The 72,089-nt window shown below is 35.5% G+C and overlaps 2 protein-coding genes and 1 long non-coding RNA gene across 5 annotated transcripts; all 3 read right to left on the bottom strand.

Annotated features, from left to right (window-relative positions):
- Positions 1 to 13,018: 13,018 nt before the first annotated feature.
- On the bottom strand, positions 13,019 to 34,448 carry LOC114293608 (uncharacterized). 2 transcript variants are annotated; one of them, XR_014366384.1, is made up of 5 exons: positions 34,372 to 34,448; positions 34,225 to 34,251; positions 22,595 to 22,662; positions 22,449 to 22,475; positions 13,019 to 13,442 (listed from the first exon to the last, which is right to left on the bottom strand). XR_014366384.1 is itself a non-coding variant. In XM_082924670.1 (4 exons), the coding sequence occupies exon 4, from the start codon at positions 17,931 to 17,933 to the stop codon at positions 16,749 to 16,751; it is 1,185 nt and encodes a 394-aa protein (XP_082780796.1). In that variant the 5' UTR covers positions 17,934 to 22,475; positions 22,595 to 22,662; positions 34,225 to 34,251; positions 34,372 to 34,419; the 3' UTR covers positions 16,317 to 16,748. The 2 variants fall into 2 exon arrangements, 1 of the variants encoding a protein (XP_082780796.1); XM_082924670.1 differs by lacking the exon at positions 13,019 to 13,442 and having other exon boundaries at positions 16,317 to 22,475; positions 34,372 to 34,419.
- Positions 34,449 to 51,703: 17,255 nt separating this feature from the next.
- LOC145823708 (uncharacterized) lies at positions 51,704 to 53,566 on the bottom strand. The gene has a single exon (XM_082923224.1). It carries the CDS (start codon positions 53,564 to 53,566, stop codon positions 51,704 to 51,706), a length of 1,863 nt encoding a protein of 620 aa, XP_082779350.1.
- Positions 53,567 to 58,634: 5,068 nt separating this feature from the next.
- Positions 58,635 to 60,417, bottom strand: LOC145824598 (uncharacterized). Of its 2 annotated transcripts, XR_014366388.1 has the most exons (3): positions 60,370 to 60,417; positions 59,435 to 59,652; positions 58,635 to 58,766 (listed from the first exon to the last, which is right to left on the bottom strand). It is a non-coding gene; the product is annotated as an uncharacterized LOC145824598 (long non-coding RNA). The 2 variants fall into 2 exon arrangements; XR_014366387.1 differs by lacking the exon at positions 60,370 to 60,417 and having other exon boundaries at positions 59,435 to 60,116.
- Between the last annotated feature and the right edge of the window lie 11,672 nt (positions 60,418 to 72,089).

Genomic DNA, 72,089 nt, shown 5'->3' with positions numbered 1-72,089 from the left:
TTCATATCTATCTGATATATTAGAAGCAAGAAATACATACAAATAGAGTTTCTATAGCATTAGAATTTTTTAACTTGGCCAATTCTTTTCAATCCATTGAAATTGTACTTCAATCGTCTCATAATTCCTTTCAATACTCATCAAAAGAATTATTGATATTATGTGATAAGAATTTTTTAGTACAAGGACAAGAATCAAAGGAATGACGAAAGCAACAGCTTTAGAGGAACAGGTTGTAGCTTGCTGATAGCAACTACTTAGTAGTGCTTGCAAAAATCTTGGTGGTTTTTGTGTATAAGTGTTTGCATTAGGTGGTAATTCTTTACATTTTTTAATATCTATTTTTTTTAGAATGTCCAATCCACATTGAAAAAGGAGACTACATATTTTGAAAAGCATCCAATCAATATTTTAAGAAAGGCCACTTTGCAAAAAAAGGTCTCTACCTAATTGGAATAGGTTCTATAGGTTTATGTTCATTTTTCTTTCTTTAAATTTATGCTGAAGTTCAACATTTATCAGTTGTTGACTTGTGCTTGTTTTAAATTAATTTATACATTTAAAAAAAATTCATTAAAAAAATAGTCAAGTTTGTGTTGCAAACAGTATAAAACTTGTTTGGAATTAGTTGATGGACATGATTCATTCATGTGCTTTGTCCACTTATATTTTAGTCATCACATCTATTATTTTTTGGTCCACAGAATTGTTTCCCAATGAAATTGATGTTTTTATCAATGCTATGGTTGTTTCCTTCGATAAATTTGAATCATGTTGGGCATTTAAATTACACTTTGGATACTTTACATTGTTAAAGTACTCGTTTGGCCATTGTATAAGCATTTTGAGGTCTATAATTGGAATCCAATTCTTTCTAATTTTGCAAGAAATGACTTCATTGAACTCTTGAGAATGTCTCAATATTGACCTGGTAATATTTTTCTCGTGTTTTGGGTGCTTTTCAAAATACTTAGTTGACTGCTTAGAAGAAGTCGTAAGTCAATGAATTTGTTTAATACTTTTGATTTTTTTATCAGACTACATAGTCTTTCTTTAACCATTAGCTATTGTGTATGCAGTTATGAGCCAAAACATGAATACATTTTTTCTGACCTTGCCCTTGTGCTTTTCATTATCATTACCATTTGTTCATCTGCATACAAGATGAAGTCGTGAAGATTCTCATCCATTGTGACTAAATATACTGAGAAACACATGCACCTAATTATTGTTTGTTTGTTTGTTTGTTTGTTTGTTTGCAGCAGAGCTTGAAGCAAGAATCGATGGAATGGGTCATATGGCCACCCAATGTTGCTTGATCTGAGAAGGTTAGTCATTTGTGCTTTGATCTTATTATCCTTATAGACAAACATAATTGTTTAATGAATTATGTTTCAATTGTGCATCAAATAATTTTTGTAGTTATGTCTAGATGGACGACTTGTTTAATTGAAAAGATGGTTTTAAGAGTAGTTTTCTTTCTCTGTTGAAAGTCATTGATCCTACAGTTCAATTTGGAGATAACGTATTTAATCATAGAACCAGACCTTAATCTCTTACATAGGGTGAGAGTGGAATCCACTTAAAATATAGATTGAATCTATGAAATTCTTTCTTCTTGTGATTCAAATAATCTATTCACGAGGCTGAATCTACAAAGCATGTAGGTGATTTGATCGGAACCGAATTAGTCCTCAAAATTGTTCCAAACTAGAGGAAGTTAATGGCACCAACTTTGTACTCTAATCCAGTACAAATTCTTATCTCTGTCTCATAAATTTCATTCAATTATTTTATTTCTCGCATTTGATTGTTATTATTTTAATTGATATTTGGTGATTTAACATATATAGATCTGTATATTTTGATCAAAGCCTTTGTTCTATTTGACTATCATTCTATTTTTGAGATACAAAAGTTTCTTTCGGTTCTAACTGAATTAGACTTTGTAAGTTTTCTAATTTGGCAATTATCAATTAGACACTCTCCGTCTCTTCGTTTCTCTTACTGTTGCTTGTAGGCACTTTCTGTGGAGATTTAAGCCTTTATGCTATGTTTCGTGAACTAGAATGGAATACTTATTCAATCATAAAGTTGATTTAAGCATTAGAAACTCTCCTTCCATTTGTGTAAAATCTAGAGATTGCAACCTGGTCTCTTTGATTAGATGACTAAATTTGATGTTGTTAAGACCAACAGGTTTGTACTATTAGCATAGTTGACATTTCAATAACTCTTCTTCAATTCCAGTTCTATTTTAGAGTTGAAGAAGTTGAAAAGATAATTAAGATATCAAATGATGGTAGCAGAGGGGTAGTTATATGTGTGCTATTATTGCAATTTTTAATTAAATATTTGTTGTTTTGCTGATCAAAACAAAAATGATTCAAGGTTAATAATTATTCATAAATTACTAAATGCTTTCACTACTATAAAAATGCTTAAAGATCACACTTAAGAAAATTCTCTCTTGATTTCAAATTTCTGTCTCTCTCAAAGGAAATGATGATGCAGAATAAGAAAGATAGGGTTTTCTCAAGAGAGGTCGAGGTTGAGGTTTGCAAAAGACCAGATCCAAAGGTTTTTGTCTCTTCTCATCAGTACATCCCACTTTTCTCTCTTATTTTTCTCTCTATTTTATTCCACGCTTCTTTTCTTGCGTTTTAATCTGACAATCGTGTTTATAATCAATTTCTACAAAGGATTTCTCGGTATTTAGTTTTTTTTATTATTTTTTAACGCTTAAGGGTTTAGTTTGTTGCTAATTTGTACCCTATTTTTGGAGCTATATATTACATTTTCAATTGTCTTTTTTTTTTATTTTTTTTTCCTTCCAAGGTTGCAATTGAGTGCGTGCTACTAATAATTTTCAATAATCATTTTCATTAGCAGGTCTAGAAGGTTCGAATTTGGACCACAATGGAAAAAGAAGAACAAGGGTTAGTCTATGAAATTTTTTTTTCGGGGTAATTTTTAAGCTTTATATATCTCTATTTCTAGGTTTATATATATCTATTCTAAGCTTTATATATATAGATATATAGATATATATCTATATCTTTAGGTTTATAGCCAACTACCATTTCAATATTTTTTTTTTTTTTTTTTTTTTTTAAGTACTGAAATGAGGATTTCACGTTACCAAGAAAGCATATATTTGTTGTGAGCTTTTACACTGGATTTCTAACTCCAGCTAAATACATTGTTTGTATTTTGGGTTTATGGTTTAGCTTGCTGATTGACTGTGTGTTGTATTACTCAATTTTCTTCATTAAAAAATAGAGAATGTTATACTAATATTTGATTTGGCATGTTTAAGGTTTAAGGTGTTCATTTGTTTCCCTGCACTGGAAATCCACGTCAAAGTTCATTTGGCATGGGTGGTGGGTTCAAATTACCCAAGATTTACGTGTTCATTCCTGGCTAAAAGACTCCTGTTTGAGCTCTGCACTTTCATCTATTTATTATTATTTTTACTATAGGTTTTGTTTTACCTTTATTAGCATGCTTCATTAGTTCACAAGTAGTAATGATATTAACAGGTTGTGGCCCTATTGAAAATGACAATCAGAACTGTGTTAAATGACTGATATTTCATGTTTTGCTCTTGTTTGTTTTGTTCTTACTTTTGGTTGATATAGGCACCGATCTTGGAGCTGTCTTAGTAAATCTGGAAACTGGTGTGCAATCATGGGTGTTTTGTTGTAAAAGTAACATTTTGTCACTACAACTTGATCATTCGGTAATTATCCACATTTAAGATTCCATACAAATGTTTCTAAATTGTCTATTTTCACGTCGGCTTCCTTATTTTTTTGGATTACTAAGTGGATCACTCTTTCTTTTTTTTGGTTCTATCTAGTTAAGAATTCTGAGGTTACACAAACTTCATATTAAAGTATTTGCAACACATTAACCTAAAGAAAACTTGACATAAAATACTTGACTAAAATCTTAATTCCATTAGGTTCCATGTAGCACCAATATGTAATTCAGAATTTGCACATCAACAGTTAACATGTTTTGCATAATCAAGTCAACAACTTTTTCCTTGGTAGATATTGACCTCATCTCAAGATTTAGAAATGGCATTACTGTACTTTTATATATTATCATTACATTTTTTATTTGATAATTTTTTTATCTATTATCATTACATGACCTTTGTCTGTGGTTAACTGACTATCACTATATGATTTCCATGTAACAAACTCATCTCTTGTTGCAGGGACAGATTGTTTTATGTGGTTTAAGAAATGGAGCAATTTATTTTCTGCATGTTCATGTCTTGGAATAATTATCAATTTTTAAATGGAGATGACAACTCTCATCTGGCTATTAATTTGTTTTCTGCATATTCATGTCTGATGATGAGTTAACTGCTGAAATCTTTTAACACATGAGTTTTCCTATATTCAAGGGCACGAATAAAATGTTTGCATAACCCTGTTCCTTCTCTTGAGCATTGTTGCCCTGTAGTCATAGTTCATACTTAGCTATCTTAAGATATTTGATCCATTTTTTCACTATTCAATCAAAGTGGTTATTCTTTTTCTATTGAAGCGGGAGATGAAGAGTCAATATGATGAGAAAAAGTCCGATTGTATCTTTTGTAAGACTAGTATAATCTCTATAAATAGTTAGTTTATTCATTTGCTTCTGCGGTTTCTAAATTAATTTGTGTTTTCATTTTTCAGGTCAAAAATTTCCTAGAGAGATGCAAAATATGGTCAAAGAATTAAAGAACTTAGTTTTTTTAAGTTTTTTCATTTTTTAATATATGTAAGCGCAGTTAAATTTTTTTTATTTAATTCCTTTGTATATACTTTTAAATATTTAATTTTCATTTATGAAATATATGATGTTATTTCATTCAATATGTGGTTATGATTCAAAGTATAGTATATAGTGTATATTACATTATTCAAATGTGCATACAAAAATAATAATGATTATTTTTCAAATATGTCGAATCCTTTTTTTATCACAGATTTTATTAGTTATTAATCACACTTAAAATGTGTGATCTAAATATTTTTAATCACACTTAAAATGTGTGATCTAAATGTTATTAATCACACTTAAAAGGTGTGATCTAAATGTTATTAAGCACACTTAAAAAGTGTGATTAAAAATGATCCATTTTAATCACATTCCCAAATATCACACTTTAATAAAACTTAAAGGTGTGATTAAATAACATACATCACACAAAAAAAGTGTGATCTTTATCTATTTTTGTAGTAGTGACCTCTTATAATGATGTATTTTCTCAAAATAACCCTAACATAGCTTTAATGTAAAAATATGAAGAAAGTACGTACCTCAAAAAATGAAGAGAGAAGATCTAGAAGGAAAATCTTGCCCAATCATGAATCCGAGACTATTCATTTACAACACTTTAACAAAATTTCACTCTAAGGACTCTTATTTGAAACTCAAATGCTAAGCCAACAATGGAGGCCAATAAAGAGAGAAAGAGAGACGGAGCTCTCTGCTCAAAAAAAAAAAAAAAAAAACAAAAACAAAAAAACAAAACAAAACAAAGGAAAAGAAAGTGGAAAAGAAAGGAAGAGAAAGGAAAAGTTTGATGGGGAAAAGAGAAGGGAGGGGGTGGGGGATAATCCCACATGGCTCCTCACACAATTCAATACCAAAAATTAATATATAATACATTATAAAATATTTGAAACTTTTATAATATAAATTATAAAATGATATAATTTTTCTCGCCACAAAATATAACATTTTTATATATCACAAAATATAATATTTTGTTCACTACCAAAAATATACCCAATTTCATTCTTTATAAAATATATAATTTTTCACCATATGGTACATACCATAAAGGTCAACTGTCAAATATTTATTATAACCCCTATATGATAAATAAAAACAACTCCCAAGGTGGTTACTACCAATCACATAATTAAAAAGGATCAAACAGTTAAACATGAGTCACTAAATAAACTCAAATTAAATTAAATCTAAATCATGGGTCTCACCCATATGTTAAACATTACCAAATTATACATCAAAGTAGACCAAACAAACTAATCTCAAGTCATGGTCTAAACACCGAAAACTTAATAACAAATTCTGTTGTACACTAGACCGAACACCGATCAGTCCGCGAATTTTCATAAAATAAATACTCATCAATAAATTCTGAAATATTTACCGAACATGCTAGACTCGTATGCGAATAACATATAAACATTTCATAATTTTCTGAGATCATGAACTATTTTAAAAAAATACAAAATCGAATTGTTTTCGCATAGAATTTACATAGCAGTCATATCCGAAAAATTGCTCAATTAAATTATACACTGTCTGTTTTTTTAAAAAAATTCTAGGTCATTACAATTTTTGTTGATCACTCATAAACTCTTTTACCTAAAATTAACATATGATTGGATGCTCTTAATACCAATCTAGTTGGGATTAAAAAGTTGAAAAAATTACTCATAAATCCTATTTGGAGAAATGTTAGTCCATTTAGTCCTACATTTTTTTTTTATAAACCAATTAGTTCTTTTTATTTCTAGTATGTATTATTAATTTGATTTAGTAATATTAGAGTTTACTTGTTTGCCCTTATTTCAGATTTGATTTTGATGGTTTTTTGGGATTTGTGTCACGATCCCATTCCGTCCCTAGTAGAATGGTATCGTGACGGCCAGTAATCCGAAATTATCAAAGGCCAACTTACAAAGATTCACACACAATCAGAGTATAAATATGTGGGGCCTACATATGCGGAAGCAAATTTAAATCTAAATAGTCCATAAGAGCTGTGCATAGATCAAATGAAATGTCATACATCTTAACATGGTTTGCAACTTGGATACAATTAAAACAAAGTACATATTACATCTTGATCAAAAGGCTTCTCAAGCCGACATATACAAAATGAACTACAATGACCAAGCCAAGAAGCATAATCTTCAAGATGCTACAAAAGTATGAATCCAAAACATCATGCAAAACACATCTAGGCGTCACCGCCTTCCCGCTCATCACCTACATATATATAAGGAGATGATGAGCTTGGATACTTAGTGAATGATATTAGGAATAAAGGTTTGCATGACTGATAATCAAGATCTTTATCAAAACAATACATATCATAACTTGTACAAAATCAAGGGATGAACCAAGTTCATCTACCAAATCTTTCAAAGCTTTAAGGAATGCTTACTAGCATCAATATAATACAAGGGATGACATTCCGGACAAACAAACCCACGCGGAAAACCGTCAGTGGCAAAACAAGGGTGCAGTCGCATTATAGTCCCCTGACACTAAGGACTTTCAAAACAAGGGTGATGTTGCATTATAGTCCCCTAGCACTAAGGACTTTCCAAAACAAGAGTGCAGTTGCATTATAGTCCCCTGGCACTAAGGACTTTCCAAAACAAGAGTGCAGTTGCATTATAGTCCCCTGGCACTAAGGACTTTCCCAGAATGTCATCAAAACAATATAATACTAGATACAAAACTAGGGACAATCATTCATGCTTGATCAAATACTTTTCCAAAACGAATAAAGGCTTTATCAAAACTTTGTAACATAACTTTATTAAAAATATCACTCACATAGCTCTTCGGGTGTGAGGATTACAAGCAAGGATCCAAGGCCTACAAGCACATAATAAATTCCATTGAATGCATTTCAAGAAGACAAGAAGAGATGCTCAAAGATGGATATGAAATACACCCTTAGAACAAGCTTTACATGACAGGAAAGGATCTCGGCATTTCTTTTAAAACTAGGTCAAGTCAAAGCAAAACATGCTGGGAGTTAAAACATTGTCTTTCATCTCGAGGAAAATATGCTGGGTAACAACCAGGTCTTGGCCGAGGTATGGTCGCAACGACCACATTCGAGGAAATGAAGTCGGGAAAACCTGGGTTTCCCTTTGAAGAACATGAAGGACAAGAACATGAAGAACATGAATGCTAAAATCATAACTTCTTTATTCAAAATCTGAGATTTCATGAGATGAGTTCGAAAACATGGACCTGGGCACCCATACTTGAAGATCTTCTGAAAACAAACACAAAAACATGGATCTTGTTACAAACTTTCAGATCAAAACATGGTTTTCTTTCAAGAACACAAGAACATCATTTTCTCTTCCTAAAACCAAATTTCAAAGCAATGCATGGCTCATGAATCATGCCAGATCAGACAATGTAGTTGGATGAACACAAAGAACAACAAGAGCAAAACAAGAATCTAACCTCAAAACACGAATCTAACGGTTCAAACTCTAAGGATCAAGCTTGGAAATCTATTCTCACTCTAAGAACTTCTTCCTCTTCTTCCTAGAGCTTCTCTCTCTACCATGCAAAATATGACACACAATGATATGTTTTCTCCCACTGCCGGCTGACTTAACCCTCTGCTGGGGCACGTGGCACTACCAGATTGGGTTTCCTCAAAAAGGTGACTGAATGACAAGACAAGAGCATGACAAAGGATGTTCAACAAGTAAGGTGACATGGGCACTCCGGCAAGTAAGGACCTCGGATTAGAACGCGGCTTCGTCAAGTAAGGTCTTAATGATATTGGCTAGAAAGGTTAACACTTGACCTAGCTGTGCCACACATCGGCCTAGATGTGCCACACCTCGGTCTAGGTCATACCAGTCCAGGAACAAGATCACCAGATACAGGGATCAAAGATCTAAAATACCTAAAGGATAACATCTCGACTTAGATGATACATATCTCGGCCTCGATGATGCACACCTCGGCCTAGATGATGACATCTCGGCCAATATGCCAGGGTAAAGGTGGAGGTCAGCCAAAGTGATTCCAAGATGGTCCTAGGTGTAAAAGGTCCAAAGGCGTGATCTAGGCTTAAGATGACCTCGGCTACACACACCAAGCAAGGGACAAAACGTACAAACAATATTCAAGCCAAAACACATAGGTACAAAATAAGACGAAAACCTTACTTTAGGCAAAACAAGTCAAAACTACAAGTGCAAGCTTAACAAAACAAAACATGCAGATGCACATGAACATGACTAAGACGAGAATAAGGGTCACTACAATTTGGGTGTATGTGGGTAAGGTATGGTTTAACATTTCCATTTTCTTAGAGATTTCGTAAAGTGATTGTGGGGATTGTTGATGTTACCTGCTTAGTGTTAGCCTGAAATGATTACATAAATTTTAATTGATCAAAAATAGTGGGCTTCATATCCACAAGGTATATTAACCTACTAAAAGTGTAATACTTCAATATAACATTCAAAAGTAACACTCCAATGTAACACATAAAAAAATTCATTACTGTAATTTTCTCAAACATAAAACTCCAATATAATATTCCAAAAGAACTCCTTAGCGTAACACTCTAATGTAACACATAAAAAAACTCCTTAGTGTATTTTTCCTGAACATAACACTGTAATATAGCACTCCAGAAATATTCCTTAGCAAGTTTTAGGCAAATGTATAATTTCAAACTGTGAGTGTTACATTTGGAAAAAAATACACTAAAAAGTTTTTTTTAGTGTTTTTGACGCAGCGAAAGACACGGGGACTAGATATTGTTCTAGTAGACGAAAGGGGCTCTCGAATCCATGAGAAAAATAGAACCTTGAATCCACAAGGAAGAGAAAATATCTTAATATTATTGATTGAATGAATAAAAGTTGTATCAAAGTTGTTTTTGCCATGAGGCTTACATAGCTATTTATAATAAACTAAACCTAATACTTGTAGGAAAAGTAATTATAAAATAAACTATGAAACTTAAATCAACACAAATTAGGAAATCTTAGAGAATAGGAAACTAGACTTCTAAACTATTTAAAATCCTAGTCAAAATCTAATTCCAAAATAATAAAATTAAGAAACCTAATAATTCTAGATTATTTATACTAAATTACAAGAATCCTAATAAAATAATATATCAAAAATATTAAAACTAAAAATATAAAAATTCTTATAATCTTGTCCTACATCAGACTCCTCTTCTTTGAAAGAACTCACCCTCGAGTTCATATTAGAAATCTGCCATCTTCCATACCAAATAAAGAGATATTTTGAATGTTTCAGTTGCTTGCCCCTCTTCCAAAAGTTGTACATAGAAAAGTTTTCTTTCTGAAAGTTCTTCTCTATATGCTTCAACTGGTTGGCAAGATTAATTAGATAAGCATTGAAAATCAAATTAAATTGCTATACACCAAGAAAAGCAACCAAATTTATTTTATGTACAACTTGCATGCTCTCTTGATGTTGCACCATCCCAAATTCAATTGATCCTTCAATTATCAACCTTAGAATATCAAGTGTAGTATCAACCAATTTCTTTGTTGCACACGGCGATTGTATTATCTCTTCTTCTATTGTCTCTTTATTACTGAGCTCAATCAGATCTCCTTCTTCTTTAATATTTTTATGACTTGTTTGTAAAACTTTCTCCCTAGTATTCAAATTACCATGTGCTGATGCATTATCAACACTCAAACAAGACTTTGTATCTTCTTCATTAGTTTTACAACCAATGTCACCACAAATAATATTTGGATCTGAATTCTTTTCTTGCGCAACTACAATTTCATTGCAAATTTTTACCGACTCCATGGAAGTATCTTGATTTGTATATGACAATATATCTTCATGATCATGAAAGAAATATTTTGATGCTAAAAACTTTTTCATTGTTAACCATAAATGAATTTTGTCTTTACCTTTGCAAACTCGATAATCTTGTAATCCATTCCACCACTTCAATGCAATTTTATCAAGTTTGTAGGATGCGAATATAACCTTCTTTTCATGAGGAAACTTCATGAATTCAAAGAAATTTTCAAGATCAAGCAACCAATCAAGAAAATCTTCTTTTTGAAACTTACTAGAACCGTTAAAATATGAAATTTCTGCAAAATATCGTAAGCTAACAGGTTGGCCTCGGGTGAATCCTTCGACACAATTGCTGTCAACTGTTGGTTGCCTCTGGTTAACGATTAGTCACAAATCGGCAAGTAGATTACAAATATCATTGCAAAGTTCGTGTACCTCTAGCCGATGTTCCTCAATCGCATCCCATATGGCTTCCATCCTACGATCAACGTCAATAGGGATTGTGTGTTCTCCGTTGTCTTGTGTCATCAAGCTAGGCAAATCCATGCTCTAATACCACTTGACGCAGCGGAATACACGAGGACTAGATATCGTTCTAGTAGACAAAAGGCGCTCTCAAATCCACGAGAAAAATAAAACCTTGAATCCACAAGGAAGAGAAAATATCTTAATATTATTAATTGAATGAATAAAAGTTGTATTAAAGTTGTCTTTACCATGAGGCTTACATAGTTATTTATAATAAACTAAACCTAATACTTGAAGGAAAAGTAATTCTAAAATAAACTATGAAACTTAAATCAACACAAATTAGGAAACCTTAGAGAATAGGAAAATAGAATTCTAAACTATTTAAAATCCTAGTCAAAATCTAATTCTAAAATAATAAAATTAAGAAACCTAATAATTCTAGATTATTTATACTAAATTACAAGAATCCTAATAAAATAATATATCAAAAATATTAAAACTAAAAATATAAAAATTCTTATAATCTTGTCCTACATTAGTTTTTGTGTTTTATATTAGAGTATGTTACATTGAAGTGTTACGTTTGAGAAAAGTACACTAAGGATTTTTTTTGTTTTGTTTTGTTTTTTTTTTTTTTTTGTGTTACATTAGAGTGTTACGTTTGGGAAAAGTACACCAAAGATTTTTTTTTTTTTTAGTGTTACATTATTACATTTGGGAAAAGTACACCAATAGATTTTTTAGTGTGTTGCATTGAAGTGTTAGGTTATTGGAATGTTACATTAAAGTGTTAGGTTTTTGTTCGTAAAGTGTGATTTGTTTTAGAATGAGGGAAAATCTAAAACTTCTATAGTGCAATTTACCTAAATGTGTAATTTTATATTTTAAGAAACCCATTTTTATCTCTAAAAAATTAAACCCAAACATGTAAGTAACTACTCTTTTATGTAATTTTCACTTTAATGAAACCTTTAAATTCATAAAAAAAAAAAATGAAATAATTCACAAAATCATATTTTGTAACTTATTAGTGCTTTAGGATATTTTCTTTCTAGCCTTTCTCAGTAGATGTAATCTCTATGTATTACTTTTTACTCCATCAATAAAATTTACTTGTTTTTGTTGATAAAAAATAAAAAATGAACCCCGCCCATCTGTGAAATATCTATATTCACTTTTTAATTCCAACTCAGCACGTGGGTCTCACCATTGGAAAAAGGAGCTACCCCTTCATGCGATGGAATTTCTATTGTTTTTGTGGGAAATTGTGTATAATCAAAAAATTCACCAACACCAAAATAACAGGTAATTCGTGTATTTTAAGTGGTTTATTTGTAATTTATTTTTTATTTTTTATTTTTTAATTTTTTAAAAATAATTTGTTAAAATAAATTCAAAAAAATCATTATTTTTTATGGTTAAAAAACATATATATTTTAACCTAATTTCTAAATGTTTTTGAAAAAAAAAAAAAAAAAACCATTTTTATGAAGCTAATTTTTGTGTTATTGTGGAAGTAAGAAAGGAAATTATGTATATTATTACTCCAAAACTTTGTATTTTCTAAATAATTTATATGATGGGTTGTGCATTATCATAATTTTCTTTCATCAAACTTATTAAGTTCTTGCACATAAAAAATTTATTAATCGACATCTATTTTTAGAATCAAAACTGAATTGCACATTGAAAAAATTAAATTGGTTAGAACTGAATCGATTTACACATTGAAAAAATCAAATTGGTTAGAACTGAATCGATTTACGATTTTTTTCAATTTTTTTTCTTCTCAATCCTACGCATGGGTAGCACTTGGCATGAAAAAATCGAAAAGGAATTTTTGTAATTTGAAGGATTAATTAGATATATCAAATTGTGAACAAGAAACAAGAGATTCAAATCATCCATACAAATAACTGTGTGTAATGTATGAGAATATATATTATCCAATGATTTTATTCTCCCAATTGAAAGAAAAATAAAGATAAAAGATAAATTACTATTTTACATTATTACATTGCATACGTATAATTTATTTAATAAGAAAAATTACAAAGAGCAAATATTGCCAATTTAATCCGTTTCAGTTGATTCTTGGAGGAGTAATGATTCAGACTTGTCGAACCTTTCTGAGGTCTCGCGGAATAACACTGCCAGTTGTTTGATTAAATTTCTCTCTATTGCGATAATATCTTCAAAATAATTGCCACCACGCCAAAAGCCACCATTAAAATGATGTTTATCAAAACGATTGTCATCGCCCAGTTGAACTATTTGGGGGAGAGAGAACCAAACCAAAGTGAGAAGGTCACCGCCTTGTCTGAGGAGTTGAAGATGGTTATCTTTCTGAACCTTCATTGCTGCATAACATATCATAGTCAACCACATTGTGACAAGATATCAACTATACCAGATAATAAGGATAGCTGCAGCATTACTCCTAATGCAGATGCACACACAGTATCTCATCCATCAGTCAGTTAGAGTTTGTTATAGTCTATACCCGAATTAGTTTCTAACTCTGTTATTTGCAACTGATTGTAACTAGTTCTAAAGGTGTATATATACACCATGTAAATGGATTTACTGTATTGATAATTTGAATCAAATAATTCAATCTTTCATCATGGTATCAGAGCTTTGAGCTCCTCCGAGCACAAGCATCCATGGCTGCTTCGAGTTCTGACTTTACACTTCCTCCAGATCTTTCTTTGCTTCTTTCCAATCTATCCTCCTTTGTTACAGTTAAACTTGATACATCAAATTTTGTGATTTGGAAATCACAATGGCAGAAAATTCTGCGAGCTACAGAACTTCTTGGATATGTTGATGATCCAAGTTCATGTCCACCATTAACTGTTCTTGATGATTCAGGTAAGAGTTCCGGATCGAGTGAAATGGAATCGTGTTGATGCACATCTGTTGAGTTGCATGACTGCTACTCTGTCTCCATCAATATACTCCACGGTTTTAAACTGTAATCATTGTTCTGAAGTATGGTCTGTCTTGCATCAGCGTTACACGTCCTTTTCACGATCTCATGTTCATCAATTGAAGAACCAACTGAATAGTATTTCTAAGAAAACTGATTCAATGACTGTCTATCTTGCAAAAATCAAAGAAGTAATTGATCAGTTAGCTCTTGTTTCGGTGTTAATTGACGATGAAGATTTAGTGTTGATAACTCTTAACGGATTACCTGATGAGTATGATGCATTCGCTACTTCCATTCGAGCCAGATCTGGTTTTATTACTATGGAAGAGGTGTCTTCTCTTCTTTGTTCTGAAGAGATTCATATGGAGGCTAAACTCAAGAAGTCTTCTTCTGATCCAACAGTTGCCTTCTCCTCTATTAAAGGCAACTCTTCATCTCGTGGTTCTGGTTACAGAGGAAGCAGATCTCAGTCTCCAGGTAATAGAGGTGGACGGCTTCAGTCGAGAGGCTATCATTATAATGGTAGAGGTGGTGCTAATCGCGGACGAGGCAGATCGGTTTTTCCTCAATCTCAATGCCAAATCTGTGGAGGTTTTGGTCACATAGCCATTGATTGTTGGTATAGAATGGATTCTCAATTTCATTCTTCTTCTGGTTCCTCCTCCTCACCATCTGCTCAACACTCCAAAGCATTTGTCGCTTCTTCCAATGCTTCGGTTACAGATTCATCTACTGCACCAGTGCCTTGGTATCTTGATTCTACGGCCACTGATCACATTACCAATGATATGAGTAATTTGAGTTGCTACCAACCTTACCAAGGTTCTGATCAAATTACTATTGGAAATGGTAATTCTATACCAATTCACCACACTGGTAAAGGGCTTTTACCTACTCCTCACCATTCTTTCAAATTAAACACTCTTCTTCACACTTCTTCTATTTCTTCAAATCTGCTTTCTGTTCACAAATTAGCCAGAGATAACAATTGTTTTATTACATTTGATGATGCTAACTTTGTGATTCAGGACAAGCATTCGAAGAGAGTGCTTCACAAAGGAACTAACATCAATGGTCTCTACCATTTCCTTCCATCTTCATCTGCTGCTGCATGTTGTCCACAAGCTCATCTTAGTTCTAAGCATTCCTCAGCCTCTGCTACTGAGGACATTTGGCATAATAGACTTGGTCATCCAAGTTCACTGAAATTGTCTCATCTTAGGAAGCATTTGAAGTTTGTTTCTAATAATGTTGCACATAAGACAGTCTTTTCAAATTGTGTTGACTGTTGTGTTGCTAAAAGCCATAGGCTTCCTTTTCATTTGTCTAATTCCACTAGCAATCAACCTCTTTCCTTAATTCATAGTGATGTATGGGGGCCTTTTCAGTCTGCTTCTTCTTACAAATTTTATGTGCTTTTTGTGGATGATTTTTCCAAATTCACTTGGCTTTATCCTTTATCTTTTAAGAGTGAGGTTTATTCCAAATTCATTGAGTTTAAAGCCTATGTGGAAAAACAATTTCAAACTCCTTTACAAATTCTGCGAACAGATGGTGGAACTGAATTTTTTAATAACAAAATGACTCATTTTCTTGCTTCCGAGGGTATTGTTCATCAGCATTCTTGTCCTTACACACCATCTCAGAATGGTGTTGCCGAGAGAAAGCATAGGCATATAGTTGATACCACTATTGCATTATTACATCATGCTTCTATGCCTATTAAGTACTGGTTTGATGCCATTGCTGTGGCTACTTTTTTAATCAACAGGTTGCCTTCTTCTCAGCTAGCTCATAAATCTCCTTTTGAGTTGTTGTTTCACTTCATTCCTGATTACTCTCATCTTCGAGTTTTTGGATGTCAATGTTTCCCTTGGCTCAAGCCTTATGTGACTCATAAACTTCAACCTCGCTCTGTGTCTTGTGTCTTCTTAGGATATCATCCATTTGCCAAAGGTTACAGGTGTTTAGACCCTCTTACAGGTCGTGTGTATCTTTTTAGGCATGTTCATTTTAATGAATCTTGTTTCCCTTTTCATACTCTTTCTCAGTCTGCACCTGCACCTTCTTCTTTGTCTTTTTTACATCAGTTTTTTTGGTCTTCTCCTCCTTTGCCTTCTAGGCAGCTCCGTTCTACTTCTCATCACCCCAGGTCTGCTTCTCTGCCTTCTGCTGTTTTACAGCCCAGGTCTGCTGCCCAGCCTCCTGTTCTGCAGCCTCACACTGCTGCTTCTCCTCTGCTGCCACCCAGAACTGCTGCTCTGCAGCCCCATTCTGTTCCTCTGTCTTCTGCTGGTCTGCAGCACGGGTCTGCACCAGGACAGCCTCATGCTGACCCAGATTCCCATGTTTCCTCTGCAGCCGCCTATCCCTATCCAGTCCATTGCCATTCAACTTCCTTTACATCCTCCACCTACAACTCTTAATTCTCATCCTATGATCACTCGGTCTAAAGCTTCTTTTTCAGCCTTCACACCATCCTCAAAGCCTACTTCTTCTTTTACCTTTGTTGATACTGAACCACCCTCCTATAAAGAGGCTCTTTTATCCCCTATTTGGCTTCAAGCTATGCAAGAAGAAATGAATGCCTTGCATGCTCAACATACTTGGTCTCTTGTGTCTTCGAATTAGTTTCTAACTCTAACTGACTGATGGATGAGATACTGTGTGTGCATCTGCATTAGGAGTAATGCTGCAGCTATCCTTATTATCTGGTATAGTTGATATCTTATCACATTGTACTAAGTATTTCCCATCTCTCTTCCATTTTCTTTTCCTTCAACTCTAATGCAAATTCGCGTGCCTCCCTTGTGGTCGAATCAAAAGTTAATGGTAAGTCTTCTAATGCTCGGCAAGCTTCGCTTACATTATGCACATTCTTACTCTTGAGAAACTCTTGGAGATCATTGATCAACTGGATCCTGTGACTGTCTGAGCTGTGACCGGGGTAGCCAAATTCTCTCCGTACACTAACGCCCAACATCGAAGGGCAAATGAGGAGTAGATACATCATGTAATGTGACAGAGTTCTGCATGTTTCCTTAATACTAGCTTGCCCGTCATCTCCGTCTGCAGAGGTGGAGTTAGTACAACTGCTTTGACAAGTATTCGAGTCCCAATGGTAGCACATTTCTGTTGTGATGTGCCAAGCAACAATTTTAGAGTAAAAATGTACGTCAGCCGAATATGTCATGTCCTCTTCTTCATCATTCAGTTTTTTAAGTTTGGTAGTAGAACTAGTATTATGGTGAGGCAAAATAGTATTTTTATCAGCCAAGTACTTTATGTGTCTCAGAATCATGCTAGGTAGTTTAGAATTAGATTTGACATTCACACAAGTCTTGTGCATGTACCAATTGACATTGTCCAGAATACCAGCCAACCACTCAAGTTTACTCCTACTCCAAGTCGTCAATGTCAGTAAAGGCTTGAACTGTTTTTTGAGGCAAAAACCAAGTAGATCAAATTGCTCCATCTTTTTAGACCACCTTCTCTTTTCAAGCATTCGGAATAACCAAGGAAACCTTTTTCCCAATCGGGCCACCAGTTGGAGATGTTTGTTTTTAATTAGCCAAAGAATTGTCCATTCAGAGAACAATAATAGAGCAACTGCATAAATCTCCAAAGTTAGAGCTCCTACCACTAGCACGCCTGTGATGGCAATATCAACCGTGGAGTAGTAGTGTTGTTGATACCTAAAAGTGAGCCAGAAGTATCCTACCAACACACACACTGTACAAGCGAAGCTGATCGAGTGGAAAATGCATCCTACCTTGGTATAAGTTACCACTGCCTTTGTGTACCACAAATCATACATCAACCCCATTTCAGCCTCCAATGCTTTCCAAAGAAATATTTCATCACCCACACAATGGTGTATCATAAATGCTGTCTTATCAGGTTCATATTGCTCCATATATTCCTTAAAATCCTTAACCGATTTTAGGCCCAGTAGTAAAGCACTTACATATTGTTTCTCTCTAGTGTAATAATTATCTAAATGTGGATCATGAATTGATCCAATCAAGATATGGTCATAAATCGGTAGAATGCTTCCCGGTTTATCATTACTTACTGACTTGAGAACCCATGTTCTCTCTCCATACTTAATAATTCCAGCCACGAACGCCGGAATTGACAGAAAAGAAAGCAAGGAATTTCTCCAAGACAAAATAATGACATAAACTGCCACAACAGTTTGAACACCTAATCCTATGAAGTGCCTCAACCACAAATTATTATCCTACACGGAAAAAGCTGTTATAGTATCTGGGCCACCGAGGTGCAGCAAAAGCAAGGGTGCCCATATCGCCCCCAATTCGCCATTAGGCTTAGCATTGCACTTGTCAGAGAGCTTGCTAAGGGCCAAAGTTGCCACAAAATCGGCCGTCAAGTAGGCTATCCAAACAATGACACCGGTCCATAATGATGGCGTGTACTTTCTACGTTGTCCAAAGATAAAAAGAATAAATTATAAAGTGAAACTAAGTAGAGCCAACCCCCGAACATCCCACTGTTGCCATAGCCTTGTCAACCATTCTAGAATTCGATTCATCACGCCCTCCCTTTCTTTATCAACATATAGACAGAAGTCATAATTCTTGTCAAAATAATAATAATAATAATAATTTGAAGGAAAGAAAAATATAAAGCATGATACAAATTTATTGTGTGACTAGACAATTTGTTGTTCATAATAGAGGTGAGCATGATTTGGTTTGGTTCAATTTTGAAATAACCATGATCAAATTTACGATTTCATAAAATTTGGAACTAAAAATATGGTTCAGTTCAATTTGGAACCACAATTTTCATAAATTTTATCATCATTCAGAACGTAATCATAACTTACTCAAAAATAAGTAACTTATCATTATTTTACAAGCAAAAATTGTTGAGAACTAATTTTACTGTCATACAACAGCACACTTGTAAGTAAAGAGTTAACCATTTATGAATATATATACAGTAAATAATAAATATTTAAACGGTCTGATTTGATTCCACTTTGTAGTTATGATCATAACTAAAAAGCCGTGGGCCGAACCGCGAAGTGCAGTTCACATATATTAAGAACCAAAACTGAGAAAACTAAACCAAAATTGTGTGAGTTGATTTGAATCAGACCAATTTCTAATTTCTTTCAATTTTTTTTGCTCCCTAGTTCAAAAAGCTAAATTTTCAAGAATAGACCAAAACAATGTACAGTGAACTCCCAAACATTAAGCATAATTTATATTAGCGGTTGGTACACGTTATGAATGTGCAATTCAAATAAATAAAAATAAAATAAAATAAATTATTTATTATATATTATGTGTAACTTAAGTGGTAAGAATTTTTGTTAATGTTTCTAAATTCTAAGGTTTGAATCCCACTCCTTATTCATTTAATTTTTGTTTTTTTGTTGGTTCGATTCCTACTCTCATCTATCAAATTTTTTGTTTCAAATAAAAAAATAAGAGACATTTGGCGTAAAAAAAAATCAAGTTCAGATTTAGATATCAAGTACAGCCTTTACTTCATATAATAATTGTTGAATAATTTAAGTCTCAGTTTTTCTTTATCTTCTTCACTGCTTGTAACAATAATATAGTATAAATATTGGTAATATGACGATAATAGAGAATCAATATTATAGTCAATACAGCAGCAGTACATATAGTTGCTCCTTCTAAATAATCATGTATAACATCTTCATTGCCAATTGATAAAATAGGACAGCTATAAATGCACCCTAAAAGTTAGGTTAGACATTCTAATAATTAATTATTTTTTTTTAGTGCAAAATTCACTTTATTTCCTATAGTTTAGGTCATTTTGTATTTTACCTCTTATCATTTAGAAATAGCCACGTATTCATTTGTGATTTTGAACTAAAGCGCAATAGTAACGGATAATTCTATTTCCACACATCAAATTATCTCAGCCCACACACTTAATGAATCTTTTTTATATTACATTTATGTCCTAAAATAAAAATATCAAAATACCCTTTTCTTTTCAACAGAACCCTAAGTCACATCGTTGGTTTCTCCCCAGCTCCTCACCTCCTATCGCCGCCCCTCCACAGCTTCCCTTCCTTTTGGTCACCTCCATGAACCACCACATCCACCGCCAACTGCAATCCAGCCACCGTCGTCCTAACCCCAACATCACCACACACCACTGTTACCGCCACCACAGTAATCAAATCGCCCTCCTCCCCAATCTTCTTCCTCCTTCAGCAACCTTCTCTAGTGTTTTTCTCCAACTCCCGCTGCTCATCATTGTTGGGATCACACCATTCTCGGTTGCGATCTCGATCAGTTGCACTCACACCAGCACCCTTCGCATCATCTTCCCTACCTCATATCAACCCACGCAGCCACCGCAACTGCCATAGCTAACCTCATCTTTCATCTCTTCTTCTTCTTCTCTTTAAACCCTAGACCTGGATTTTCTAGATCTTTTCTCTGTCAGTAATGGTGGTCGGGACTGTTATCAATCATTAGCAATATGAATTGTGCTGCGATGGTAGTCGGAGGTGGTGATTTGGGACAGCAGGAGGTACAGAGATTGGTGGTAATAGTGGTGTGAAGGAGGAAGATCAGGGCATTCTCGGTATAATAAAGTTGTGTATTGAGTAAAAAATGAGATTTCAAATTCATTAAGTGTGTGGGTTTAGAAATAATGTACATAGAGAAGATTTGATGTTTGGAAATAGAATTTCCCAATAGTAACATTGTTAACGAAAAATATAAAATGACCTTAATACCCTTCTATTTTTTCTCCTTTTCCTTTTTATTTTCTCATTCTATCTCTTCTATTATACAATTAATTTAATTTAATCACATAATTTTTCTAACTTCTTAACTCTATTTCTAATTTAATCTTAGGGATAGAATTTGAGGAAAGAAGATGATAGTGTAGAAGGAAATTTTAGACAAATAGGTCCTTTTACATCATAGTTAAACTTTAAAATTATTATTTTTCAATACCTACTCTATCTTTTTGCGTGTGTATGACAAATTTTGTCAATTTAGACGGAATAAGTAACAGCAATGAGGTAAAATGCAAAACAACTAAGACCGTAAGAGGAATAAGTGATTATTTTCAAATGATATGGGGTAAAATGTAAATGGACTAAATCATATGGGGTAAAGTAGATTATGCTCTTTCTTTTTATATCATTTTGCCCATTAAGCAAATTACCAAAATAACCAAACTCTAACCCTAACTCCAAGCACCCCTTCTAATTATTCGGCCACTGGTTCACAGAACCCCTTCCCTATCACCGGCCAACCACCTAGTTCCGGTCAGACCCTCAACTTTGATGACCTTCTCCTACCTCTGGTCACTCCTTTACAACCTCTATTGTCACGCCCTAGCTCTTTTTTGCCATCGGACGCAATCACTTAGCCTTTTCCTACTCCCTGACGCAACCCACCAGCCCCTTCTTACAGTTTTCCATTGTTGTTGCATCACCAACAGCCCCTACCTCTACAACTCACAAAATACACACCCCCCACCACTCTCAATTCGTACAAACCCCTTCCACGTTCACCACCCTCTGCTCGCCTAACCTAGCCCCTACCTTTACGACTCGCAAAACCCTATATTTCAAATCTATGGTTTCGGTAAAGAAGAAGAAGGAAGAAGAGAAAGAGAAGGGGAATAGAAGATATGGGGAAGGTGAACGATGAAGAGGAGGAAGTGAGTATTGAAAGGTGGTGGCAGAGGAGGCTTCAGTGGTGGTGGTGATTCCAGCACAGGCGAGTGAAAACTTACGTAATTTTGTGGTATGATTGCATATCATGTCTTGAAGTTTTAAGACTTCCCTTAATTATTTTTGAATTTTGCATATATAATAGTTGAATTATCAAGTCATAATTATGTGTGCAATAAAGAATATACAATTATTTTTAGATAAATATTATAAGTGTGTACCATGTGTAAGTTATGCCATTTGTGAGTTTGATCATCACAAATGGCATAACTTAATATTATAGGAGTCATAAATAATAATAAAAAATATTGAGTTATAACCAAACATCACATGAGGTATAGCTAAACAACTCTTTGATCATAACTAAAATAATATCATAATTAATATCACAATGTGTCATAACTAATAACACAGTATGCCATAATTAAGAGCACAAAGATCGTAACTAAAAGTGCATATAATACACATCCTAAAGAGAGTGTGTACCATAGAATTTGCCTTATTTTTAACATTATTAAGCAATGTTCTTAGAGCTCGTTAATCAAACACTATAAACAAAACTAGACAAAGTAAGAAGATTCATTTGAGGCTAAAACATAAAATGCTCCTACTTTATGTCTCCAAATATATGGACCTCAATAAATATATTTCACAAGCAACATTGCGAACCCAATATAAATAAAGTGGCAAAAATAACAAAACAACGAATTAAAATTGACTTACAGAATTTTGTGCCTTGATTTGTGACTCCTGTAACGATATCAAATTCATATTGTGATTAACTTGTAAACTCTCAAAAGTTAATAAAAATTAAAGAAAAAAGGAATTTTTTTTCTTTTGCATTGTGGCTTCAATGGATGTGAGTTTACCAGTAGTAGCTTGTGATTGCCTAACAATAAAGATAAATGATATGGTGCTCCATATGGGAAGTCCTTACCTTTACATATAGAAACAAAGTGTATTATTGAAGGATGAAAAGAAAAGCAGAGAACAAATTCCTCACTTGCAATCTAGTTTAGAAAAAGAATAAATTACTTGCGTGCAATCTAATTTAGAAAAAGACAGAATAAAGTACTTCCTTGCAATCTAGTTTTGAAAAAGAGAGCAATTTAGTACTTTCTTGTAATTTGGTTCCTTACATTCATAAAGAGGAAACAAAATGTATCAAAGAACCCAAAAATTATGAAAACGGAACAAATTACTTGCTTGCTATGTGGTTTAGAAATCAAAAGTTGGAATTCTTCACTAGGTGATATATATCTTACATGGAGATCTTTTGGTTATATACATGTATATGGGTTTTTTAATGTTTGGTTACAAGTTTTATTATTATTATTTTTTAGAAAAAAAAAAAAACTTTTTATCTTCAAAAGAAAAATGAAGAATTAATTTTTTTAAAAAAAAAAATTAAAAAGTTCTGGACTCATCATGATTGAACAGAAGGCTTATTGAATTTGGAACCTATTTAGTGTTTGGTTTCAGTTTTCTAAGTTCAGTTTTCCAAAAATTAAATTTTTTGTTTTTTATTATTTTTTTTGTTTTTAGTAAATATTTTTAAAATTTTAAGCATTTTTTTAAAAAAATTTAGGTAAACCTTAGTTAGATGTATCTAAATAGTAAAATATTTGTGAAAACATATTTTAAAAAATTAACAAATACACAAAAATACAAAAAATGTACTGAATTTATATATATATATATATATTTGTATTTTTGGTATTTAGTGATTTTTTAAAAAAAAATCATAAATATTATACTTTTTAAAGTGTATTATGTTAAATGTGTCTAAAAATTTTAAAAAATTGCTTAATATATTTTAAAAACTCAATAAAAACAAAAAAAAAATGAAAAATAAAAAATTAGAATATTCTAAAAAATATTTTTTGAAAACTCAAACCAAATAAAGTGATTATTATTAATTTTTATAGGGTTCTACAGTATATGAGCTCATGCACTATGCAATTGTTGTTTCAAATGTAAAATGGAATAATTTCCAAGACTGAAGGCAATCATTTAATCAAATGGATACTTCAACAACAAATTTCTTTGAAAAGAAATGAGATAGTGGTAAGTTTGGAAATTTTATAATACACACTACGAGAAAGCGGTAAATTATATGCTCAGTTACGATTTTTGTAATAATTCGTGTTGTAACTAGTTGTGTTTTATTTTATTTATTTATTTATTTTTATTTTTTTTTTGTGATCAGAAGAAAGGTTACTACATTAAGAAGAAGAAAGCAGTACATTAGCACTAAGCAAGCACAACAAGGGTGTAGGTGGAAACACAACCCAGTTACAAGGTAAAACATTGGAAGCTAAAGACTTTGCTACCCAGTGGGCAACTTTATTATTTTGACACCCAGTCCAAGAAAAAGATAGACTTTGCTGAGGAGCTAGGTCACAGATGTCCATAATCAGGGCAGCAGACTCCCTCGAGGGAACAAGTTCTGAGACACACAAGTGAATAACCGATTGATTATCACTTTCAATTTCCACCGAGAACATATTAAGAGCTATAGACACTAAACAAGCCAATCGAATGGCATAAGCCTCTGCTTGAAGAGTAGAAAAAGCTATTAAAGACTGGGCCCTTTCCTCCACAAGCTTACCATGGAAGTCATGAACAACAACATCAATGCTTTCCACTAAGGAGTGCTTGCAAAAAGCTACATCACAATTGACTTTGAGATTCCTAGCCAGAGTTGGCCTCCACCTATCAACGGTAGGTATAACAAGGACAGATTGAGAGGACATAACAGCATTAGTAGAGTGGAGAAAAACTAGCCTTTCTTTCCATGCTTGGGAAATTCTGCGGCAAGTTGCGAGTGGGTACACAGGGAGGTGATTAAACACAAATTCATTTCTAGACTTCCAAATAAACCACCATACTGTCGCCACTTGACTCAAAAAGGCCCTAGCATCTTCCTTAGACTTATGTCCATTGAGCCACATTCGGAATGGAACCTTTAGGAATCTTGACAGAGAGACTACTGCCAAACCAAACTGCTTGTGTCCACGAACAGTCAAAAAGGAAGTGTTTAACTATTTCCCTTTCATCAAGACAGATAGGGCAAATAGGCATCGGAGCACATTTCCTTTTATGCAGCCCATCTTTTGTAGCTAGAAGGATGTGGTAAGCTCGCCACCAAAAGTGGCAAATTTTAGGAGGGGTATCAAGGCTCCAAATGAACTTCCGTAGTACATCCCCAAGAGTAGATGATGAAAAGGGCCTACAAATTTGTGTAAAATCACACGCACGTAGAGCCAGATCATAGCCCGACTTAACTGAGTAATAGCCCGAAGAAGTTGGATGCCAGACCAGATAATCCTCATGTTGACCAACTGCAATAGGGATGGATAGAATGGCCTTCATTTCCTCCGAGATGAGGTGGTGCTGAAGTGAAGTTAGATTCCAAGACTTACTAGAACGATCAATTACATCAGCCACCATATTAATAGTCCACCCAGCTGGTTTGGATGAAAGAATCTTATGGCCCTCAATAGCCAGAATCCAACTATCCTTCCAAAAATGAATATGCTCACCATTTTGAACCTGCCACCGAAGACCCTTCATAAGAAGATCTCTGCCCCTTGAGTAAACTAACCCATGTCCAAGACAGTGAAGTCCCTCGAGAAGCCTGAAGAAAATTTGAGTTTGGAAAATAAAGCCCTTTGTACATCTTGGCCCAAAGAGAATTGGGATTAGTGATAATCTTTCATCAAGCTTAGCTAGTAAGGCTTGGTTGAAACTGTGAAAATCCCTAAAACCCATCTCTCCCCTAGCTTTGGGCCTAGTCATGGCGGACCAATTTGCCCAATGTATGCCACGTTTCTCAGGATCACCATTCCACCAAAAGTTTCTTATAAGTGAATTGAGTTTTTGGCAAAGACTATTAGGTAATTCAAAACATGTCATAGCATAGGTGGGAAATGCTTGTACAATAGCCTTTATCAAAACCTCATTTCCTACATGGGATAATAGTTTTGTTTTCCATCTTTGAATAGAGAGAGCTTTCTCTATCAGGAAAGAAAACATGGCAGCTTTAGATTGGCCTTAGAAGGATGGGAGGCCCAGGTATTTGGCATTGGGATTAGCTTGGGAAATGCTCAGAGTGTTGCAGATGGAAGCTCAAAGTTAAGCCGAAGCATTAGATGAAAATAGAACCCCAAACTTATCAATGTTAAGTAATTGGCCTGAGGCACTACTATACACCTCAATGATATTCAATAAATTCATACACTCTCTTTAATTAGCTTTGAGGAAAAGAACGACATCATCTGCGAAAAATAAGTGCTTTAAAATTGGGCAAGTCCTCCTTAGCCGCAGACCATAAATCCTTTCCAAATGAATGTTTTGAGTGACAAGATTAGACAACACTTTAGATACCAATAGGAACAAATACGATGAGAGAGGGTCTCCTCGGTGCAGTCCACAAGAGGGCACAAAGGTAGTTAGTATCCCCCCATTAGCGAAAATTGAGTATTTTGTGGTGGTGACATATTCCATAACAAGGTTGACCCACCTATAATGAAAACCCATTTTAAGGAGGACAACCTCTAAAAAATCCCACTGAATTCTATCATACGCTTTGTTGAAATCAAGTGTAAAATAAAATCCACCATCAGAAAAAATGGCACAGCAAAAAGGAGGATGGATTCCGGTAGTAAACCATTGGAAAGGTGGTAGAGGGAAAGGCATGGAAGTATCGCATGGTCTTTTTTCTATTTTTGTGGATCATATACCATCAAAAATGGATGCTAAATCATTGTTCAAGTTCTTCTCAAAATTTGGCATAGTTAAGGATGTTTTCATCCATTCCAAAAGAAGAGTAGTGTCTCATTCTAGGTTCGGATTTGTGAGGTTCGATTGTAATGTAGCAGCTGATATAGCCATTCAAAAAGCCAACGGTCTTCTGGTGGATGACAAAGTTCTAGAAGTCAAAGCTGCAACTCTTGATAGACGAAAGAGGGAGGAGCATAACAGGCGAAAATCAGAAGTTGTGAAATCGCAGTTCAACAGGAGATCTTTTGAAGCTACCAGATTCAGAGGTCATGCTCCACTTGCTGGTCAAAGATCCTTTGCTGATGTTTTGCAAGGGGTGAATACGAACACCTCCATCAAAGTCACTGAAGAGGGCAACGGTTGGCTCTATGAAAATGCCATTATCCGTCTCAATACAGAACACTCCATTCACAGCGTTCGTGAAGCACTGAAGGAGAAAGGCCTGGAGCATATTTTGATCAGAAACGGGGGTGGAAGGGATGTAAGATTAACTTTTAACACCCAGGAGGAGTTGACATCAAACATTGACAACCTCAAGGCTTGGTTTAAGGATCTGAGTCAGTTTGCGGCAGAGTTCAAATCTGGAAATCATTTTGTCCAAGAAAGATGTGTGTGGTTCAAATGCTGTGGGATACCCTTACATATTTGGAACAGAAGCACTCTCACAAAGATTGGTCGTTTATGGGGCTCGGTACTCAACATTGAGGGAGATTTGTGTGAACCAAAATCATTCTCCCATGCCAGGATCAGAATAGCCACTTCAAATATGGAATTTATTGCCAAATCTTTAACTTTGGACTGCAATGGTGAAGATCATAAGATTTTTGTGTGTCAAGACCTCCAACCAGATTTTTGTGTATACGAGTCCAATACTCTTGTAACTTGTTGCAGTGTTGAAGAAGTGAATTTTCCAGTGTTAGATGGTAAGGAAAGGGGAGAAGATGATGAGGTGGCAGTGGCTAAGGCCATGTTTGGTGCTGAGCTTGCTTGTCCGACGGACACAATGGTTGAGGAGACACCCTGTGATGGAGGCGTAAACAGAGGAGGAGTGTGTGCTGAGAGGCCTATGATAGATTTGATGGAAAAGGCTGACCATTTTTCAAATAATAATGATGAGAGGCAAAAGTGTATTGAACAAGTTTTTACACCTGGGTATATACGTTGTATGAATGAAGATAGTGCTGGTGGTGGACCCGACATCAATTTAGAAGTGGACTTGGCCCACTTTGAAAAGAAGCCCGTCACTTCTGGATTTCCTAGCAGGCCCATTCTTTCCAATGGTTCTTCTAGTAGACCCAATGTATCTGCATCAAATAATGGGCTTCCTGGCCCTTTGTCCATCTTAAACCCGTTAATGAGCAGTAATTTTGCTCATACATAGTCAGCCCAAGACTCAATTTCAGCCTCCATCACAGATCACCAGTGTAACCTGAGGAAAAAAAGGAAGATGAAGTCACAGATGGAGGGGTTCACTAGCTTTGCTAGGATTCATGCTTACACAAACAATGCAGCCAAGAAGCACTATGCTAAATCTGTTGTTTACAGACCTGCTGCTACAGCTCTAGCCCAGTCTAATTCTTTTGCAGGTGATTCTTCTCTGAGAAACCAGATTCTTTCTGAAGCTGCAGCTACAATTCAATTGGGGAAGTCTCTTGGAATAGACTACCATGGGAAGGAAGGCATTGTGCTCAACAAAATTGCTAAATTAGAATTTAAAGACAAGGAGAAAATTGCCAATGAGGGGAAGGCCCAACAGTAAAGGGAAGAAGTAGGGCCTTTTGAGTGAATTAATGGGTTATCATGAAATTAATATCTTGGAATATCAGGGGTATGGGTAAGGTGGAGAAACAGGGCAGAATCAAGAGGCTCCTAAAGGACAGAAATATTGATATTGTTTTTTTTCAAGAAACCAAAAGGACAGTTATATCAGATGGTGATGCTAGAAGGCTATGGGGAAGTAAAAATATGGAGTTTATGTCTGTTGATCCTAAAGGAACAGCCAGAGGCCTGCTATGTATCTGGGATCCTGCTGTCTTCACACTTTCTGGCTGCTGCTGTAATAGGAGGTACATCTTACTCTCAGGTTCCTTATATAACACCTTTGACTGTGTCCTGCTCAATATGTATGCACCCAATGATGTTGGTGCCAGATCTTCTTTTTGGGCTAATGTCCTAAAGCTTAAATCCCTCTTCCCTTGGTGCATGGGTGGCGATTTTAATGAAATTAGCCGTACTAGTGAAAGAGTTGGTTGCTCTAGGAGAGACAAGGGAATGAAACATCTCAATGACTTCATCGACAATAGTAAGCTTCATGATTTACCACTTCATGGGAAGAGATACACATGGTGCAATGCCCAGGAATCAGAGAAATGTAGCAGAATTGATAGAATTTTACTAAGTCCTGAATGGTGATTAATTTCTCAATGAAATTGTGGGGTTTGCCTAGGTTAATCTCAAACCATTGCCCTTTATTAATGATGGAGGATACCAGAGATTGGGGGCCAAAGCCTTTCAGGTTCCTAAATGCGTGGACTCTTCATCCCAGCTTTGCTCAGTTATTTGTCTCATCATGGTCAGATACCTCTTTTGCTGGCTGGTCTGGGTATATACTCTCCCAAAAGTTAAAGCATCTAAAGCTAGTCTTAAAATCTTGGAACATTCAGGTGTTTGGCAATATGGCTTCTAAAATAAAATCTTCAGAAGAAGAGCTACATGCTCTGGATATCACTGCAGAGAAAAGAGCACTGATTGCTTCAGAAAAGGCCAGAAGAAGGGAGATTAAAGGTGAGTTGTGGAAGCTATACAGAATGGTAGAATGGATTTGGCATCAAAAACCCAGATTGAATTGGGCTATCAATGGGGATAAAAATAGTAGGTTTTTTCATGTGGTAGCAAGTTCTCGGTAGAATAGAAATCTCATCAACTCTATTTCAGTAAATGGAGTGTCCATTGAGGATCCTACTGGAGTTAGGCAACAAGTTCTCCTTCACTTTAAGGCCCAATTCTCTGAATCATGGGTTAAGAGGCCTTCTTTGTCAGGGGTATTTAACACCATTGACCCGGAATATGTCTCTCAACATCTAGTATCTGAGTTCAGTGCAGCTGAGGTACTTGCAACAATCAAAGACTGCAACAATAACAAAGCTCCAGGCCCTGATGGGTTCAACCTACTGTGTTATCATGAAGCTAGACATAATGCAATTTTTCAAAGAGTTTCATGCTAATAGCAGGCTTGCATATGGCATCAATAGCTCATTTATCACCCTTATTCCCAAGGTGGACAACCCTATTGGTCTATCTAATTACAGACCTATTAGTCTGGTGGGATCTATTTACAAAATCTTGGCCAAGGTCCTAGCATTCAGATTAAAGTCAGTGCTCCCCTCAATCATTGGTGAAACACAGACAGCATTCTTGGGAGGGAGAAATATTCTGGATGGGGTGTTTATTGCTAATGAAGTAGTGGATGGTTGGAAGAAGGCCAAAAAACAAGGGTTGATTCTCAAATTGGATTTCAAGAAAGCTTTTGACTCTATCAACTGGGAATTCTTATTTTCTTTGATGGCCAGTTTTGGTTTAGGGGATAAATGGATTACCTGGATGAAGACATGTGTCTCTACAGCTAGAATCTCCATTCTAGTGAATGGCTCACCAATTGAGGAATTTTCACCCCATAGGGGCCTTAGACAGGGTGACCCGCTCTCTCCTTTTCTATTCAACATTGTGGCGGAAGGTCTTAACATTCTTCTAGTCAGAGCCCTCAATTTTGGTATTCTCAAAGGGGTAGTTGTTGGGTCTAACAATGTTATTATCTCGCATTTGCAATTTGCCGATGATTCAATCCTTTTTTGTGAAGCTGATAGTGATCAATTGGTATCCATTAAAAGGGTTCTCAGATGCTTTGAAGTATTATCCGGTCTAAAAATTAACTACCATAAGAGTGTTGTGTGTGGTGTTGGTGTAGATGAAGGTTGTTTAAACACTTTTGCTTCCCTTCTCAATTCCAAAGTGCAGAGTCTTCCATTAAACTTTCTGGGGCTGCCTCTATGAGCAAATCCTGGAAGGAAATCTACTTGGAAGCCTGTAATTGAAAAAATCAAGGCTAGACTGTCAGGTTGGAAGAGAAAACTGTTGTCCTTTGCTAGTAGATTAACTTTAATCAAGTCTACTCTATCTAGTTTACCTATTTACTTTCTTTCCATGTTTAAAATGCCTGAAGGAGTGGCTAAGGAAATAGAAAGGAAGGAGTGGCTAAGGAAATAGAAAGGATAGAGGCTGCTTTCTTATGGGGTAGTAGTGATCTTAAAAGGAAAGTTCATTTAGTGAAATGGGAGGAGATTACAAAGAGAATTGATCAAGGGGGACTAGGCATTAGAAGGGTCAAAGATGTTAATGTCTGTCTCCTTCTCAAATGGTGGTGGAAGTTTGGAATTCAAACCAATGCTCTCTGGAGGTCAATTGTGTGCAGCAAATATAAAATTAACAACTCTTGTTGGCTTCCTCCTTTGAGTCCCTCATACAAGCATTCTAGAGTCTGGAGGGACATTCTCTCACTTGGGGCTCTCAATAGGCCTATCTTTAATTTCTTTGTGGGCAAATGTGGCTCCAAGGTTGGGAATGGTATTAGAATCATATTTTGGTTTGATAGATGGTGTGGTGGCCTTTGTTTGAAATCTTCTTTTCCTCTCCATTTTAATTTGTCAACTGATAAGGAAGGTTCCCTTAATCATTATTTCACAAGGAGGTCAAGTCCATTTGTTTGGAATCTCCCCCATAGAAGAGAGCTTTATTCATGGGAATTGGTTGAAGAGGTGAGATTGAATGCTCTCTTATCCTCTGCTCCATCTCTGTGTTTGGATTGTGAAGACTGCTTACTCTGGTGCACTGATTCTGGTCATAGCTTCTCTGTTTCTGCTCTTTATTCTCACCACTCATCTCTTTTTGGCCCTCATCTCAATGTTACCAAATTTGTTTGGAACTCATTATTGCCCCCCAGAGTATCTTTTTTTACCTAGCTAGCCTGGAAATCTAGAATCAAATGTTCTGACTTTCTGCTCAAGATTGGTTCTCTTGACAGCAATGCTCCACCCCTCTGCCACTTTTGCAACTCTGAGGTAGAAACTGCCCCCCATGTACTGCTGCATTGCTCTTTCTCTTGGTCAATCTGGTCAGTAGTTATTGAGGAATGGGGTCTACATTGGTGTATTCCTAAGTCTGTAGATGGTCTGCTTTATTGGTGGATGAGTTAGAAATTCTATAATTTTGACAGACTAATATGGAGAGCAACCCCCTTAATTGTACTATGGTCTATTTGGAAACTCAGAAATGATTGTGTATTTTCTAATGCACAACCCACTTCTTCAGGATTGCTAGACGTTATAAAATTCAGATCTGCCATTTGGCTCAAAGCTTCCATTAAGGAATTCCCATACTCAGTTGATGATCTTGTCTATAATTGGAGACAGATCAGGGGTGGAGCTTAGTGCTCTGGATTCTGTTTAGAGTGTGGATGTCTATGTACAGCATTTGAGGTCAGTTAGTTTTGGGAAGTCTAAATCACAAGTCTACTATTTCTGCAGTGTCTTGCTCATATCTGTGGGTGCCTATCTGTGTTCTATCTGTGTACTGGTAGTTCTGTGTTGGGAGCTAGTTTGATCTATCTGTGTACTGGCAGTTTTATTTTGGTCAAAACACATGCCCTGCCTGCTATTATGTTTTGGTCTGTAGGTGCCTCTGAACAGTTCTGTTTTGTGTTGTTGAGTGCTGGTTCTACTGGCAATTCTGTTTGGCCAAAAAACATGCCCTGTCTGCTGTTTTGTTTTGGTCTGTGGGTGCCTCTGCAGTGTTGTTGTTCTGTTTTTGGAGGATTGGGAAGGCTATTAATCTATTGCAATGGTGGAGGTTTACTATTTCTGCAGTGTTGCTGTTCTATTAGTCCGTGTACTTCCAGTTAGTTTGTCTGTTTGATGCTTTCATTTATTCTTCTGCTTCCTTTTGTTGGTGCCTCACCAACTGGGCGCTTGGAGCTTCTTCTTAGCTCTAAGCTCCTTTTTATTGATGTAATATTTCATACTTTGTATGTTTCATCAATAAAGATTTTGTTTAGCCGATCAAAAAAAAGAAATCAAGTGTAAGCTCAATGCTAGCATTTCTTCCTCTTCTCTTATGCTTTAAATGATGAAAAGCATCATGAGCCATGAGGTTGCTATCTTGGATGAGGCGTCCCAGGATAAAAGTTGCTTGATTAGGTAAGATTAGTTGGTACAAAAACTTCTTCAAGCGGTTGGCTAGCAGTTTTGTAATGATCTTCATTATAAAATTACAAAGACTAATCGACTCATATTGGGAGAGCTTTTCAGGTGCAGCTACTTTGGGAATTAGAATGATATGGCCCCGTTTGTTTTGGGAGATAGAATGGAGGGGATTGATAGTGAGGGGATTAATAGTGAGGGGATTGTTAGTGAGGGGATTGATAGTGAGGGGATTGATAGTGAGGAATTGTTAAATTATTTTTATATAAAATAATAAAACAAATAAAAAAATATAAAAAAATAAACATTATATTTAAAAAAAAATCCCAATATAAAAAAAATAAAAAAATTTCTAATCCCCTCATTATTTTTCTAATACCATCTCTACCTCTTCCTTACCAATCCCCCTTCCTCCTCCTTACTAATACCAAAGGATTACTAATCCCCTCCCTATCTCTCAAAACAAACACATCATTTTCAATCTTCTCCTCACTATCAAACCCAATCCCCTCCCCATAACCCCATAACCCCAAACAAACGGGGCCATGGTTTTTAACTATCAAGTCATGATATCTTTTAGAAAAAATTTCTTGTGTGTAATTTTATCACAAAATTATAAAGTTTTCACGAACTTATATAAGTTATTTTATAAAAATGTGTAAGTTGAATACAAATTTTCCTAAGTCTTAAGTTTTCACAAACTTAAGCAAATTTGTATTTAACTTACACATTTTTGTGAGATTATTTATGTAAGTTCGTGAAAACTTACATAAAAACTTACATAATTTTGAACTTACACGAATTTGTATTCAACTTATGTATTTTGTGGTATTCTTGAAGTTTTAAGATTCCCTTAATTATTTTTGAATTTTGCATATATAACAGTTGAATTATCAAGTCATAATTATGTGTGGAATAAAGAATATATAATTATTTTTAGGTAAATACTTTAGGCGTGTTTGATTTTTAAGTTATGTCATTTATGAATTTGATCATCACAAATGGCTTGACTCAATACTATAAGAGTCATAACTATAAAAAAAATATTGAGTTATAACCAAACATCACATAAGGTATAACTATAGAACTCTTGAATCATAACTAAAATAATGTCATAAATAATGTCACAATGTGTCATAACTAACAATACAGTAAGTCATAATTAAGAGTACAAAAATCGTAACTAAAGGTGCATATGGTACACACCCTAAATAGAGTGTGTATCATAGAATTTCCCTTATTTTTAACATTGTTAATCAATGTTCTTAAGGCACTCGTTAATCTAACCCTATAAACAAAACTAAACAAAGTAAGAAGATTCATTTAAGGCTAAAACATAAAATGCTCCTACTTAATGTCTCCAAATATATGGACCTCAATAAATATATTTCACAAGCAACATTGCTAACCCAATATAAATAAAGTGGCAAAAATAACAAAACAACGAATTAAAATTGACTTACAGAATTTTGTGCCTCGATATGTGACTCCTGCAACGATATCAAATTCATATTGTGATTAACTTGTAAACTCTCAAAAGTTAATAAAAATTAAAGAAAAAAAGGAATTTTTCTTCTTTTGCTTTGTGGCTTCAATGAATGTGAGCTTACCAGTAGTAGCTTGTGATTGCCTAACAATAAAGATAAATGATGATATGGTGCTCCATGTGGGAAGTCCTTACCTTTATATATAGAAACAAATTGTATTATTGAAGGATAAAAAGAAAAGCAGAGAACAAATTACTCACTTGCAATCTGGTTTAGAAAAAGAATAAATTACTTGCTTGCAATCTAATTTAGAAAAAGACATAATAAAGTACTTCCTTGCAATCTAGTTTTGAAAAAGAGAGCAATTTAGTACTTGTTTGTAATTTGGTTCCTTACATTCATAAATAGGAAACAAAAATGTATCAAAGAACCCAGAAATTATGAAAAAGGAACAAATTACTTGCTTGCTATGTGGTTTAGAAATCAAAAGTTGGAATCCTTCACTAGGTGATATATATCTTACATGGAGATCTTTTGGTTATTTACATGTGTATGGGTTTTTTAATGTTTGGTCACAAGTTTTATTATTATTATTATTTAGAAAAAAAAAACTTTTTATCTTCAAAAGAAAAAAAAAGAATTTATATTTAAAAAAAAAAAAAATGAATAAGTGCTGGACTCATCATGATTGAACAGAAGGCTTATTGAATTTGGAACATATTATTATTAATTTTTATAGGGTTCTAGAGTATATGCACTATGCCCACTATAACATATAAGAGTTTTAGAAACTAAATATTTTGGTCTTTAAAAGTGAAAATTTTGTTGTGAAAGACATTTAGGGACCAATTTCTATCGTCCTGAGGATAATCGCTAAAAGATCGTCTAGAAAAGTCAAAAAAAAGGTTTTTAGAGACAAAATTTTGAAAATGTCACTAATAAATAGATTTATATGAACAAAATAATTTGGTCTCAAAATAGTTTATTTTTTGAGACAAAAAATTTGGTCCCAAAATGATAATAATTCATCACTAATGTCCAATTTTCGTTGCTAAAAATATAATGATGATACTTTTTCGTAACAAAAATATTTAGTCCCTAAAAAATAATTTTGTCCCTAAATTTTGGTCTCTAAAACCTTAATTTTTTGTAGTGACCATTGCTATGTCAAATGTAAAATGGAATAATTTCCAAGACTAAAGGCAATTATTTAATCAAATGGATTCTTCAATAACAAATTTCTTTGAAAAGAAATGCGACGATAGTAAGTTTGGAAATTTTATAATACACACTACAAAAAATAGGTATATTATATGCTCAATTATGAATTTTGTAATAATTTGTGTTGTGACTAATTGTGTTATTTTATTTTTTATTTTTTTATTTATTTTTTTGATTTGAAGAAAGGTTACTGCATTAAGAACAAGAAAGCAGTACATCAGCACTAAGCAAGCACAACAAAGGTGCAGGTGGAAACACAACCCAATTACAAGATAAAACATGAGAAGCTAAAGACTTTGCTACCCAGTGGGCAACTCTATTATTCTGACGCCCAGTCCAAGAAAAAGATAGACTTTGCAGAAGAGCTAGGCCGCGGATGTCCATAATCAAGGAAACACACTCCTACGGGGGAACAAGTTCTGAGACACACAGGTGAATAACTGATTGATTATCACTTTCTAAGAGGGGGATTTTCGTAATCTCGACTTGGGCCGCGATTCTGGCCGGGCTGAATGTGGTCTAAGCGTATTTGGACCGAGCCAAGGTGAAGCTTGCTCGGCCGAAGTCCAGACCAGAGTTGGCCGAGAAGATCCTCTACCAGCTTGTCTTCTCTTGTTCGCTCTTTTTAGCTCGGTGATCGTGATCTGCCGCAGACCGGCCTAACTTGTCTGGAGTACAGTCGCACTGGAGTACTGCTGAGCTCGATTGTGATGGAGCTCGGTGAGTGGCACTATTGAGCTCGATAAGTAGCTCGGTCGAAGGAGGCTGAGATGATTGTCTGCCGATCCGGGTCTTATGGTTGCACATGTAGCTCGGCGGAAAGGTCTCCCTTGGACCGGACTAACCTGTCTGGAGCTCGGCTGTACTGGGGTGCTACGGAGCTCGGTTGTGATGGAGCTCAGCGAGTGACATTGTTAGGCTCGATAAGTAGCTCGGTCGAAGGAGGCCGGGTGATGCCGCCGGGCTGCCGAGTTCCAGCTAATGTTGTCTGGCAGTTTGGTTAGGTGGTGTTCGCTAGATTTGTGCTGACGGATGGGAAAGCAGCACCACGTGTCAAGAGACTAATGGGAGCAGATTTGGAGTGCAGAGAGTATATAAGCTTGACTGCGCCCCCCATGCTGGGGATGGATCATTTTGTACGAAACACTTGAATGCTCAACTCTCTCCTCTCTCTCTCTATAGCCCTGAGTGTGTGCTAACTTGACCGTCGGAGGGGTTTTCCGGCCACACACCGCCGGATAACTCACCGCCGTTGTGTTCGCAGGTCGATCGGACAAACGAGGAGCTTGGTAGAAAGGAGTACAGGCACGCCGAAATATTTGCTCCCCGTACAATTGGCGCCGTCTGTGGAAATCTTGATAGACAAAACCTTGTCTTCCAAGCTCATCTGATCGCCTCCCATGGCAAACAACGACGAGATACCGTTGTCGGCCATCGACGGAGTTACCCCGGAGTCAGCCAGACGAAGAGATGGACTCCCCGCCATTCCTCCCATGGAAAACCTGGAGACTTCCCCAGGAGGACATGCAAGAGACGCGCAGGATAAGTGCGGAAAAATTTTCGGTCATTCTCGGAGCCTAGACGGACACCGGCGGTGGAGAGAATCACACGCCAGATGTCTGGAGCACAAGTTGAGGGACCAAGACGCCGTCATCCGAAGAATAGCGGCAGAGATGGAAGATCTCAAGCGGCATGTCAAAGGGAAGGGTGTTGCTGGAGTGCGAGACCACAGTGAGCGCACCCAACCACGCTGTTCAGGCAGTCAGAGCCAGAGGCACACTCCCTCCCTTTCGATCACCAGAAGTTACAAGGTTGGATATTCCGACGCGCTTGTAGAGAAGTCAAGCACGCAAGATAATACCTGCATTCCCTCACGTCCGGCGATGACATCGAGGTATTCCTACTCTGCTCGTTCAGAGGACTTGCGGGTAGTCTTGAAGGAGCGGGTTCGCCGGCGAGAGAACCAAAGGGTGCCGGCGTTCCAGCGGCTATTTTATGGCGGTCACGCCAGTGAAGAAGTCCTAATGCCACCACCGCGCCCAGCTGAGCCCCTCATTCTAGACACAGATTTGGCGAGGCTAAGCGCCACTCCCTTCTCCCTGGAGATAGAGATCCCACTGCTCCCAGCGGGCTTTCACCAGCCCAAATTTACGCTCTACGATGGAAAAACCGATCCATACATGCATGTAAGTCACTTCCGACAGGTCATGGCCAGACATAAGCGGAATGAAGCTCTTATGTGCCTTACCTTCCCGTCAAGCTTGGGTGAGCTGGGCTTAAAATGGTTTGAGAGGCTGCCGGAGGGAAGCATCGAAAGGTGGCAGCAGTTGGCAGAAGCATTTGTGACTCGTTTCAAGACCAACACCAAAACGCCAAAGGAGGTGGACCACCTTCTCAGTGTAAAAATGGAGTTGAGCGACACACTCAAGGCATACAACTTCGGATACTGGGAAACCTTCAACGAGATTTTAGATTGCCCGATCAACCTGGCAATCACCCAATATAAGCGCGATCTCCCGGTCGGACATAGGCTGCGGGACTCGCTTACCATGAACCAGCCGACATCCATGGGCCAACTAATGTAGCGTATCAATGAGCACATCCGAGTCGAAGATGATGCAGCCGTAGCTACCGTGACGGCAAGTCCGGTAGTAGAGAATAAGAAAGTAGTGCGAAAGGTTCACGTAGTCGGACAAGATAATGGCCATGCAAACCACCTTGGAAGAGATATAGGGAGTTCGGTTTTTGGAAGACGTCTATAAGAAGGCCGAGGAAAAGGGGCATAAAACTCGCAGAATGCGAATAGCCGATCCATTTTCAGAACATCGAACTCTGTCAATCTAAAGTTTTGTTCTTAGTTCTATTTTTGTAACCCTTTTTGGCATTGGCACAATGAAACAAGCAGACCATTTTCTTGAGAATTGTTGTATTTTTGCCTCGCCAAGTGGATTTAGTGCGGTCCAAGGGGCAACTAACAATCATTTTGACGGAAAAATCAAAATTCCTTGCAGGGCGGATTTTGTTCGGCAAGAGATTTGTTGATGGTTTTGATCAACTTTGGAATTCTTTGCCGGTCGGATTTTGCTCGGCAAGAGGTTTGTTGACGATTTTATCAACTCTGGAATTCCTTGTCGGATGAATTTTACTCAGCAAGAGGTTTGTTGATTGTTTTAATCAACTTTAGAATTCCTTGTCGAGCTGATCTTGCTCTCCAAGAAGGGAGTCGCGGAGCGGGCCTTGCTCGCCGACCTTGGGGTTCCTTGCCGAGCTGATCTTACTCGCCAAGAGACAAGTCGCGGAGCGGACCTTGCTCGCCTACCTTAGAGTTCCTTGCCGAGCAGATCTTACTCGCCAAGAAGGAAGTTGCGGAGTGGACCTTGCTCGCCTTCTTTGGAGTTCCATGCCGAGCTGATCTTGTTCGCCAAGAACAAGTCACCGAGTGGACCTTGCTCACCGACCTTGGAGTTCCTTGCCGAGCTGATCTTGCTCGCCAAGAAGAAAGTTGCGGAGCGGACCTTGCTTGCTTTCTTTGGAGTTCCTTGCCGAGCTGATCTTGCTCACCAAGAGACAAGTCGCGGAGCGGACCTTGCTCGCCTACCTTGGAGTTCCTTGCCGAGCTGGTCTTGCTCGCCAAGAAGAAAGTTGCGGAGCGGACCTTGCTCGCCTTCTTTGGAGTTCCTTCCCGAGCTGATCTTGCTCGACAAGAAGCAAGTCGCGGAGCGGACCTTGCTCGCCTACCTTGGAGTTCCTTGCCAAGCTGATCTTGCTCGCCAAGAAGGAAGTTGCAGAGCGGACCTTGCTCGCCTTCTTTGGAGTTCCTTGCCGAGCTGATCTTGCTCGCCAAGAAGGAAGTTGCAGAGCGGACCTTGCTCGCCTTTTTTGGAGTTCCTTGCCGAGCTGATCTTGCTCAACAAGAAGCAAGTGGCTGAGCGGACCTTGCTCGCCGACCTTGGAGTTCCTTGCCGACCTGATCTTGCTCGCCAAGAAGAAAGTCACCGAGCTGACCTTGCTCGTCGATCTTGGAGTTCCTTGCCGAGCTGATCTTGCTCGACAAGAAGCAACTCGCCGAGCGGACCTTGCTCGCCGACCTTGGAGTTCCTTGCCGAGCTGATCTTGCTCGCCAAGAAGAAAGTCGTCGAGCTGACCTTGCTCGCCGACCTTGGAGTTCCTTGCCGAGCTGATCTTGCTCGCCAAGTGACAAGTCGCGAAGCGGACCTTGCTCGCCGACCTTGCTCGCCGAAATTGACTTGATTTCTGTGTTAGTTAGAATTTTTAAAATTTTATGGTAAGTTTAATTAAAATTCGATTCGGAACAAAATAATTAGAGTTAAAAATATCAAACGATTAGCCTTTAATTATATATCACTAACCAAGCCTATATAAGGCACATTGTGACTTAGGCCTTGAATTACACCTTCATTTTCTCATCTTCTTGACTTCAAATGTGGAGAGAGAGAGAGAGAGAGAGAGAGAGAGAGAGAGAGAGAGAGATAGTTGAGTTTAACAAAGAATTTAGCTTGGAAATTCAAGGAATTGGTGGTATTGAGCAAGACTTGCTAGGAATCAAGGGAATTAAGGCTTCTAGGTAAGAATTCAACCTTGTAACTTTGGAATTGAATCATTTAGCACATGAATCCAAAGAATTAAGTTATGTAATGTTAGAATTGGGCTAAAATGAAGGAATATAGATCATACTATGCATGCATGTTCATCTCGTCACAATTTGAATTTGATTTCAAACAATTCACTCACGCATGTGTTCATCTTACCATTATTTTGAGAATTCATCTTGTTTGATACCATTTTACATCAAATGATCATGTTTTGGAAGTTTTGAAGTCAAGGCAATACATGTATGTTATGTTTTCAAAGAATTAAGTTTTGTTTTACACAATTGGCAAGCTTTTGGCCTTGAATTTGTGAAATGATTTTGAATTCCCAATGTTTTCCAAGTTTACACCTGTTTTCTCAAGTTTTTGGCCCAAAAGAATGAGTTTTGATGTGTTGAATTCAAGTTTGGAAGCTTGGAGGTGAATCTGGAAATTCCAGAATTCGACCTCACTGCTCGAGTGACAGATCTTGCGGTCGAGCGACTGATCCTGCACTCGAGCGACCACCCTTGTTTTTGCACTTCCGCTTGAGCGTAAAATGCATGCTCCCAGATGCTTACATGTTTTGCTGACCGCTTGAGCGACAAGAGTTGCGCTCAAGTGAGGACCTTTGTCTCACGCTCGAGTGAGAGTCAAGCGAAAAAATCAAGCAACCAATACTTTTGTAGAAGTTTGCAGACCGCTCGAGCGACTGATGTTACGCTCGAGCGACCACTCTGGAACCTCCACTTGAGCAAAGGAAGTTGCGCTCGAGCGAGGCCCCTGTTTTTAGCAAGTTTTGTTAAATATTTTCAAGTGTATTTTAGCATCCTCATTGCATCCTAGGCATTCTTAGGCCAAGATTAAGCCACAATAATGAGGATAAGACGTAGAAACACACTAAGAACGAAGGAAATGAGTTAAGTATTATCCGGGTGTGTGTTTCAAGTATGTATCTGTTATGTTTGTGTAGGTCACGCGTCGTAAGCTCTTTGATTTGTCTGCTTGGTTTGTCTGCCTCAAGAGCCATCTGTGAGTAATAACTTTGTAAAACTATGTTTACATTTAAGTAATTTCTTATATGATATGATATGACGAAAAATGCTTTGTTTTCTTACATGTTATGTTCTAAACCAATGAATGATTGCCCATATATATTGATCGAAAAGTATTCGTGGTATCGTTAGCACAAGGCCCTTGCCCGGGGGTAACAATACCGTGGTCTATGAGCACAAGGCCCTTGCCCGGGAGTAATAATACCGTGGTCTCATGGCCCTCTCTCGGGGGTAACAATACCGTGACTCAAGTATGCTACAAGTTCCTGGTACCAGAGGTTCCATTATGGGACTGACAAGTATGCTCTATAATGATCTGTTAGCGCTATTGGATGTACCATGTTTGATTGAGTATGAACTTTTATTTCTATTTATGATTCTAACAAGAATAAGAATATGAATCTGTTTCTTTTTTCTGAATCTAAAACTGGACATCATGCATTTAACCCTTTACTTTGTTATTATTTACTTGGCTCCCGCTCATTATTTATTTATGTATGTAGGCGATTAGGCACGTGACCAGGCTTAGAATTAAGGACCTGGAGTTTGGAGTCAGCTAGCCACTGTGCCTCCTAGGGAGGTTCCTGTTTTGAGAAGTCAAGTTTTGTGGATCAAGCCAAGAATTCGTTTTGTTTTGTTTTTGTCTATCCGTACACTAGGCTAAGTCCCTTTTGGTAATACTTGCACGGAGTTGCATGACTTATGTGGACTTAACGTCATATATGTATATGTTATTTAAATTTTTAAATTTTTGTCCCATGTATATTAGCACAACTTACTGGACTACGTATGTTTTATATATTCGCTTCTGCAGCCCCTAATTATATGTTATTTTGGTCAGAGGCCTTTGGTAATCCAAGGATTACTGGCCGGTTACGACGCTAAACCTATAGGGGCAGGTTTGGGTTGTGAAACTAGTACTAACCGGAAGGATCGACACCTAACCATGCAGGTTTCTGGATTTTCATTAAGGATACACGGGCCAACATAAATAACCACCACCGCACCTCCTAACTAGATTGATCAAGGTATTTTTTCTCAAAAATGATAAATATATAATGATACTAGGATTATCGATCCTAACAACGACTTCTCAAATCAAGGAAATTGCAAAATTTGTTACATGCCCAAGCTATTGGGATAAACATACAAACATATATACACATAGGCAACATCAGTAGGCATAAAGCCCTACATATAACAAATTTACTCTCTTAAGAGTCACTTATTTTTTTAAAATTATTTCTTTGAAGTCCTTCAGTTTCTTAATTAATTGCAATTCTAACCCTAGGACCAAAATGCATAGCCAACTAGAACCACGCAAACCCTAATCGATTTTGGTAACCTAGGAATCTATTCTAATACCCTAAATACTGATTAATTGACCCCCTAAATGTGGAATTATCACTCAAAAACTCTAGATTTTCTGATTGTCATCATGTTCGTCGGTAGATGATGGCCTTTTCGTTCGAAACAAGAATCCAAACCGAATTGGACTCTCTAACTCTAATTTAATTTAATCCTACACTAAAATAAGTATTCCAATTCATAAATTAAACCCAAAGTGCTCACATTTTTATTAAATAACACAATGAACCCAAACAAGTACTATTATATATTATTATATATCCTTGTACCCTAAAATCATTTTTTAAACATTATATTTTACAACTTTCAACAATTGTATACACAACAAAATATAAAAAAGTCCCTCAAATCTACCTCACATGACCGGACATCACCTTGAAAATATGATGAATGTACTTTTGAGACAAGTTTGCATAAATTATGGAAAATATCTTTGACTTGGTACAAACTTATATATATATATGTATATATGTAACTAGGTTGGTTTGATTAGGAGGAAAACCCTAACTAGATCATGTTTAGGAACCTAATTAAGGCCTCTAAACTTCCACTATTCCATTGGATTCAAACTAAATCGAAAACACCCCATTCAATTCCAACCAAAGGGCATTTTGGACCTTTCACACCAATTTTTCTATAAAAGCAACACCTCCCTTAGAATTTTATATACAAGAACACACACACACGCACACGCACACACGCACACACACTATATTCGGTTAAGAGAAAGAGAGGGAGGAGGGTGAGCTTGTGGAAGATAGGAGAAGGAAGAGAAGTTTGCTAACAATTCCAACAAGCCTCAAGTAAGCCACAAAACAACTCTCTCTTATTTTTCCTTTCAAATACATGCTCTTAGAAGTTTTAAACATTCATTTCAGATGTGCTTTAATGGTATTCTTATGTAAAAAATGAAAGGAGTTAAGTCTTGATTCTACCCTTCTTGTATCTCTCTTAAGCGGTATAAAACTACTTTTTCTATATCAATCTCTCAAACTTTCCAAAGGCACACCTTCACCTTAAATTTCTAAGTTTAATACATATTATTTAGCATGTTTTCATCACAAGAGAAGTGGAAAATTTTCCCTAGTTGGCCTCTTTTCTCACCAACTTACTTATTTTAAGAATTGTGCCAGAAAAATTTGCTTTACAGCCAACTTTCAAAAATTCTAGAAAAATTTGAAAAAATATTCTGGACCTAAATTTTATGTCAACATATTCCTTAAGGAGTTAGATTTCAAGGAAACTTGGTTTCATTGAAAACGAGTGGGCGGTTTGTGAGACAATCCGATTTTTGTAACGGTCGACGAATTTGGACGGAGCTGGAGTATTTATGAAATAACTAAAAATCTGGAAAAGGTATTCCATTTTTGAAAAATGTTCTGAAAACTAGATAAAATTTGCTAAGAACCATAGAAAGGCCATATTTGGGAAAAATTTGAAATAGTTCTTTTAATCTTGATCTTTAAGTGACTCTGAATCTGGAAATTTGGTTTACATTGGTGTTTTGTGCTCTTGACTTTATAAATATGTTTAATTATGTACAATCATGACTTAGTATGATATTATACATGTCATGGTTATGTATTTCTTTGTCCTTTGGTGATGCTTACACTTATGCAATTTATTTTATTCTCGTTTGTACTAACTAATTATAACGTTAATCCAACGGAAAACTTAATGGGGGTGGCTAATGGGGTTTCGATCATATGAGTAATATTATGAGATGAAGTTATGTTCAAATGGAATTGGTTAGTGGGATGCATCCCCTTTGGTAAGCTAAATCTTGCGCAAGTGGTTGTTTCGGAATCCTTGAATGGAGCAGTTGTATTCGGACCCTAGGTGGTTCGATGCAAGGAGGGATTTGGGAAAGGCCCATCATTACTGCTTCTTTTGAGGGCCTGCGGTTGGCGCTATGCGGTATATAACCATTGGTAGGCATCCGAGGTAAGGTTTGCAACAAAGCAGCAAAAGAGGGGGAATACCGAATAATCCGTATCCAATTCTTGGAGTTGGGAGGACGAAATCTCTTTGGGGGATTTCAAGACTACGAACAACTAACCATGTAATCTGTGTTATGTACTTCAATGGCATGACCCTTACCTCTATTTATTTATTTTTAGTTAGAAATTTCTTTGTTGTTTTATAAAGTCCATATTCTTTGGGATGTATTATTGTTGGAACTAGCTTTTGTAATTAAGGATTGTAATTATTCTATTATTATTACGTACTTATATTTCAACACCAATATAATTCCTTACATTGCCTATGAGACCTTGGGTCAATGCCTTTTAAGATATGTCAAAAGGGTAGTGCGCTATCTAAGAAAGCTGGATTTAGAAGGAAGGCTAAGTTGACTCCTTCGACAATCTAGGATCTTATTTGGTTATTGGCCATAGGACTCATTAGTGACTCTCCCTTGACTGTAACCCTTAGAGTAGATTTTGGGGCGTCACGCAAGGCCCGAATACCCCCTAGGCCTAATTTTTTAGCTCGTGGGCCAGCCAGACCCGAATTTTGACCGGAGCCCGCAAGGCTCGATATGGGCCGACCCAAGCCCAAGGCCAGGGTGGGGTGGTCCTAGCCAAATTTACGCCCCTAACTTTTAATTAGTTTTGATATAAAAAGTAACAGCAGCACTTTAGTCTAAAACACGCGGGGGCTTGGTGAATATGTTTGAACCATAAGGGATAAAATGCTCTAGCCCCCAACCACAAAAGGGTAAAATGTATTTAACCCCATATTTTGTGAGCAAAATTACAATTTTTGCATCATTAAACAAAAGATATATAATCAAATAAAAAAAATAGATATGAAAGTTTTGAAAGTTATACATTTTCTTATCACTGTTATCATTTTGTTAGTAAAGTTACGCTTTTGGTGTCGTTACACAGAAGTTATAGAACTTTTGAAATTAAATTTTTTTATATTAATATTATACATTTTGTGAGAAAGGTTATGAATGTTTTAGTAACCTACTAGATAACCTATTGAACCACTCATATTTTATGATGTGACACAATATGGTCCGCACAATAGGTGCTCGCCATTTGTTTACATTGTAGACTTTTATAATTATGTTAAACTTGTAGAAGTCGTTACATTTTTTCTGAACTTGCAGAGATGTTAGTGTAATTTACCATTTCTCCTGTAGATCATAAAAGACCATAAAATTAACACAAATGTTACAAATTTAGAAAAAATATGATAAATTACCAACAGGTCCTAATAGTTGGACTTTATTCCCATTAAGTCAACTCGTCACTGAAAATTGGTACTAATAGTCTTCCCTAATAATAGACAATTACTGACAGTTTTTGTAACATTTTTCTAAATTTTTCGCTAAAAATTGACAATTACCAACGTTTTTCTGAATCTGTCGCTAAAAATTGACAATTACAAATGTTTTTCTAAATTTGCAGCTAAAAACTAATAATTAGTGGTTTTTTTTTAAAATAAAAATATTGCTAATTATTACAGGACCTATTGTGTAATAAGTTGACCTACTGTGTAATAAGTCCACCTATTAAGATTTGCATGTAAGTCCAAAAAAAAAAATACTCATAAATTATCTAAAATTTGAAATCAATAGTTGAGATTTACTTAAGTTTTGCCCCTACAATTCTTAAATGTACACCATAGATTAAAAAATTCATAGTTCCTAGTCTTTTTCAAAAATTAAAATAATGAAGAGTAATGTTATATATCTCTCATTTTTATTTATTTACTATTTTAAGTGGCTGCTTCCACCATAAATAATTTTAGGGGGGGAAAAAATTCTAGAGATTGACTTTTAAAACAAAATAAATTTTGAGTTTATAATTTTAGACACTCCATTTTGACCTCTTTAAGACTTGGGCACTTGCTTCCGAACACTCGATGATGAATGTTGGAATGTGCTATCTTACGAATTCCTCAGTAGGAGATCCGGGATCAAACTTTAATCTCTAACATATACCTACTTTGGCCAAACTATCCAAGTGCTAGAGATGGGTGGCAAGGAGGACAATTCTTCAAGAAAAAAAGAAAAAGAAAAAAAAAACCTGTTTTTTCCTCAAAATAGTATGGTCGTACATGTTTTGGTCTAGCCATACACTTTCTCCTTTGGATGGATAAACAACTTTCAGCTGGATGAAAAGTGGTTGGCCAACTAAAATATGTGACAACCAACTGTTTTGTTCAAGAGACAGAGCATTTTTGGGAAAACTAGATTCTTGCACAAGTTTCACACCAATATCTCAGATATTTGTCTCCAAAAGTCCATATATACATGTGTCCCCCTTCATTTTCAAGGGTTGAGAAATTTCTTGAAGGCATAGAGAGCAATTCTAAGGCTTATGCATCACACCATCTAGCTTCGTCAACTTTTCACCTCAATCTTCACACACACACCACCCAAAACACTACCAAAGCTAGATTTTGAGACCCTTGACTAAATATTCAAGCCATACATAAGGACCTTGGGAGGGGGTTTGAAATCAATTTTGGTAATCAAAACGCTTATCATCTTTTTGAGGGTAAGTTCTTGTACTTTTCTCATCCTTCTCTCCTGTCTTCCTCTCTATCTCTATAGCTTTTTGTTATTTAAACTTGTGATCCTCTTTGTTATTTATTACTTTCTTATACTTAAATATGTGTTTACCTTTAGGATGTGGACGGCTTTGCCACCTCCCATCGGATTGTAATGTAAGTTACTTACTTTCATGTATTTTCCTTACCCTTTTGCATCATCCAAGTGTTTTGATCCATGTGAGTATTTGTGGTAATTTCATAGGATCCCTTGGATGATCCTTTGTTATATCTTTTTCGATCCTTTGTTATATCTTTTTCTCTCCTTTATCTTTGAAGCTATAAGATTTTCCTCTCCAAAGGTGTTGAAAACTCTCTTTTCAACCAACTTTTAACATGGAAATGGATTCTATATCCATATTCCATGACATAGAAGATGAGTCTTCAACCTTTTTGATGAGTTATATGTATTTTCTTGTACTTCCTCCCTACTTTCTTAAAAACCCTATAGAGCTTTCATTGGCTTTATGAGGCTTCACTTTAGAAATGGTGGCAATCTGCTCTCTTCAATTAATAGCATGGATTTTGGTATTAATCTGCCTTTATCCACAAAGAGATGAATGTAGGTTTTCATCTATTTCTCTGGCTTGTATTTATTTTTTAGTTTCCACACATGTGCATATTAGCTTTGTTCATTTAATAGATTTTGTACATATTTCATAGCATATTTTGTTGTTGAATGTTCAATGAGGCCTATCTACATCTTCCTTGATTATCTTTATGGTAGGAATGAGTAGAAATGATGAGTATCCCTTGGAAATGTTTTGTTTGGTTCTGTTTTGTCTTTGCTACACAAAACAAGGTTTTCCAAATCTGTTGTACGGCCAACCAGATAAAGGATCTTGCCAGTAATTCTTTCATCTGACCAGACCATTTGTTTGGCCGGTCAGTTGGCTTTTCCAGGCAAAATATAGCAGAACAAAGCAATTCTCTTATAGCTTTCCTTTCTATTTCACATGATTTGTTAGATTCAGTTTTTGTTGGCTGCATCAATTCATTATTTTAAATAATTTTCAACCTCATTTCTTTCTATTCATTTACTGTTGTAAATAACTTCCAACCCCATGTCATTTATTCCTTTCATCGTAAAGGATTATTGTAATAACTTCCAATCTCTATTTCTTTCTATCCCTTTTATTTCCATGCTTATTGTATTTTTTAATAAGCATCATGTTTTCTTGTTTTATCATATCCACATCTTGCATCCATATTTCATGCATTTGGATTCCGCTCATTTGCATCTATGGGCTTATCATTTATTATGTGATTTTGTGTGCTATCACATGTCATGTATTTAGTAGCCGAATCTGTAGTTGCATTCTTGTGTATGTATTGCATTAGCATTTTACATCTAGGACCATGCATATTTTACTACCTTTTGTTTTATCTTCATAGTCGGATGCGAGTAAATATTAGGTGAGCATTTATTGCTTTAGTATCCCGCATATGAATTATTTTTCTTACTATGTCTAGCATTTTATCATGCGGCTATATGCTTAACTGATATATCTCGATGATTGCCAGTAGATGAAGGTTGTGTTACTCAATTTGGAATAGTGTTGAGATCAAAACATCCCAAAATGAATAACACTGTCTATATATGATTACTTCACATAATAATTTTTAGCATTAGTAAATAATAAGAACATGAGCATGTATGATACATAAAACTCATATCATGGTTTAGTAAAGACCGATCTTTTGATCGAGTGAGTAAGGGTGCTCAATTCATGACCTTCACCCCTCATACCTAAGGTTCTGAATCGAGACATCTTTGGCTATGATGAACAGTGGCCTTTGAGACAGGTCACGGGTTTCCTAATTTTTTTCAAAAGATTAGGCGGCGATTCTGAGGTAATGCGGTCCATTTTTAACAAATATTTTGCAATAAAATGGGTTTTCTATAAAAAGTTGTAAGATCTGGATTCTTATTTACGTTTCACATTATACTCGTGAGACTAGATAGAAAATTGGAAAAGTTTGAACTGTCGGGCGCGCTCGGGTACTCTCGAAAATATCCCACAATAATTTTGTCAATTTAAACCCTAATTTTTTAATTTAATTTCAATCTAAATTATTTTTTATTGTCGTTAAGTAAAATCAAAGAAAAAGTAGTACAGTCATTAAACTCAATAAAAAAAGAGTACTTTAGACATTTTATGTACACATACACTGAATTAATAGCTAAAATATCATTTCTTTTCGTTAGTTTTACTTAACGAAAGAAGGCAAATGGTTTAGATTGAAAATAGATCAAAATATTAGAGTTTAAATTGACAAAGTTAAAAATTTAGGATTTATTTTGTTATAATGGTCAAACTTAGGATTTTTTATTTTTTTTTGGGTAATTTTTTCATAATTTACAAAAAAAAAAAAAAATACTATAAAGTGAAAATATGTGGATGAGTTGGTCAGAAAAAAAGAGCAAACTAAAACCTATATCAAATTACATTTTTTAGATGAGTAATGTTACACTTACCATCTTTTTATATCCCCTTATGTGTTAGCACACCATTTAACATAAACATGAATAGTGAGACCCCTTACATGAGTTAACACACGAAGTTGTATAAAATATAATAAATGTAATGTTATTGTTAGATATATAAAATATGTATATATATATGAGAGGGTAATTTTTGGGGAAAATTGGGCCGAGCTTCGAGTTGGGTTTTGAGGCCCAAAACACAGAGGACTAGGTAAAAAGGCCGTACTGAATACTCCGGCCTAGAGGGCAAGGTTACTTCGGCCCAAGGAGGTGAGTTTATTCCGGCTCAAGAAGAGATAGTTGCTTCGGCCCAAGGAAGAGTAAGGCTACTCCGGTCCAGAGACAATTCGGAGTAGGGCCGGTCTTAGAGTTAGTCCGGTCGCAGTATGTTCTGGGAAGATTGGTTTCGGAATTAGTCCGGTCGTGACACACTCTGGTTAAGTCGGTCAGAACTTGTTACTTGGAAGTTTGATCTAAGCACACCAAGGTTGAACAGGGACAGCCTAAGTAATGAGTTAAAGGAGAAGACCGAGCTAAGGATAGTTCGGCCTTCTCTGTGGCTCAGCATAGCCAGTGTTATTTCGGTCGTGTAGTAGTTCGGCTATGGAGAAAACCATCCCACTTGGTTTAAGCAGTGGGGGAGGGTGTAAAAGGATAAGCATTATCCTTAAAGAATATGAATCCTAGGAGGACTCTGCATGGAGAAATACAAGTCCTACTAGGATTGTGCCATATGAAACTTATAAGAGCTCACAAGCATCACCTTGGAGGAGGTAATTGAACATTATTCTTTCCTGAGAACCTAAGAGCTTTGTCTATTTGTCAAGTTTTCTGACTTAGGCATCGGAGAGGTTTCCGGCACACACCCGCCGGCTAGCTCACGTTTGTGTTTTCAGGTAACAAAGCGACGTCGTACGGAGGAGCGTGGATTTGGTCAACAGGATTATACGAGGGGAATTATTTCCTCCCCGTAAATGTAATGTTATTGTTAGATATATAAAATATGTATATATATATATTGAAAGATGGTAGGTTGATCGTAATAATTATTTGTGTAATTTTTAGGATTTCAAATATGAAAGTAAAAAAAAAAAATTAAGAAACATTGTGGTATTGGAAAAAAAATTACAAAAAGGTGGTAAATTTTACAAATATTGTCATAATTTTTCAAAATCTATCTTGAATAGTAATTTTTTCAAAAAATTATAAGTGCACAAAATTTAGTTACAACTTTCTCTGATAAAATGAGATTCATTATATATGTGAGTTGCACCCATGCGATTCCATGATGTGCGTAAAAAAATAAAAAGGTGCGAATTACACTGTAGTGAGATAAAAAAAAAAATTATAAAAATATAACAAATTATGAAAAAATATAACAAATTATGAAAAAATTTTATGTACAAGAACTTAATAAGTTTGATGAAAGAAAATTATCATAATGCACAACCCATCATATAAATTATTTAGAAAATACAAAGTTTTGGAGTAATAATATACATAATTTCCTTTCTTACTTCAACAATAACACAAAAATTAGCGTCATAAAAATGGTTTTTTTTTTAAAAAAAAAATTAGAAATTATTTTTAAAAATATATATTTTTGAACCATAAAAAAATAATGACTTTTTTAAATTTATTTTAACAAATTATTTTTAAAAAAAATAAAAAATAAACTGCAAATAAACCACTTAAAATACACGAATTACCTGTTATTTGGTGTTGGTGATTTTTTGATTATACACAAGTTCCCACAAAAACAATAGAAATTCCATCGCATGGGTAGCTCCGCCGAAGTATCCCCTACTCCAAATATTCCTATCCCCATGGTGGGATGTGCTGACTTGGAATGAAAAAATCGAAAAGTAATTTTTGTAATTTGAAGGATTAATCAGATATAACAAATTATGAACAAAAAACAAGAGATTCAAACCCTCCATACAAATAACTGTGTGTAATGTATGAGAATATTGTCTAATGATGTTATTCTCCCAATTGAAAGAAAAATAAAGATAAAAAACAAATTACTATTTTACATTATTACAGTGCATACCTATAATTTATTTAATAAGAAGAATTACAAAGAGCAAAATATTGCCAATTTAATTCATTTCAGTTGATTCTCGGAGGAGTTATGCCAGAGACTTGTGGGACCATTTTCTAGAGGTCTAGCGGAATAACACTGCCAGTTGTTTGATTAAATTTTTCTCTATTGCGATAATATCTTCAAAATAATTGCCACCACGCCAAAAGCCACCATTAAAACGATAGTGAGGAAACTGACTGTCATCGCCCGGTTGAACTATTTGGGGGAGAGAAAACCAAATCAAAGTGAGAAGGTCACCGCCTTGTCTGAGGAGTTGAAGATGGTTATCTTTCTGAGCCTTCATTGCTGCATAACATATCATAGTCAACCACATTGTACTAAGTATTTCCCATCTCTCTTCCATTTGCTTTTCCTTCAGCTCTAATGCAAATTCGCGTGCCTCCCTTAAGGTTGAATCAAAGTTTTCTACTTCTTTATTTTCCAATGCTCGGCAAGCTTCGCTTACATTATGCACATTCTTCCTCTTGAGAAACTCTTGGAGACCATTGATGAACCGGATCCTCTGACTCTTTAAGCTGTGATCGTCTGGGTCACCAAAAATGCACCGTACACTATTGCCCAACATCGAAGGGCAATTGAGGAGTAGATACATCATGTAATGTGACAGAGTTCTGCATGTTTCCTTAATACTAGCTTGCCCGTCATCTCCGTCTGCAGAGGTGGAGTTAGTACAACTGCTTTGACAAGTATTCGAGTCCCAATGGTAGCACATTTCTGTTGCGATGTGCCAAACAACAATTTTAGAGTAAAAATGTATCTGAACCGAATTTGTCGTGTCCCGTTCTTCATCATTCAGTTTTTTATCAGCCAAGTACTTTATGTGTCTCAGAATCATGCTAGGTAGTTTAGAATCAGCTTGGACATTCACACAAGTCTTGTGCATGTACCAGTTGACATTGTCCAGAATACCAGCCAACCACTCAAGTTTACTCCTACTCCAAGTCGTCAATGTCATTAAAGGCTTGAACTGTTTTTTGAGGCAAAAACCAAGTAGATCAAATTGCCCCATCTTTTTAGACCACCTTTTCTTTTCAAGCATTCGGAATAACCAAGGAAACCTTTTTCCCAATCGGGCCACCAGTTGGAGATGTTTGTTTTTAATTAGCCAAAGAATTGTCCACTCAGAGAACAATAATTGCGCAACTGCATAAATCTCCAAAGTTAGAGCTCCTACCACCAGCACGCCTGTGATGGCAATATCAACCGTGGAGTAGTAGTGTTGTTGATTCCTAAAAGCGAGCCAGAAGTATCCTACCAACACACACACTGTACAAGCGAAGCTGATCGAGCGGAAAATGCATCCTACCTTGGTATAAGTTACCACTGCCTTTGTGTACCACAAATCATACATCAACCCCATTTCAGCCTCCAATGCTTTCCAAAGAAATATTTCATCACCCACACAATGGTGTATCATAAACGTTGTCCTGTCAGGTTCATATTCATCCATATATTGCTTAAATTCCTTAACCGATTTTAGGCCCAGCAGTAAAGCGCTTACATATTGTTTCTCTCTAGCGTAATAATTATCTAAATGTGGATCATGAATTGGTTGAATCGAGCTACGGTCATAAATCGGTACAATGTGTCCCGATTTATCATTACTTACTGACTTGAGAACCCATGTTCTCTCTCCATACTTAATAATTCCAGCCACGAACGCCAGAATTGATAGAAAAGAAAGCAAGGAATTTCTCCAAGAAAAAATAATGACATAAACTGCCACAACAGTTTGAACACCTAATCCTATGAAGTGCCTCAACCACAAATTATTATCCTCCACAGAAAAAGCTGTTATAGTATCTGGGCCACCGAGGTGCAGCAAAAGCAAGGGTGCCCATATCGCCCCCAATCCGCCATTAGGCTTAGCATTGCGCTTGTCAGAGAGCTTGCTAAGGGCCAGAGTTGCCACAAAATCGGCCATCAAGTAGGCCAACCAAACAATGACGCTGGTCCACATTGAGATTGTGTACTTTCTACGTTTGCCAAACATAAAAAGAATAATTTGTAAAGCGAGACTAAGTAGAACCAACCCTCGAACATCCCACTCTTGCCATAGCTTTGTCAACGATTCAGAAATTTGACTCATCACGCCCTCCTTTTCTTTATCAACATATAGAAAAAAGTCATAATTTTTCAAAAAAAATAGGAGGAAAAAAAATATAGAACATGGTATAAATTATTGTGTGATTGGACAATTTGTTGTTCAAAATAGAGTTGAGAATTATACGACTTGGTTCGATTTTGAAATAAATCAAAACCCAACCACTACTTATGGTTCTATAAAATTTGCAACCAAACCGAATAATGAAAATGCGGTTCGGTTCGAGTTGGCTTGGTAGTCAAGGCGTGAGACTTTGGGATGTACTTCCTCCAATGTCTCATGTTCGAAACCTCCTAGGTGAAAATAAGTTCTTGAGCCTAGTCTATATAGGGTTTTGCACTGACTTTAATTGGGACTTCCGCAAGTGGGTGCTGGTGGGATTAGTTCCCAAGTTAACAAATAATATATATATATATATATATATGAGTAGATGCTAGATATCATAAAATAAATATCATGAAAAATTTCATGAATATTCTTCACCTTTGTATTACACACACAGTAGAACACAACACACTAATCAACGGATAGAAAATCTTCATAAAGCATTTCATGATATTTCTGTAACACTTGTGTTCTTTAAACATTTGGAAAAATGTATTTAATTTCATTTATTTTGTTTTAGGGATCTTTGAGTTGTTGTATCTTCGTTTTAGAGGAGTACAATTCGATTTAGACTCGTTAAAATTGTTCGTTCACGTTTGGTTTTGTTAGAAAGTTTATTAGGAACTTAGAATTACTGTTCTGGTGTCGACACTTAGCTCCTGGAGGATTGACACTGTTGTTCTCCTTTTATTTCTTGTTGGTTATGTTTTTTGGTGTTGATACCACCTCTTCTGGGTGTCAACATTGCCCTGCCTGTTTGTTCTTGGTGTTACTACTGGTTTCTGATGTCGACACTAGGGCTTTCAGGTGTCAACACCCTGTTTGCTTCAAACATTGGTGTTTCATCACTACTTCTTGGGGTTGACACCCCTCCTCTTGGTATCGACACTTGGCAGAATTTTCAAAAATTTCCCAACTACATTTTGACCTGACTTTTTTGGAGATTTTTGACTCATTCTTGGGTTTACTTAAGGGCAAATACTCTACTTTGACCTAGTACTATAAATAGAACTCTCACACACTTTTTCTTCACTTTTTCTTCTCCTCTCTCTCTACATCGAAACCAACTTTCTTCCTTCAAACTTGCTTTTTTGAGATCTTTAGATCTACTCATTTTGAGTCATCTTCTCACATTGCTCCTTTGAGATAGAGTGTAGAGCTTGTCAAGGGTTTCATTCTAATCGGAGCAATTATCGTTTTGCTACCGTTAACTTTTTGGAGTTTTCTTCCTTCTTCCTCCTACCTTAAGGTATGAACTTTCTTAATGATTTGCATGTTATTTAACTTTGTTATATGTTATATTTGATAGCAAGAAGATTTTGGAAAGCAGTGCATAAAAGTGGAGATTTCTCTTTGGTTTGGAGTGTGGAAAGCAGTGCATAAAAGTGGAGATTTCTTTCTCTTACCTTGAGTTTTGAATTGAGTTTTGAAAAAAGAAAAATTATTTAGTTATGAGTTTTGAAAAGAGTTTTGAGTTGTATTTTAAGTTTTGAGTTGTCTTTTAAAAAATTTTGGATTTATTTTTTTTAAATATTTAAAAATTTTCTTAATTTTATTTTTTAGGATAAATTTTTTATATTTTAAATATTTATTTATTCATTTTAATGTGCACTATATTTCATATATTTTTGTGCTGCATTTTTTTAAATATTAAAATTTGAAAAAAAATTATTTTCATTTTCAATATATAATTTTTATTTTAAATATTTTATTTTATTTTATAAAAATATTTTTAAATATTTTATTTTTTTGTTATGTGTTTGGTTATGATTTGAGTGTACAGTTTGAAAAGAATGTGGAGTTTCGAGTTATGTGTTTGATTATGAGTTTTGAAAATAATTTTTGAATTGAATTTGGACTTATGTGTTTGATTGCAATTTGACTGTAAAGTTGTATTTTGAGTTTAAAATATTAAAATTAAAAAAACTAAAATATTTACAAAATAAAATAAAAAATTTAAAATAAAAAATTTTAAAATATCTGAATAAAAATTATATATTTAAAATAAAAAAATTCTTGAACATTTTTTAATATGTTTAAAAAATAAATCCAAAAAATTTAAAATGCAACTCAAAATACAACTCAAAACTTTTTTCAAAACTCAAAACTCTTTTCGAAATTCGAAATTCAAAATTCAAAATTCAAAAACTCCTTTCAAAACTCTTAAAAATTGATAATCAAACAAATTTTCTCATTTCAAAACTCAACTCACAATTCCATACTCAAATCACGACTTCACACTCAAATCATAATTCCAAAACTAAACCAAACACAAGCTTATATTTTTTAAAAATAATCTGTGACAGTAATTGTTCCTTATATATTAAATAGTCTAATTTGATTTTATAAGATTTTTCTACAAAGTATTAACCCTTTTATTTCAACATCAAACTTAGAAATTTTAATTGAAAAATTATTTTTGTACTAAAATAGGGGAACCACTTTTTTATTTAATTGGATCTTGATTTTTTTGTATTTTTCTTTGAATCCTAATGGAAGTATTTCCTCATTTACATTGTAAACATAAATAAATGAAATATTGAATTTACTTAAATAGTTACATATGAAAATAAGACTGATGTGCAGCGAGTGCCTTAGGAACTGAGTCTATGTGACAATCTATTTTTAGGGTGACCGAGAGGTTGGTTTTACTGCTCAAGCAGTGAAAAAGGGGCAATCGGTACATTGCTCTGTAGACCGAAATGCTGAGAGCTTGAGTTCACCACTCAAACGATAGAAAGACCGCTCGAGCGGTTTGCCCGAATCAAACTTAAAAAGTTGCTTTTTTCTCTCTTTTTTTTTTCTCACTTTTCTTTTCCTCTTTCCTCTTCTTCTCCCTAGCTCCGAAAAACCCTTTCTCTCTCTAAAAATCTCTCTTCTCACCAAGAATCAAGTTTAGATCTTTTATAGAAATCGAAGCCTGCGTAGAGACTGTGATTTTCACCGATTGGATTGTGTTTTCGTGAAGAGTTCCTCTTGGGTATTGCTTCCGTCTCTCCATTGTTGAGGTAGGGGTACTTTTTACTTAGTATATTTATGATTTGAGATGTATATGTAGTTATTTCTTAATTATACTTATGTATGAGATTAATGTATTTGATTAAATAGATGTTGATGCATAAAAAGGGGGTTTTGTCCAAAATTTTGAAAGATTTTGAATAACTATTGATGATAAAGGTTGTTGATGATGAATATTTGTTTTAAAAATGCAAATGAATGAAAAGCCCCAAATTTTGTTAAACCCTAGTTTTGATTTTTTCTTTACGCTATGTTTAGTTAGGGGATTTAGAAAGGGATTTGGAAATAGATGGGAAAATGTAGATAAAATGTGAATAAAAGATACTAACATTTCACCTAGCTTCACACATCTTTGCTCTTTTCCTTTCCAAATTTCTTTCTAAATCCCCTAACCAAACACAGGTTTAAAAGAGGAGTTTTGTTCAATTGGGTCTTGATTAATGAAATTGGGTTGATGTTTATTGGAATGGTGTACGAATAATGATTTTGAGATGTTATGAAATTTTATAACGTAATGAAGGAAATTGGATGTTGTTTGCTATGTTTAATCTTCATTGATATAATAAATGAGCTTTAGGTAAATTGTTATTTTTACAAATTCATGCATCATATTGCATATTATGATTTTGGTCCATGATTAATACAATCCCTTGGAAGCTTAGAAATGTTGGTAAGGGGTTAATAACATATGAGTCAGGATAGTTGAGTCGAATTTTGAAAATGAGATGTGTGTTATATTGGTACCCGGGAGGGAAATCAAAGTGCCCACTTACATTATTTTGAGCTTATTGCTGAACGAATGTGAGAAAAGGTTTTTGGGTGTCCACGAGCCCGCCGTTTCAGGAGTCGACAAATGTGAAAGGAAAAAAGTTTTTGGATGCCCATCGTCCCACCATTTTTAGAGTCAATGAATATGAAAATATTTTTAGTATACAAATCTATATATGTATGTATGATTTTTAACTATCAAGTTATGATACGTTTTAAGACTTCCCTTAATTATTTTTGAATTTTACATACATAACAGTTGAATTACAAGTCATAAATAATTGTTTATGTGCAATAAAGAATGCATAATTATTTTAACTACGGATGGCCATGAGATGGATTTGCCATTCCCCCGCCCCCGCGGACAAACCCCACCTCTGCCCCCGCCCCACCACCGCTACAAGTGAAAATTTTCAACCCTATCTCCGCCCTCATGGATACCCGATACCCACAGGTACCCGGCCACATTTGAAATAGCTAAAAAAGTTTAGAACAATTTAAATCCACACATTTGAAATAGCTAAAAAAGTTTAGAACAATTTAAATCCTTAATAAACTAAATAACTTTCCTTATTTTCATATATATAAGCAGTGAGACTTTTATGATTATTATTTATTTATATTTAAATAGAACCATAGACTTTTAGTATTTCTTTTTTATATCTAATTATATTATATATATATATATATTATTTTTACATATATTATTAATTATATTGGGTCGGGTTTGGATTGGGGACGCGATACCCGCCCCCGCCCCCATTGAGGGTGACTAAAAAATATAATCCACCCCCACCTCACATAAGTGTCAAGATGGGTAAAATCTGCCACATTCAAGCTGATATAGACGGACATTCGTGGATCAGATTAAAATATTCATCCTTAATTTTAACAGTATGAGCCAATACTTTTTAAGACACTAGTTAACCAAATCTTGTAAACAAAACAAGACAAAGTAAGAAGATTCATTCAATGTTGAAACACAAAACATTTGTAATTTATGTCTCTAAATATGTTGACCTCAATAAATATATTTCACAATCAACATTGCTAACACAATATAAATAAAAAATAACAAAACAATGAATCAAAATTGACTTACAGTATTTTGTATTTTGATTTGTGACTCCTGCAACAATATCAAATTCATATTGTGATTAACACGTAAAACTTTAAGTGTTAACAAAAATTAAAGAAAAAATGATTTTTTTTTTTTTTTTTTTTTTTTTTTTTTGCATTGTGGCTTCAATGAATGTGAGAGCGTTTCAGTAGTAGCTTGTGATTGCCTAACAATAAGAACATAAATGATAATATGGTGCAAATCGGACCGGTCATCCAACCGCAAAAGAGATTGGGTTACAGATCACTGATTTAAACGTCAAGTCCATCAAATACCAAAAAAAAAATAAAAATAAAAATAAAAATAAAAATAACAAAAAAAAATAAAAATAAAAATAAAAATAAAAATAAAAATCTAATTAGATAAATTAAACAAAATAATAAAATTTTCAAATACCACTCACAATACTATATAAAATTATAATTTACAATAATAATGTGAAATATCTTATTTTTATTTGTTTAAGACCTTATTTGGTGGTTTGGTTTGGTCGTGTGTTATATGGAGACAAACCCACAAAAAGAAAAAGTCCAAAGTATTCTTTGGAATCATATCTCTCAAGAAAAGAATCAAGATGACAAAAATAGTGAAAGAACTGTCAAAGCAGGGGGACAAAAAAACAGTAAATAGAGCAAGACCCATATGACAAAAAGTAGACTGTAAAAGAGAGTAACTACCTGAGAGCTGCAGCTTCACCGTCGGACTGAGAAGTTGAAGTCGCTAGCTGGTGGACTGAGCATAAGATGGAGAAGAGAGAGCTTCAATCGTCGGAGAGAGCGTCAAAGTCGCCGGCGCAAGGGAGACCAAACGGAAAGGAATCGAGTCGAGATCCAGAGAGGAGGCGGCTGAGATTTGGTCAAAACTAAATGAACAGAAGGCTTATTGAATTTGGAACCTATTAAATTAATCAAAGAGAAAAGATAGGGATGGTCAAAACTAAACTTTTTAGTTGCAGAAAACCGGACGGGTAGAGCAAACCGGGGCCGGGTTACTGGATTTTACAAATGAACAGAAGGCTTATTGAATTTGGAACCTATTATTATTAAATTTTATAGGATTCTGGAGTATATGACCTCATGCATTCTGCAATTGCTGTTTCAAATGTAAAATGGAATGATTGCCAGGACTGAAGGAAATTATTTAATCAAATGGATTCTTTCAGAACAAATTTCTTTGAAAAGAAATGAGGCAATAGTAAGTTTGGAAATTTTATAATAAACACTATGAAAAAGAGATGTATTATATGTTCAGCTGTGATTTTGTAATTTTTTCCTATGACTAATTGTGGTGTTTCCTATGATTTGATTATAATTTATTTTGGTATTAGTTATGACTTAGTTGTCACCTATTGTAATTGTTGTTTTGATTTGATCGAATGAGTCTTTGGTTATGCGTCAAGTGGTGTTTCATTATAACTTATTTTATTGTTAGTCATGATTTATCGTAGTGTTGATTATGACCTATTATGATTATTAATTTGATTATAACCAAAAATGCATTTGATTATGCCTTCAAATGGTGCTTGGTTATGATAAAGTTTCGTTTAGTTATGCTTAAAATGATTTAGTTATGACAATACCTCTAATTATCATAACTTGCATATAGTACACACCTGATATATTGTAGAAGGATCCAACTTAATCAGCATTATTATACACCTAAGAAATAATTTATTAATATAAAAACAAAAACTAGAACGAAGAGTTTTTTTTTTTTTTTTTTTGGTACATCGGAGGCCATAAGCATAGCCCAAGAGAGTGCAAGTCTTACCAAGGACAAAACTTTAATCCTTGACCTCCAAATAAGATGCATGGATTTTAGCCAATTAAAATATTCCTAATTATTTAGAGATGAATAAATAAATAAGTGGCTGAAACTCAAAAGAATTAGCATTTTTTTTTTTTGTAGTTTTGAGTCATATGATAAAATGTTTGTAAGTTAATACAATTAAATTATTATAATGAATCGACGTTACTTTATTAACTCAAACCTGAGAGCTTATCTCACTAGGCATTTAGGTACTCTCTTATGACTACTTAGTCTACAATCTAAGTCAACTAACTACTTTCTTACCCATAAATGATTAAAGTCAAGCCCATATTTTTCACACAGATTCAAAATAGGAAAACGATATACAATTTCACTTTTAGATCCATTTTCTAGTTCTAATGATGTGTAAATAAAATGATTGATTGATAATTAGAAAATAAGTGAGAGACAAATTACACATGAGAGTGATTGGTTGGTTAATCATTAAGCTTTAAAGTATATCTAATTTTTTTTATTTGAACAGCATTAATGTTCAAACTACCCAAAGCAATCTCTATTTTCTTTTCCTGTCTCCATCTTGTATTTTGTATGATGTCAAATTGATTACTCTATTGTTTTTTGTAAGAACAAAATCAGTACAAAAAATTGGAAATCAAGTTAGCTAAAATAATATAACAGAGGCCAAAACTGAATGTTTCCAAAGCAGCCAAAGCAACCCACCAAACTTAATTCCATGAATGAATGAAACATGAGCTAGAATAAGGCTAGAGACCACTAAAATATCACCCATAAATTTATACACATTTCACATAGCAGTAATAATGTCTTCATCAGCATTGATTGATTCGCATTCAAATTAAAAATTGATATGCAAAAGTCCATGCCATTAGAAAATTTTTTAAAAAGTTAAGATCTGGACTTCATAGATCCCGCCATTAGAAAATAATGGTTTTCTATTGTTTTCATGGGGATCTGTGTATAATAATAAAAAAAAATTACTAGAAATCTTAAATACAAACACTCTATCTCACACCCATTTAATTGTTGTGTCAAATTTTTTATATCTGTAGCATTGCTCATGAAAAAAACACCAACACCATGTGTATGAAAACAAGACAACTCGAAATGCATGCACGCGTGCACGCAAACCGAGGACCGACCCTCAGGCACCGAAATGCCACTCTAATGAGAGATGACAAAGACATGGAATATGATATGCAAACATGCAAAAATCAGTAGCAAAATGAGGGGCAAAACAGCCCCGAAACACCATGTGTATGAAGCTAATCTAAACATTTGTTAAGTATTAATCATTTATTTTTTATATAAAAAAGTTAAAAAATAATTATTATTTTTATATGATTTTTTTTTTTTTTTAAATTATTTTTGTTAAACTGATTGCTAATTTTTTTTAAAAATTATTATTTTTGAAAAAGCTCAACAATTTTTATGAAGCTAATTTTTGTGTTATTGTTGAAGTAAGAAAGGAGATTATGTATATTATTACTCCAAAACTTTTTATTTTCTAAATAATTTATATGATGAGTTGTGCATTAATAAGGCTAAATTGTCAATATGTCTTAATAGTTTGACTTAATTTCCATCAACTCTTATTGAAATCATGTCCTAATAAAATCGTCACTAAAAGTAATTTTTTGTAAAGATTTTTTGCATATCACTAAAAATTGATAATTACTAACTTTTTTTTTTTGTGTCATCATTTTTATAAATTGTCGCTAAAACTTACAATTAGTGACGTTTTTCTGTGATTAATTTTTGAAACTGTCATTGAAAATTAAAAATCAGTGATGCTTTTTGTGACAATTTTTTTAAACTATCACTAAAACTTATAATTAGTGACATTTTATAACAAAATTTTCAAAGTGTTACTGAAAATTAACAATTAATGACATTTTTTAATAATATTTGATAAAAAATACAATTAATTATCATATAACCTGTTAGACAATAAATCCATCTATTAAGACCTATACACGTGAGTCCCCTTATCATAATCCTAGCACTTTCCATAAGATTGCAAATAATCGGGGACGACTTATTGAGATTGATGACAGAACATCATCCCGGAAGGATCTCGATCGGGGTAGAGTTCTAGTTGAGACAAGTTCCACACCACAAATTTGTGGATTTTGCAAGCTAAAAGTTGGGCCATTTGTAATTGTAATAGGAGAAACAGGGAGGACAACGAAACAGCAAAAATCCTGGGTATCGAATTTGAAGGTAGAGACTAGAGAGGAGGTATTTCTCAATGACTTTATTGAAATGGAGCTAAACAACCAAGCTAGATTTTCCAAGATCTGTAAAAAGGTGAAATGAACTTTGGAAAATTGGAGAAGAAAAGAATGAAAAGAAGACTCATTTTTTCCAGAGGCATCGATCTGTTAATGTTTCTAAGTACGTTATTCTAGGTTTGTAGTATTCCTCTTTGTATGAAGCTAATCTAAACATTTGTTAAGTATTAATAATTTAATGTTTTTGGATATATTATAAATAAATCTCCTAAGATTTGTTTAAATTGCGAATTTTCTCCTGTAATTTTAAAAATTATATTCCGCTCTTTAAAATTTTTAATTTTATAACAAATCACTTCTTTTATTAATAAATCGTCAATTAATAATGTTTAATGATATCAAAATTTTATTTTAATTAATAATTCAAGTAATTTTATTATTATATGTAAAATCAATTAAAATTTACATTGTTTTCAGTTAATTTTATTAAATAAAAAATTCTCACAAAAGGATACTTGCAATTTTTTAAATCACATGGGTCAATCTGAATTTTAAGCAAATCTCAAGAATTGTATTTGTAATTTATCTTTTATTTTTTAAAAAATTAATTTGTTACAAAAAATTTTTAAAAAAATTCATTATTTTTGTATGATTTCATTTTTTTTTTTTTTGGAGATGAAAATAATTTTTGATGATTAAAAAATATTTTTTTGTTAAATTCATTTCTAATTTTTTTTTAATTATTTTTTGGAAAAAAAAAAAACAAACTCAACCATTTTTATGAAGCTAATTTTTGTGTCATTGTTGAAGTAAAGAAGGAAATTATGTATATTATTACTCTAAATAATTTATATGAGGGTTGTGCATTATCATTATTTTCTTTCATCAAACTTATTAAGTTTTTGCACATAAAAAAATTTGTTAATCAACGGCTATTTTAAAAATTAAAACAGAATTATACACTGAGAAAATTAAATTGGTTTGGATCGAATTGATTTATGATTTTTTTTTTTTTTTTTTTTCTCCATCTTACGCATGCGTAGCACTTGCTTTCCAATGGTGGGATGTGCTGAGTTGGAAAGAAAAAATTATGATAATGTTGGAGATTTGTAGGATCTTTTTTTTATTATTATTATTTTTGAAGAGTAGTGTTGGAGATTTTTTTTTTTTTTTTTTTTTTCTCTCTCCTGAGGTCTCGCGGAATAACATTGCCAATTGTTTAATCAAATTTCTCTCTATTGCGATACTATCAGCAAAATATTGGCCACCAATATCATGGCCATGAAAATGATGGTCGTCCCCAGCTTGAACTATTTGGGGGAGAGAATACCAAACCAAATTCAGAAGGTCACCGCCTTTTCTGAGGAGTTGAAGATGGTCATTTGTCTGAGCCTTCATTGCTGCATAACATATCATACTCGACTACATCGTTCTAAGTAATTTCCATCTATCTTCCATTTTCTTTTCCTTCAACTCTAATGCAAAACCAATTGCCTCTATTATTACCGTGGTCAAATTAAAAGATGAACTTGGTCGCGTATCTCTCTCTTCCAATGCTCGGCAAGCTTCACTTACATTATGCACATTTTTATTCTTGAGAACCAATTGGAGCATGTTGATGTAATAGAACCTGTGATCCCTTGATCTGTGATCGTCTGAGCCAAAAACTATCCGTACATCAACAGGCAACATTGAAGGCTAAGTGAGGAGTAGATACATCATGTAATGTGACAGATTTCTGCATGTGTCCTTAATACTAGCTTTCCCGCATAGTTCTAAATCGCGGTATCGGCTAACGTAACGATATCGATCGCGAAGTATCGGTATCGGTAGTATCGGCCGGTATGTATCGGGAATCAGGTGCCGTAACCGTAAAATTTTAAAAATCATTAGCAATCCCTCTAAAACCAAATTTTATGCATTTTTTTTACTCTTTTAACTTTAATTTGTTACATTTCAATCAAAATTTCGTCATGTAGGAACATTTTTAACTCATTTTCAACTAAATGATTTGTATTTATTTTTGACATATGTTAAACTTTTAATAAAAAAATTGATTTGAATATTTATTTTTTCTTGTACTGAGAAAAAAATAAATATATATTAATATAAATAGAGGTGCAGGTGTATAAACAGGCGTAGCCACACCACCTCCAAAACAAATTAATAGAAGAAGAAGAAAAAAAAAAGCCTTGTCCTTGGCTTCTTCACTGCAAGTAATATCCATGTAATATCCAAGTAACTTTCTCTTTTATATCATACTATAAACAAATAAATAGAAGAATAAGAAAAAAAAAAAAAAAAAAAAAAAAAAAAAAAAAAAAACTTAAACATTTGAATCTACAAATCCACCATAAACCCATGCACCTCCATGTACCCAAGTAACTCTCTCTTCTTACCCATCTCAACTCAGACTCCCAATGCACCTCCATGTATATCCACTTCAATCTCATACTTCCATACCATAATACAACCACCTCTCTCTCTCTCTCTCTCTCTCTCTCTCTCTCTCAATCTTGACTGGAAGTTGTAGAATCCCGCCAAACCCAGGCAACTTCAGCTTTAGATTGACGGAAAAAAAAAAAAAAAAAAACCAGAAACAGAAACAGAGCACATCAAGAAGAAAAATAGAGCCGCGACACAACAACAACAAAAACAGAGACTGTATCGGCCCGTATCGGCGCATATATCGGATTCACGTTGTTACGTACCGGGACTCGGACGCTACGGCTGTGAATTTCATTCTCACCGGTACATCGGTGAATATCCGAATCGGTGCTATGATTTTTCGGTACGAATCGGCAGGTACGTACGTACCGTACCGGCCGATATTTAGAACTATGCTTGCCCGTCATCTTCATCTCCATAGGTGGAGTTAGTACAACTACTTTGACAAGTATTCGAGTCCCAAAGATGGTAGCACATTTCTCTTGCAATGTGTCAAACAAACATTTTTTTTTTTTTTTTGCAAAAAACTCTCCGAACTAAATCTGTGTCCCTTTCTTCATCATTCAGTTCATTAACTTCAGTAGTAGTTGTAACAGTATTATGATGAAGTATAACAGCATTTTCATCAGCCAAGTACTTTATGTGGCTCAAAATCATGCTAGGTAGTTTAGAATCAGATTGGACATCCACACAAGTCTTGTGCATGTACCACTTGACAATTTCCAGTGTCGTGCCTAGGAGGCAGAAAACAATCACACACAAACACACAAGCAAGAACACACAAAGATCTACGTGATTCAGCAAATCGCCTTCGTCCACAGGCAGCGGATTTCACTATATGGAGAGAAATACAAAGATTACAACAATGGAGGAGGAGACAATACTCTCACTCTACTCACACTCACACTCACTTAGTTGCTTGCTGTAGACACCCCATTTTTGACAAAAAAATTTCTCTCTCTAGAATTCTCTCTCTCTAAATATTTTGTGCCTTATAGCCTAAATTCTCTACACTCTTACATATAAGCCCTTGATCAAACTTGATCACCATTGAGTTGAGGTTGCTTGAGGTCCTATTTGAGCTCTAGAAGAGGATATTGGCTTGGTTTGGCTTGATTTTGGTGCCTAAATTGCATCTTGTCTTCAAGAGGTAGAACACTTGTGTTTTAAGCTTATTTTAAATACTTGTTTTGCCATCTTTGCATACTGTTTTGAGGCTGGTTTTGACCTTTGAAAATCTCTATTTTTATGGTCTAAAATGGTGGTTTGAGGTTTGATTGGAGTTAGGGGTAGTCCACCCTTCTTGTTGCTTGATTATTAAGTTATTGTGCCATCTTTGAAGGCTTTCTAAAACAACTTTTTTGGCCCTTTTAACCACTGAATTTCAAGGGATTTTCAGTGGTAAAAACTAGGTTTTGAGGTCCAAAATGGGAGGGGGTAGCCTCCCCTCCTTGTGTCTTGTTTGCAAGCCTAGATAGCCTAACATGTAAGCATGATTTTCTAGCATTTTGTACCTTAATCTTAGCATGTTTTTGCTATTATTTTGGCATGTTTAAGCTCTGTTTTGAGCTGGTTTGGTCCCTTGAGGCTTGTTTTGTATGCTTGTAGTGCAATTGTGCTTAATAGTTTAGCTTGTGCTATGTGTTGGCCTTTTATTCTAGCTATTTTTAGCTTACTTCAAGCATGTTTTAGGACTCCACTTAGGCTGTTTTAGGACTGTTTTGAAGTGTTTGTACCTTGTGAGCTTTGTATTGCACACCTATGGTGTAGTGATCTTCACTAGTCTGGTGCTTTTGGCTTTTAAACACGGTTTGCATGGGTTGCTTGCATGTTGTAATACCATTTTGCATGCCATTTTAGCACTGAAATCTCTACAGTCTCCCTCTATGCTTCACTCTTTCATTTGTTTTGAAAGTGGCTTTGAGCCTCTTGTTGGCTTGACTGTGGAATTGAGACCCTCATGCCTAATGGTTTAATTCCTTCAGGAGTTCATTACCAACAGCATGAGGCCTCTTTTATGCTCAAGGTACTTGTGGTTTCAGCCCTCTTTCCATTAGAGAACACTCACCTTGGGCTTAACCTGTTAAAGAATGGATAGGTAATTAAAATGAGTAAACAAAAGTAACAAGTAAAACTTGAGCAAGATAAGCATGTCGTGTTGCATTGCATGTGTTCAATCGAGCGTTATATTAAACATGAGGAAGATTAGAGCATTTCATACTCAAAGTGATGAAATGAGCCAATCTCCTTGGTCTCCATCACCCTTGATCATGCATGATAGGGTGATGGTCATTTGAGTCATATTTGTTCATTCATTGAAATTATGCAACTTGGATCTTTGGCCATCATGCAATAAAATTGCTTGATTGGTGATTTTGGATCCAAGAGTGCTACTTCTTTGAGATTTTGAGATGATAAAGAGAGGCATAGTACAAATAACCCCTGGAAAATCCTTTATTTTCCTCTATTTGTGCTCTATTGCAGTGTGGTAACTCAGAACACCAGTGGCCGGCAGTGGCTCATTGGTGGCCGGTAGTGGCTTACTCTTGGCCGATAAGACACATTTTTGGCCGGCAAGGGGCCGGCAGTAACCTACCATGGCCGACGGACCCCTGGTGCAATCCTCAAAATGTTTTTGGTAAGGTGAAGTAGAAAGGTTTTGAAGTGTACTCAACCTTGCAAACAGAGCCTCTCAAGAGCAAAATCGAAGGGCTTTTCTGGGCGAAAATCAAGTGCATGCATCCTCCACTTCTCGAAGCAGAGTTGTGGCAGTGTGGTTTAGTTATTTCGCATGATTGGTTTATGTACATTGGCTTTGTAATTTAATTAATTAGTTTTCTAATTAGTTAAGTGTTGTAATAATTAAGTAGCTTAGCTTAGCTATTTCTTTATTTTGTTTTCTAATAATTAGTCTAATTAGTTTAATTAGATTGGTTTGATTAGCTTAGCTTAGATTAGCTTAGCTCTTATTTATTTGGACCCACCTTCGCAAGGGCACAATGTTGTAATAAGTGTGCGTGTGTGTGTGCATGTCTTCCAACCCCGCGTCTTTCTCCCTTTTATTTAACCGCTTTCGATGGTTAGTTTAGGGTCATTTTCAATTAGCATACCTTATGCTTACATGTTTGCATCCATTCGTTTGTCTTGCATGCACCGAGGCTTGACGCATCATTCAAACTGCATTGCTATTTCAATTCACTTCTTTAAATACGTGTTTAAAAGCATGTTGTTCAAGTTGCGTCATATACCATGATTAGGTAGCCGAGCCTATTTTATTGCATTATTGCATGTGTTGCATTAGGCATCTTAACATAGTTAGGGTCATGCATTGTTTCTAACTAGTTTTTGTTTTGGCTTGGAGTACTCGGTAAGCTTTTACACTTTAGCATGCTTGCATAAGTGTGATTTCCATGTTGCCATGTTTCACGTGCTTGCCATAAGGCTATGTGCTTACGTGCTAAACTGTATGAATGCCTGTGGATGAAGGCTTTGTTGCTTGAATTGGAACAATTCAACAAGTGTGAGTTTTAAGCCCACTTTGCGAAGTGGCAAATCATGTTTTAAGTCCGTCATATTTGATAGCAAATCTGCGTTTTAGCCCACTTGAGGGTGACAATTTCAAACCAATTTCGAAAACAAACATGAATTGAATTTGTTCTAATTCTTGCGATTTTAGTCTATACTTGCTTGTGTGCATCACATAGTAAAGTTAGCTAATAACCAGAACAAGAATGCATGAGGCTTATAAAACAGCATATCATGGTTAGTAAAGGCCAATCTTTTGATCGGGCAAGCAAGGGTGCTCATTTCAAGACCTTCCCCTCTCGTACCCAAGTTCCTGAGCCGAGGCAACTTTGGTGATGACGGACACGTGCCCTTTGGCACGTGTCAGGGTTTCCTAAATTTTCCAAAAATAAAATATTTAGGTGGCGACTCTGTAATCTGGCAAAGCAGTCCAGTTTTGGCAATATTTGATTCAAAATCAATTTTCCAAAAGATTTGTCGGATTGGACTCTTTGGTGTTTATCAATTTCACATTGCACTTTGTGAGATTAGATTCAAAACTGTAACAGGAGTCCAAACTGTAGGACCAATTCGAGCTCTCCGAAAGGGGCGCGAAAAAATTGAGCTACAGTTTCTGGCGACTCTGTTGGGGATTTAGAGAACTTGACTGGAACTAATGATATGTTGTTTTATCTACACTTATGTGTTTCTTTGCATTTACATTTGCATTAGTGCGCCTAAGTCATAGTGTTTTCCATTTGTTATTCCTGAGCGGTTTTCTGGAGGCTCACTTGGAAAAGCGTGCCATAAGGCTAACCGGTTACGGACTTTGCCACGATGGGAACACAAGCCTTGGATATGGACTACCGTTGTACTGTTTGATCCTCTTTTCACTTCTCAGTGTTTGGAGCGAGAGATATATTAGGCGGTCTTACTGAGGTACCTTTTTGATCAATCGGCCTAGTTGCATATCGGAAGTCTTAGAGACTGTTCCAAACTAGGACAGGTTGCTCACCTAAATACAGGATTGTATGAAACCGCTTGTTTGCTTAGTGAATCTCTAGCTCCTGACGAGATTGGAATAGGGTAACCTTATCCCACCATAGGGGTGTTTTGGCTCTCACTTGCTTGATACGTGCTTTTAGAGTGTAACTCTGTAGGAATGTATGTATCAGTTGCAAGTTTGGGTATCAGTTTGAGTGTATCAGTTTTGAGGCAGAAAATTTGGGACAAAAATCAGTGTTTGAGTACAGATTGTCCAACGTATGATTTCAACTGTATGTTGTGCTTGTCTAAGCCGAGGTGCTGTGCATTTTCTGATTGTTGTTTCTTTTTGCTTTTTTTTTTTTTTTTTTTTTGCAAAGTAGTATTTCACAATTACTTCCGACGAGCCAGTTACCCCCCGAGCACTCTAGACCCGATTTAGAAGGATTTACCGATCTGAGGATCTTATTGGAGGACAACCAATGTTTGCTTCACTACCCCCAGTTACCAGATGGAGGAGAGTCAGGCATAGCTCACCGGTTCAACAATCGCCAATTCAGCAATTACTGACTATTTCACCTGTGCTAGGTCGAAACCAGTTTTTTGCTTCCATTTCAGAAAGAGATTACACACCAGTTCTAATAGATCAACACCCCGTAGACAACATGGAGGATATGTTGCGTCAACTTCAACAGACCATTAAGGCAATGCAGTTGGACGCTGCTCGCCAAGCGGAAGTCACCAGCCGCCAGGCAGAAATTGCAGCCCAACAGGCTGAGTTAATCATTAGGCTTCAATAACAACAACAACCACAACAAGTAGTAGCTTTTACTTCGCATCCACCCCCAGTCAGGGTTCCAATACCCGGGGATACAACTAATGTCCAGGAGAATGCGGACATTTCGGCAAAGCTAGTTCCACCTCAGACTTCTAAAGCACCAGTTTACCCAACAGAGGCGCCCTTTGAGTTTGAGGTTGACCCTACTGCTCTGAAAGTGAGCAACCTTGAAAATATTTTTAAACGAGCTCAGGGTATCAATTCGATCCCGGATATAGAGGACGGCTATACAATTCGGCGGTGACATTGCCGGATAGATTTAAAATGCCACATATAGACCGCTTTGATGGCTCGAGTGATCCCATGGTCCACTTGCGACTATTCTTAGACATTTTTGTGACCGATGGGCCTAACTAGACTGCAGAAGTTATCTCTCTTCGGCCGGACCTTGTCAGGTATCGCGGCCATTTGGTATGCTAAACTTAAGGATTCTGTGAAGAGGAGTTGGTAAGAGATGGTCGAGGCCTTTATTGCTCAATACTCCTATAATACTCAAATCGAGGTCACAACTCGTGATCTCGAGGCAACCTATCAAGAGCCGAAGGAGGGCTTCTCCGATTTCGCCACTCGGTGGAGGGCCAAGACCTCCATGATGACCACCCGACCAGCTGAAAAGGACCAGATCAGAATAGTCATCCGCAATCTGCAACCAAGGCTGCTACAAAAAATGATAGCTTACCTCTACCTACATTTGCTGACCTTCATGAGATAGGGGTGCCGATAGAGGATGCGATGAAACAGGGTCTTATAGACCATGAGAAAGAGTAGCCCAAGAGGGCTTTTACACCCAGTTCAAATGCTGATATGAGTAGTAATATAGCTGCAAGGACATCTGATGTTGGTATGGTCACCACCACACCGAAAACAGCCACCCACTTTGCCGGTACATCCGAAACTACCTCACAACCTGCGAAGCACCAACCCCAAGGCCAGAGGGTTTTCGCCCCACTTTATATGTCTCTATCTACAGCCTTGAGGGGCCTGATCAGAAAAGTGCATCTGAAACCCCTAGAGTCACGTCCATTGCCTAATCCCCTCCCCCTTACACACAACCCAGCCAAGTACTGCGTCTTCCACCAGCAGCATTGTCATGATACCTACCTATGCTTTAGACTCCGTCATGAGATTCAGGATCTCATTGACAACAAAGTTATAGCGCCTCCTTAAAGGCCTAACGTCACTACAAATCCTCTCCCACCACATAACCAACCCCCGCCACCCAGGCAAGTAAATCTTATCCAAACACTGGCCATCCCATACAACCCCAATATATACATCACCCCCTTCTACCTACCTAAGCTGGCGCTGTTCATCCCATAAAGCATAGACTTATGCATGATGAGCGCGTCCGTATCCCAACCCGAACCTGTGGTGGTGGCTATGGTAGAAGAATGCATACATGAGGGCTCTGTGAGCTTAATTGAAGAGGAGTATAACCCGTGTCGCTACATTGCGCCAACTAGCCAAGCCAGACCAGGGGTGGAATTACCGATGGGAATGGAGGTTAATGTAGTCTAGGAGAACGGACCAAGCCAG

The sequence above is a fragment of the Camellia sinensis genome, chromosome 4 (genome assembly GCF_055761805.1).
Source record: "Camellia sinensis isolate YWXY chromosome 4, ASM5576180v1, whole genome shotgun sequence".
In the NCBI taxonomy this organism is placed as follows: Eukaryota; Viridiplantae; Streptophyta; class Magnoliopsida; order Ericales; family Theaceae; genus Camellia; species Camellia sinensis.
Note: the sequence above shows the minus strand (reverse complement) of the source record. Positions and strands in the feature narration are given on the sequence as shown.

Bases quoted from the DNA above. Each gene is read 5' to 3' on its own strand.
- LOC114293608 (XM_082924670.1), bottom strand. From the start codon at position 17,933: ATGGAGCAATATGAACCTGATAAGACAGCATTTATGATACACCATTGT.
- LOC145823708 (XM_082923224.1), bottom strand. From the start codon at position 53,566: ATGGCCGATTTTGTGGCAACTCTGGCCCTTAGCAAGCTCTCTGACAAG.